The following is a 72,089-nucleotide window of genomic DNA, read 5'->3' as shown; positions in this document are numbered from 1 at the left end:
ATTGTTATTTTATTGATTCGTTATTTAGTAAAAATAAATTTGTAATAAACGGCGCAAGGTATACATATAGATTATAGTATATATACAGAAAACATGCATGTAGTAAAAACCATAAATAATGTGTATTAAAATTATGAGGAGGAAGTGACTGTATTTATACTATATATTCCTTGATCTCAGTTTCACCTTTTTTAAGCGAATGGGTTTTCAACAAAAAAATGAAATATTGATCGAAGGTATTCTATAGTTTAATAAAAAATTTTAATTTGAATAAAGACTTGCATGCATTCTGTGTCTTAACATATAATTGAATTTACGTGAATTTTGCTGGAAATGCTCATCGCGATCAATACATTTGCCAGTTTGGCGAATTTTTAATATCATGCATTATATATACAGTAGGAGACAAAAGTTTGAGTCCAGTCGTTGTAGAATTCCAGTATTAAATTCTGGCAGCGTATTCTGAAAGTTAAGACATGCGTGCTAGTGTTTCAGTAAACTATACTGTACTGTAAACTATATTAATTGCACACTGCTTTGGTCCTAATGATCTAAATGATAACAAAATAAAGTTTTCATTCCCTTAAACTGCCTAAGATTGGTGGGAAAAAGGGCAAAGTGATGGTGCACAAGAAGAGTTTGGAGTATTGAAGGATTCTTTCCTCGTACGATCGCAGAAAAAGTGAGAATTTAAAAAGGTGGTATGCAACTAACCTTGGAGAGGTTCGAAGAAACTAAATCCTACTCAAGCAAACTTTTAGCTGCTTCGGTCATGTTCGGTTTGGCAATATTGAAAGATATAAATCATATAATAGGATCCTAATTATCATTAAGTATCATCCAATTCTTCAAGGAAATGGAATTTCATCTGGTACAAAGATGATCGCGCGTCTAACTACATGATAGTCACTCTAAGCACATGCTCATCTTCTATGTGCCAGAAATCTTTTGGAAGCAAACTCGTTCTGGTGATCTTGTTCTCATGGCTTTCCACCTCAAATTCCAGATCTAAAACCTATGGAGCACTTGTAGAACCGTTTTAACCGGAAAAGGGCGAGGCACAGACACGCCAGCCAGGATGACTTGAGGCAAGTGCATGGTCAACGAATGCTGGCAAGGTATTGAACGTGCGACATTAAAAACCTATGGAATCTATGCGAGCAAGAATAAAGGTCATTTCAAGAGCAAAAAAGAGGGATACTAAGCATTGACATGTATAATGCAATTTTGCACATTAACATACGTAAAATGAATATCATAACATCTCATAGCTGTTGTACAGCATGTATTTTTCTGTTTACTTATTTACTTTTTTCTAGTCCACTTATCGGTAAAGTTATCTGCAGAATATTAATATATGTTGCTAAAACAATGAAATACAGTCACTGGACTCAACTTTTGCCTCCTACTGTATATAAAGATTACTTCATTGTTGGCGAGTGCGTACGATTTGTATGCACGAGTTGTGAAGGATCGCAAAAAGAACGAGTGAGTATGCGATCCTTCACATGCAACGAGTCATAATAAAAATCAAACAAACGATCTAGCTATGAAGTAGCTTTATTTATAGCTCTGACATAAACTTGAAACCGAAATAAAGTATATTTCAATAGATTTCAAGTCGTTTCGAAGGAGAAATAGATTTTTTATTTGACAACTAGTCCCCGTCCCATCCCGTCATTTTAGAGCACCTGTATGGTTCCCTATTAACTAAATCCTGGAAAATATATCATCGGTTCTGCGAAGTACAGGTAGAAAAAGCATCGGAAAATTTTGTTACAAAATTTTCAAGGATACGAAAAATATCGCTGTGTCAAGTTTGTATGCATGTTTACAAATTTTGTATATAAATTGGTATACTACGTCTTATTATTAGTTGTATATAGATTAAAGTATTAGTATTATAGTTATATTATTATATATTATAGTATATTAGTATTATAATATATTATACGTTACTCTTTCTCGCGCGTAATATACTACTTTTCCAAATCTTACCAAATTTGCACGCCTGCATGCATGTATTTGTCACACGTTGCAATATTTCCAAACCAAACGTTCCACCTTAACTAAGTTTGGGATGCTCTTTCCAGCTGTAGTGATGAATATTCCCAGTTTAAATTTAGTTTCATGGGGAAATTGTCCACTTTATTTGAAGGAAATCATTACAATGATCAAATCGCTTCTGCAAAGACGTGGCCCAGATAATTTCGGTGAAAAGCATATCGTAGAGAGACGCCACAGTGGTACCAGTTGCGACCTCTCCAACTGCTTTATCCATCTGTCAGCTGCTGTTCTTCACCTTCGGGGCGAATGCATAGCCAAACAACCTGTCGAAGACACATTTGGTAATGTTTTGGCATGGAATGGGGAAATTTTTGCAGGGATTAAGGTAGTATTTTTAAATTACTTTTCTTTTATCTGCTTTGTGAACTTATGAACTGCAAAATGCGGTCTACAAAAGGAAGTGCAGCGCCGGTCAAGTGTGAAAGGATGTAGATGACTAGGAGATCTAAACTCTGCGTTGTCAGATATCGCCTACTCACATGGACTGCTATAAATGTTGCTGATTCATATTTTGATAAAATTTCTCGTTCAACGTCATTAGATGCGAATACATAAACGCCAGAGTAGGGTGTTGTTATACGAAGAAAGGACAGTGTAAACGTGCACTACTGAGCCACTAGCGTGTTTTAAGAATCGGTGCATTTTCTCAAGTTGTTAGCTATACGCCAGCAGCGTGACCAGATCTGGTACATTTTATTAACTACATTTTTTATCCACCACCTTATTTCAATATATTATCACATTCAGCCAAGGAAAGGCACTCTTACTAAACTTGAATAGTTTTGGTTAGGTTTTTTTAGGTCACATTAGGTCACACTTTATATTTTATGCGTGGTTGTCAATCACAGCTTGCGGTTTTTGAATTGCAGGGGGTTAAAAATAGTTGAAACTACCCAAGGCAATCTTATACGAGATTGCTAGAGATTGGTACAGCTTTTTGCAGATGAATTTCAAGGGAAATACAATAGATAAAAAAGAGCGCGTTAAATATGATCTGATTTGTGCATGTGATGCTCTAAGTATAGTCTATTGCCGTAGCATCGCTTCCTGGGCAGTTTAGCGGTTTACGATTTGTTTGTTCCCCCTTAGGCTTAGAAACAAAACATGAAATCCTACAATTATGAAATTTTCCTGTGCATTATAGGTTACAGCTGATGAAAGTGATACCTCGACATTGCTCAAACGTTTGCATACTTCCATGGATGACAACGTTGCGGAACATGTTCTCAGGACAATGTCCCAGATTCGTGGACCATGGGCGTTTGTCTATTATCAGGTAACTAGTAAAAAACATATATCAATACAACGGGCTTGTTGTTGTGCTAGTCGAAAGTAAGTAAAAGCTCTCATGAATAACACAAGTTATACTTGCTAACCATGTAGTATTATGCATTGCAAGGCTTCCTATTATCTTCACACTTCGCAAGATTCATCTTGCCAGTTGTCGATTGGCAAGAACGCAGAGTTTGATTGTATCAGTCACAGGCACGTATTTTGTCATCGTCAGCAATTTTCAATTGTGTCTTAGTGGACAAGCCTTAATTACCACTTTGCTGCACTAAGAAACTACTAAGCATAATTAAAGAATCGAAGTATGTAAAATTTTGGATTTGATATAAAATTAATATGATCATTTGGTGATCATTTACATTTCTTGAAAGGTTTTGTACTTAACAAGAATATAAAGTAGAAAGTGTTGTAGACGAAATACTCGGCTATAGAAAATAAAGATATTTACAGTTTTTTACACCTAACCTTGAGCAGTTTCTCCAGCAAATATTTAACACCAGTCTCTCTGTCAAGATGTAAACACACATGCAGCCTCTGCGATTTCCGTTCAACATTTTGCGAATTCGTAGTCTTCAAAATATAATCTTGCTATCTATCAAATGCGCAAATACATGCCGTAAGTTCTGATATATGTTTGCTCATGTGTATTTTTCCTCGTGTGACTGTGCCTAGGCCAGTAAACATACTCTCTGGTTCGGTCGAGATTTTTTTGGACGGCGCAGTTTGCTTTGGCACCTTCCCTCGTCATCCACTGACCTATTCACATTATCCTCAGTTGGAACAAGATCAGCAGACGATACCGGTGGACAGGTAATATGACTAAATATGCATGTGTTATTGTGATTCGCATTTGCATGGAGGCAAATACCTCGTGCGTGATTACCATACAAGTTTCTTTTCCATCTTTGCTTAGTTTTGGAAAGAAGTGCCGGCCAATGGAATATATTCGATAGATTTAAGGAAATTTGGTGATTATTTTTCCTCCGAAGGTACGATTACTACGGAATGATACGGGACCATTTCCTAAAATTTTGATTTGTCACTTCTTTTCAATTATTTATAACCTCCAGGGGCGTGGCGACCGGTGGGCCTGGAGGGATGTGACACCCCGCAATAATTGCCAACGTATTGGTCAAAAAGTACAACAACAAATCCGAGTGAATTCGTGAAATGTGCAACACATGCTGGATTACTTCTGAATATGATTCAAGGCCGTTTCCAAAGATCCATGGTGACGCCTCGCAAAACACGTTTCTCCCCAATGTTAACCAATTTCCAATAACTATGCCATTTAGCTAACAGAATGTTACCATAACTTTTTTATTGATCGAGAAAAAAACGAGCAATACCGGTATAAAAAGCGGGAGTAAAAGTGTATTAAACTTGGAATATGCTGTGAGTCAGTAAGGCAAAAACGTTCAATAAAAATGTAGGTACCGTACCCTGATAGAAAGTTGGGTATCTTCATTGTAAACGTTGGTGAAATCACATGACATCCCCCCAATCCTGACTCATTCGCCACGCCCTGATCACGCTTTTTTTATAACCCAACTAATTTTGTTACTATTTTATCAACTAGAAGCGAGCGCTGTAGACGTTCAGACGTTTTTGCAAAGATATCCATGGCAGGAACCTTCCTCTAACAAATATCCAGCATGTCCTGTTCCAAAGCAGTTTAATAGAAAAATGATGGATGACATTAATTCCTCAGAATCCCTATCCTCAACTGACTGTTTGAAACAGCCAGAGCAATCTTTACGCCAACCTGAAGCTGTGTCTTCGGCGGTAACAGGGAAGACAGATAAAGATAAACTGAGTGGAACGTCACGTAATTCGTGTATAAATACAAATACAACGACAAAAGACGATGACCCAGCTTATGTAACTCGTTCTATCGCAAATTTTCGAATAAAAACTCCGAACTACAAATATAACACAAACATTCCTGGTGATATAGTTGGTCAATCTGGTGAGACAATGTTGCGAGGCGACATCGTTCCTGGTTCTACCGAAATGGAAGAGCAAAGTAAAGTAGGACACACGGTTGAAGCCGGTACTGCAAGTCAGTCTTCTGAACTTTTCGTAGATGAGGTAGAAGAAGGTACGGATTTCGATCAGCTTCGTGATGATCAAACGAACCAGTGCCAAAATGGCGGCCATATTAGCGACGTCGTGGTTGAGCAGTTTGCAAACGTTCTTACTGAAGCTGTTAAAAGGCGCGTTTTTAATTTACCAAGAAAAACGGAGAATGAGTCTGAAACCCCACCTGAAGAAGTCCAGAGAGGTTGTACTACAAGTAAAAGAGAGGGGAGGAATGTATTGAAAAGAAATCGAAAAGTTATGTCGGAATTCTTTTTTCCGGAGGACTGGACTCGATTGTACTCGCGGCACTTGCAGACAGGTAATTTGTGAAATATAATTATGACAAATCGATAAAATGGTGCATTTTTCACTATATTTCAAAGTATTAAAGTATTAAAAATTTAGGCGTTCTGACTGTCTTAACCTGAACAATGTAAACAAATTTTCCTTTTATAGATATGCGAAATTCTCCTTGTTAAATCAATGACATTTTGCACAATGACAAACCTTGTTACCATTTTCACTGGCCATTCCGACATTGCAATGTAGATTGCACCTGCACCGAATAGGACTGTAAAACTTAATACAAATTAACAATTGCCTCTATTTGCTTATTTATTGCTCACATTATATTTATTAACAGGTGTATCCCATCAGAGGAACGTATAGATCTTATTAACGTTGCGTTTGAACAAAGGCGCAAAGGCAAGCATGGCAAACAAGGAGGAAAACACAACCGCTTCAAATATCGCGATGACGGTGATGATGTCACTAACTTTGATGTACCTGACCGGATTACTGGGCGGGATGGTGTAGCCGAACTTAGGCAGATTAATCCGCACAGAACGTGGAACTTTGTTGAGGTATGTAGCTATAAGTGTTTTTTGAACCAAGCCGTTTGTAGTATGTTGGTAGACTAGTTCTTGTTGGTCGCATGATATTTCTGGTGCGAGAAAAATACACCTGTTTTAACTCCGAACGAAGTGTTTTTTAGCTTTGTTTTTCATTACGCAAATTTACTATACTAAACAGACGCTGTAGCTCTTATGTCGAAAACAGCTATTTTTTGGAAATGGCATAGACATGGCCGCGGAGGATCGTTAAGGGAGGGGGATTCATATACATTCAACGGCGTTCAACATTATTAGTTGCTTTCGAAATTGGTTGCTGACCGGGTGTTGACACTAGGGGCCCCCCAAGGGCCGGTTGTTCCAAAGGCGTTTAGTTGAAACGGCAGATAAGCCAAATTTTAAAAATACTCTCCATTTATTATAAAAATACTCTCCAAATATTATCCATTTAATATATGTACTTTAACTGACAATTAAACTATTTACATCGAAATATTTCAGCTCGATCAGTTTTTCAATAAATATAGATAATTTTGTTTTCCATTTTGAACGTATCCATGCATGCACCGTTTAAGCTAAACGCCTTTCAAATAACCGGCCCCAGGCATATATAAGTATGTGACGTGTATACTTTGCTCAATCTATAGGTGAATGTTACTTTGGAGGAACTGCGTAAGGAGAGGTGGGTTATATAGTGACAAACTTTACCGCAAAACAAAAGTGAAACTGGATCCATCACTAGCTATTGTGTGTACGGAAATAGCAGCAGTAAAGTATAAATATTTGTATGTCCTTTAGTGTTTATATCTTCCTCTACAAGGTTCTCATGCATGCACAATCTTGCAGCAGCTTCTCATTCTTTGCCGCCATGCATGACACATTCATGCAGAATCCCTTGTTCCATTTCAAAGCAAGACCATGCATACTTGTGTTGTTGATTACTAATGAGCAATAATTTGTATTTATTTATTTAGGTCAAACTATATAACCCATCTCGTGTCTCCTCTAAGTACAGTGCTAGATGACAGCATTGGCTGTGCACTGTGGTTTGCAGCAAGGGGAAAAGGCACGTTATGTTGCGGTGAAGAGATTTCTAGTTCTTGTGATCATGAACCATCATATACATGTCCTGCAAAGGTGTGCATGTTTTTTATGTAGAAAACTTGGGCAAATTAACAACTCATTTGTTAGGAAACTTAAAAAAACATTGGCAGTGTTGCAGCATCTTCGAATATACCTTCTTATCAGATGTGTTCAAACAATTACGTATATATAGCTTAAACAGACAGAAATACTTGAGAATGAAAAAACACAGCATGGCTGTAATGGTATAATTTATCGGGTCAATGTTATAAGTTTAATAAAGGGCATGTCTGTTAGGCAATGTAGCAACGAATTCAAGGTCGCGTTTATCGCGTATAAATCTTTTAAACCAAGAAAGCATGCAAGAAAATAGCATGCAAGAAATTCTCAAAGCAAAATTTTCAATGCAAAAATTTCAGGTGGCCACGTAATTCCTTATCCCGTAATGATAAGTATCCCGCAAATTGTATGCTATCTGTCCGTTTTCAAATCGTGCATCACAACTTACAGGTACTGCTTGTGGGGATGGGGGCAGACGAACAATTAGGAGGATACGCTCGACATCGTTCTCGCTTCAGGTACCTTGTAGTTTTGCCGTTTTGGATGTATAGGTATCTCAGAACCTATATATTATATAGGTCTATAAATAACATTGCCGCAAGTATTTTTTGTTAAATTTCAGTAAAGATGGGTGGAAGGGATTGGTAGATGAAATTGAAATGGAAGTGCAGAGAATATCAGAACGAAATCTTGGCCGTGATGACCGGTATGATCCTTATGATACTTTATTATTTATATATTTTTACTTTATAATATTATGTATACTGTCGTGAATAGCAGAAGTATGTAAATCATGTTCATTTGTTCATGTGAAAGTGAAAGTGCAGCGCATATTTTTCTCTTTAGAAAATGAAGTTGCGCGGGATGAAATAAACATATTTGTTAGGCAAATTGTAATTGTCACTCTTTAGGGTTTAAATATTTTTGGCAGTAGCAGGTGCATTAGGGAAATTAAGCGGCAGAGCTTGCAACAGTCTCTATTGGTGCGTTATTTCTCTACCATTTTAACATAAATATCGTAGTTATAGAGGAATATTATTACGAACATTATATATAGACGAAGTAAATAAACTAAGCGCGACACCCGCGCGAGTATCACACGTCTGGGCACACCAAGTCTGGGCTGCGTATGGAATAACACGGCAATTTTAAAACATTGAAGAGTCTTAAGACAAAGTAAAGTGATTTGAATTGACCACGTTCAAAGCAGCCAGAGACAGATGTGATAATTAAACTAGCTGATCATTCTAGATGTATATCAGACCATGGTCGTGAATCTCGTTTTCCATTTCTTGACGAAGACGTTGTGTCATTTCTAAATGACTTGCCGGTTTGGATAAAGGTTGGTTCAAAACTTTTTTTTTTGGTTATATTTTGTTTATTTCTTCAAACAAGCTTGTTATGTATAGGCTTAGCTGAACGTTGATTGAGGATTCCTAGCTGCTAGGAGTTTACTGGTACATGCATTTCCCAAAACACCCTAGTTGTGCTCAATTTTTGCTCAAAATTTCATCTATTGTATTATTTGTGTACTAATGTGACGTTTGATGCATTCAGTGTGACCCACGCTTACCTCGTGGGATCGGTGAGAAAATCCTTTTACGCCGATTGGGAAAATCCCTTGGCCTGAAAGGTTCATCCGCATTGCCAAAAAGAGCCATCCAATTTGGATCAAGAATTGCAAAATTAGAGAGTTCTAGCGAGAAAGGGGGTGAGAAGTGCAACAGATTTTGATTTCAACGAAATGCGCAAGTACATTTGGATTGTTTTTCTAATTCTGAACTATTAATTGGAGAATTTGTGATGATGACCTTGCAACAATAATTTATAATCGAATACTGATATTGATGTTTTATGAAATGTAGGCGGATTTATTTTTGAATTGTTTTATTTTATACTTTTCCTATAAATTTATCTAATTGCCTTTAACACAATTACCTAAAATAGCTACAATCATTCTTTAATAGATAGATATCCTAGAATATATAGCTACATTTTTCATTCCACCAAATTCTCAATTGTTCATATTTTGTATAATTCGAAATAGTAAAGTACGCTACAGGACTACCTAATAAAAATAGATATTCGATTTCCTATAAGAAGCAAAATTGTTTTAGTTTCCTACAGTCGAAGTGTGTTCGTTCAACTTTTCTCTTTATGTCTATTGTTCGTATTCATATTTTCTCTACACTTCCAATAAATTGCAGGAAGTAAAGCGTCAAAATCAAAGTTCCCAAAATCATCGACACATTTCGATTTCAGTTCGATGTCTTCGTCGCTCAACAAATGCACATGGCGGGAATTCGCTGGTTTTTGCGAGGTTTCCAAAATTGTCCTCGAATCGTCGAACTTTGGCGGGAAACAATATACACGCACATTACTACTGCACTGCGTCTTCGGCTGTGATTGAAAATTTAACTTGTTGTTGATTCTAGGAGTGCATTTTGCTCTGCGTCCTCGGTAAATCTGCACTGGATACGGTTTTTCATCGCTTGGTGACGCAAACTTAAAAATCTGTAATGCCGCCGAGGGATTTCGCGCCAAAAGTTGAAGTAACTGCGTACACTCGCTACCCTCCGGCGATGTTTTCGCCTGGTGTTCAGGTGAACTGGACATCTTGTAGTTGTTTCCCCTTCTTGAAAGATGAAGACCTTGGTTATTGTTCATAGTTTCGCAGCATCGTGCGCGCCTCGCACGCGAAATTAACCGTTGTCTGACAGCTGATTTGAATGGCGTCATCAAACGATGCATTGTTTCGTCACAGTCAATTCAATCAAAATTATAGCGCGTGCGTGATTACAAATTCATCAGGAGCCATGTAAAGGTAAGTACAAGAATGGTTAGCATTTATTGAATGTAATTTTTTGTTCTTTACGGCAAATTTGATTGTTCCGTTAAAGGTTCGCGAGAGTTGCGATCTAAGAGAAGTGGTAGTAAAGGAAAAAATTCTATTGTGCTCATCCGAGCACCTACACAGCAAAAAATCATTTTCTTATTTCAAGAAAAAAAAACTTATTAAGAAAATTTTCTTAAAATGAGTTCAAATTTTCTTGGGAGAATAATAAGAAAATTTTCTTACTTTTTTTCTTAAGAAATTTTCTCTTAAGAAAATTTTCTTAGAATAAGAAAAGTTGCACACAAATAATTTCTCAGTTTAAGAAAATTTTCTTGAAATTAGTCCTAAATTTCTTATAGAATGTTCATAATGAGAAAAATTTTCTTAAGAAATTTGTTTTAATATAAGAAATATTTTCAAGAAAATATTTTCTTATAATAAGAAAACTTAATTCTCAAGAAACCCTAGAAACTCTGACATGATATTTTGTTATAAGTAAGAATGTAATGTAAATTTACTAAAATATTCATGAGTCATAATATAGAATACACAGCAGACATTAATACATGAGAATTATAGGCCCTACATGATTATATAGAAATACAGAGAAATGAATGATTATGTATAATATTGCACCCCGGCTTTGAAGGTTTTGTATTTGTCCAGTGTTTATAATTGACATGTTTTCAAATATCAATTATTGCAGTACAGATCAATTATTGCAAAAGGATTTTTGTGGTCCTTAAAATCAGACGAGACATCATCAGATAAATTTGAGAGTAAATAATTTAAAAATTGGTGTGAAGTAAATCCTAAGTTCACACTTAACTTAAAATAAAACTTTGCAATCATGTTAGGAATTGAGTACATCAAACAAAAAATACTGGTAAATAAAAATTTAGCTACTCTGGGGAATTTTAAGCTTTTCTTTAGCTATTCCCTGCTATACCGGCATCTTTAATAAGAAAACTACTTTAAGACCATAATTTATCAAATACACCCATCCTTCAATTCATTCTACACTGCTTTTCTACCTCCCTATGATAGTTTAAATTCCAATCAATTCACCATGAAAATACATGTAATTAATTCAAACAATATATAGATAGAGCCCTTATCCAATGAAATCAAATGGTGTTAAATCCAAAAATTGTCCCTAACAAAATATGGATGGATAAATGTATCTGAAGGCAAAATAGAGAGCTTTGTGATCATTTTAATGATATAGGCAGACTCTGATGCACAATTTATACCCTTTGGAACAGTCTCAACCCTACTGTGGAGAAGCACTGTTACATTAACCCCTCTGGATTTAGTAATTAGTATCAATCTGAAAATACAACTCAACTCCTATCCTTCATTTCAAACAAAGACATTAGAAACACTGCCATATGCTGCTCCTTAAATATATATATCACAACATTGGACTATTCTATTTTGCTTCTCTGAGGTATTCTAGGCCATAATTGCTGAGGAATTCTAAGGTATTGTTTAGCTATCCCTGCTATTAGTGCTATAGCCAATTATTTAACTATATAAACAGATAATAACATGGAAAATCATAGCGCAAATCATTGAACGATGAAAATACAATTCTTGATCTATAATAGGGTGGAATAAAGGCTAACGAAGGCTTGTTAATAAAGGCTTATACGTTGTATATAATAACACACTCGATCAGCATGTTGGCATATGACATCATGAAACATCAACTCACCTTATGAAATACCACAAATTCGCACCGATATAGTGTATATTTTCTCACATCCTAAACGTTCATATCTTTATCGGTAATATATAAAGTTAATAACAAGATACAAATGCCATATTCGCCGTAAAAAAGCAATATTTCTTTACTATGCGTTAATAGCGTTATAGGTTGTTTCGCTAAGTATTCAAATTTCCCTCGTGGTCTACGCTCGAAAGGCATAATGGGATAAATGGAATAATCAGGCTCTGCGTCAGGCTGGACCATATAATTATAAGTATTGGAATGCTTTGAATTATCTCACGCTGGATTTCCGTAAATGAAAACAGCATTTTGCAAACATTATATTATGACTTTGTTCTATTTTAACGGTTCTTGACCGAATATGTCACGCCATGCTTGTAAAGTGCAAGTACGAAAAGCTTCATTGTTGACTCATACTGATGTAGTTAGCTAGCGCTAAATTAATAAAATCATCTAATGATCGGAACGAAAAACAATAAAATATGAACCATATACAACTTTTTGAAATCAACAAACTTCAACAATAAGGAACATTTGAAACACAAGTAATTTCAGTGAAGTTTACTCTTACCTGAAATTCTTCACATTTAATACGAAGAGCATTTTCTTAGTTTAAGAATATATATTTCTTATAACAAGAAATTGATATCTCAATATTTTCTTAAGAAAACAATTTCTCATTTTAAGAAAAACATTTTCTTATGATAAGAAAGTGATATCTCTGATATTTTCTCGAGAAATAATTTTCTTATTTCAAGAAAATGTTTTCTCAATTTAAGAAGAAAAAAATCTTCAGAAAATATTTTCTCAAAATAAGAAAATTATTTCTTGAAACAAGTAAATATTTTCTTAAATTAAGAAAATTCAATTTCTTAAGAAATTCATTTTTTGCTGTGTAGGTGTTTTATGGTAGTTTTTTTTAACCGCATCATGGAAGACGAAGAGATAATTGTGTATTTGTATTCATGTAAAAATGCAGACGTTCCTGGTTGATGCAAACGGGACTAAACAGTGTTGTGCAGAAGCTCACAGGAACATGCTTGTGATCAAGTTGGGACAACCTATTTAAGCTGAAAACGCTATTGCAATTTGACAGGTACGTTCGTAGGACAGCATGATTTGTTCAGCGCTGCATGCTTTTATCAACCGATAACATCCCTGTAAATGTTGGCCAGTTATATTAACCGCTCACCTTTCAAATAATACAACAGTATGATGTAATCTTATATATGGTGATTAGTCGAAACGTTTATATACTTTATGAGTTTATGTTCACATTTTATGGAGTTTCTCTTAAACTCACTGATTTGTATTCTTTTTGCCATGTATTGGGTGTCGATAAAAAATGCGACAATACGACAATTACAGTACGAATTCAAACTGAATTGCATTTTATTCCATTCAATCGTGATTTACAAAAATTCATGCGGGTGCTTGGCTACAAAATGATCTATGAAAATAAGTACAAAATTCTAAAGTTCGTGTTGAAAAATGGTGGTGATATAGAAATCACATGACATCGATGGGCACTATAAAGACCCTTTCCTCAGGCCGCAGGTCTTTTTCTCTTATTCTTTCTCTATAAGTAGAACAGGTGCATGAATTATTTGCTTTTCGAAAACATTCTTAACCCCCTCGAATTAAACGTCCACTAGTCTAGTGCAATTCTACCTTGGTATACTTTCTCGAACTAAAAAAATTCTTACTATGATGAATAACTAGACTACTCACGTCATGTACTTGTCCCGAACCAAATCAAATTTGCCCGTTTTCGATTTAAACACGCTTGAGTTACCATTTGCTGGTTGTGCTTCGTGATATCTCTCCATGTCATAACGACCTGGGCCAACTGGATTCTATGAAAGACGATATAAAGGGAAATTTATCAACATAACACCTTGTACCATAAAATTGCTTTCACTGAATAACAGTTCATTTTGATTCCATGCGCCGACACCCAAAACGTCATGGTTTTACATACATTGCTTGCAAGGAAGAATTTTCTGGCGTGTTTATCAAAGCGTCCAGCCGAGGAACCAAATCCAGGCCGTTTTATTGGCTCGGATTTACTGAGGCTGCGTGGTGTATAAGAACCGGGTCCAACGTCGGTCTAAAACCCAAGACATAAGGATATCATATGTGCACATTGGCTAATGCATTCAGACAGTTCTCAAATAATCTAAATCATACCTTTCCTTGGGGACATTGACTCAGTGTGCTGAAGTAAATTCTATTTGCCGGATAATCCGGGAATCTTTCTAATTTCAAAAACCTTCCGTGACGATTTTTATGTTCGCCTTAAAAAACAAAGGAAAGCCAACAAATGTCAGTTTCGCCGATCAAGCTATTCGAGGTATATGATATACAGCAGCCTTCTCGCTTTTAAAATCGGAGCAAAAAACGATAAAAAATCTTGTGTTGATGGCTAAACCAGTTTTTTTTGAAGGACTAACCGGAAAGGTGTATCGTAAGTAGCCTATATCGTAAGGAGAGTACGCTGCATATTTTTTATCAATAGCAAACTTCTTCCATCCAATTAGTTAAGCATACACTTTTTAATACACCTTATGTATAAATTTTTCTAGCAAAACTTGATCTCTCGGTGCAAGCTAATCGATTTACTATGCGCATGCGCGTAGATCTCACCGCAATCAATAGCATCATGGTGTCTGCTATAAGTTCAAAGAATTTGGTTGTAGCACTACTTCACCGCCACGTCCTTAGCATGGGGGAAGGTGCCTCAATGAACGACTAGTGAGAGGGCCGCAACCGCTGGACAACTAAATTAACCAGAGAGACTTTAGCTTTAACTCTCTGAATTTTTTGAACGTTGTTCACATGAAAGGACAACAATAAATATATGGTAAAAAAGGTAATGGTGTCGTATATTTGTTACAATTTAGTGAAATGGAAGCATATTTTGACAATTTTTGACTCTCAAACCTGGCGTAAACATTGGAAGATTACGTGTATTCGGCAATATGTCATATACTTACTCTTAAATTCGTGTAGAAATGATTGAATGTCGTATTGCCCAGGACCAAGGTTGGCTCGAATCTGCAAGAAGTTCAATAATTATGGAAATGTCGTATATTGGACAATTATTTCGCTGATTTTTGTTGTACTTGTACATTAAAGGATTTCCTACCGGAACAGCAAAGTGTCCAGCAGTAATGGGCTTGTTTCTTGATCCAGTGAAAAGATCGTACGGACCGCGTTTACTGACAACTCTTTCGGCGAGTTTGTCCGTAAAGCTTTTTGAATTATACTGACCAGGACATAGATGGGAACCCTTCAAGGGAAAAATCTATTATAGAACTCTTACACTGAAAAAATATAGATTACAGTAGCTACAAAAATCCATAAGAAGAAAAAGAGACCTCGAACTGAGAACAATGGACGAGTTGCGCTTTAGACTAATTTCTTATCTCATGCAGCGATAAAAATAAAATTTTCTGAAAGAGCTTACTAAAATGTTCTAAATTACGGAAAATATAGCCATGGGAAGTTGTCGATTTTTGTATACTTTTTTATTACGCCCAGAAGTTTGTATATAGTTACACATTTCCGCGCGTAATACAAAAGTACAAAATATGCCAACTTTGCACCATTTGGCTATATTTTTCCCATTTTAACAAATTTTGCAGCCAAACTTTGCATTTGCATTTCATTCAAGTACGCTCTTTCTAGCTGTGATGAATGAGGATTTATTTTCTTCTTGTTACTTTGAACAAAGGTTTTAGTCGAAAGCGCAAGTCGTCCATTGGACTAGTGAAAAACAGGTGTTAGATATGTGAGAAGATCTAGAAATGAAACCTTTCCCATACATGTCCCGCATGCATTTGTAATTGCTAATGTCGTAATGAAATGATGCAAAACGTACCACTTCTGGGAGTTTTCGCTCAGATTTTCCTGACTCCAGCATCCCAACATTACTTGCTGACAGTTTTTGCTTTTCCTCTACAGCAGCGTTAGGTATTCCACCTTTTCCGTATGTTCCAGGACCCGGGATATCGCTCTTTGGAAAAAACACCGAAACAGTGACATGTAGCTATTACTGTCTGACTTTGCGATGAGTTGAATCAGTTAACAGAGCAACGAGACAGTGTCGCAATCAATTTAAACGCATTGCGTCAAAAATGCACCTTTATTATTATTTGCTCTTCTAACGGAAAAAGGTTAATTCATCAGGAATAGTAACTTAATAACTTGCCAACAAAAACTCCCACTCTACCAGAGAAATCGATGACATTTCCTTTGGCAAACGTTAATGTAATTTACATGCGTGTATGAAAGCCAGGTTTTTGACACGAGAGAAAGTTAAATGGCGAGAGTGTGACTTTTGCGTAATTTCTTTGTTTGTACGGAACTATAACCACACTATCCATGCGGTTCTTATCATATCCTTAAAAAACTTGCGACACTTCAGCGCTAAGTAAAACCACGTCGCCGTTGAAAAAATCGTATACAGTTAATATATTTTGCAACTTTTTTCGCTATTTAAAAAGGGCGTACAAGTGACCAAAATTCATCAACAATCAATCAGTGAGTAATCTTCACATCGCTTCAAAGGCAAAATAGGACGGTTTAATCAATAATGAACCACGCATTTGATATTGGGTATCTCTATTCTAATAATTAACTTAAATTGAGGTTTTCTTTTAAAACTAAAGGTTTCAAAAAGGAATACACAGTCATGCACCGGATAAAAGTAAATCCTTGAAGGCCGTTTTGGTTTCTCGATAACTTCTTGTCATTTTCACTTCCTGAGAATCAGTGTACGTAAAGTAGAAGTACAATTGTATCATTGAAGTACAACCGTATACCATTTCATCAGACTTTGAACAGCTATAATTGCGACATACATAAAACTGAAAATAAATCCTTTAAATCGTATACCTACCTTCCCCGCAGCAAGAAATCGTCTCTCTCTTGTTTCACAAATTCCACGAACACTTCCCGGTTTGGAATCCAGTAATTCAGCAAAGTCTTTTATCTCGTATGTTCCAGGTCCAAGTTGTTTTTTCTATAAAAAAAAGTAAAGAGGAACATTTTCTATATGCCCTAGGAGGGATTAGGGTATCGTGTTTTGATGAAAGGGGATTTTTCTTTTGCAATCTTTTAAATGGATGGAAATGAATGATTTTGAAAATATTTTTCCGACTTTACACAATAGAAACAAAGGAGAGAAAGAATATTCGGCAGGGGGGATACAGGAATTCATGAGTGTCACAATTAGATCATGCATGATATATCATCCTACCTGCAACTGTTTTTTGTTCCATTCTTCTTTATAGAGTAGGTGCGGACACTTAGCTTCCTGCATCGTTTCATAAGCTCTTTCCCAACCTGCACACAATACGCTATATTAGTTATTTGTACTTATGTAGCTTAAAGGCTTCATTTAAGTATACTGGTATCAGACCACAAAAATACTGGGTACACCCCCTGACAGCATGGTGTTATTCCAGGGAGGACCGCTCTTTTCAGGATACTTGCTTAGGTTTCTCCACAAGCATATCGACAAATATTCGCTTGTACAAACTCGTATATGCCGTACAAACTTGTTATTTGCGAGAATTTTTTATAGAGTACCTGGCCCAGATGATCTTTCCCGGACGGCTTTTTCACAGAAGGAGCCATTAGCCACGTTGTACTTGCCAGGTCCAAGACTTCGACTCTAAAAAGCGAGTACTGCATGTTATTGAGATTTGAGCCCCAAATAGAAAAATTATCTTCCAATTTACTGTTGACTAGAAGATGTCTTAGTGACAAACAGCAAGACCGTGTTCACTGCTTTGCATTATTAACTTTGTGTCTTCGGTGTCATCTGCAGATGAATACTTATACGAGTGCATTTTAAATACCGCGACTCACACTCAAACACATTGGAGGATCTCAATCACTTAATAGCGATTCCTTTGCTGTATTTTCACTCGAATAAGAGATTTTCAATGTTTTATCTTGTCCCTGAACAGGCCCTGTTGATTTTTCTTAATAAGAGGGAGGGGGGGGGTAGTTACCAGGAGCAAACGGGACTGTGGTGGGGGTATTGGGGGAGATCATCACGCTTATTTTAAAAACTGAAAGACAGTCACAAAAAATTTCATTGAATTTCCATTGTTTTTGCACCATTCAAGATGGCGTCTTATCGGCCACGAGTCAGGCGACCAGGTTTTTGTAAACTTTCAAATAGCGCATCGTAAGTGTATTTATGCGGTCCAATATGTGACCGCACAAAAGGAAGTACGTCGTTCTTTTAAGGTAGGTTGATTTTCTTATACAAAACTGTAGTTTATAATTGAAACTTAGGCCACAGAGTACTACACAGAGGTGGAACTCGCGGCAAATCTTGTCCCCCTGTTTTTAATGCGCACGCGCTAGGCTCTGGCAAGTGTTTTTGCACTTTTTAATAAGGAAAATTCGATTTTTTAGCAGAAAAAATGCAATTTTAAAGCCAAGGGTCTTTTGCTCTTCGTTTTTTTGACAAATCTTATTTATCCATCCGACATTGCTCCTTTTGGATTAAAAATGACTGCGATAATACGAATTCAAACGGGAAAAAAAGGGAAATACAACTACGAGGAGTGCGATTTTCACACGAAGCTTCTAGAACTGCCAGGTAAATATTCAAAGTTTGGTATTTCATCTAATAAATGTAGGTCTATCTGACTATATTTCGCCAACATGCAGTCGTATTTTTTTCTAGATGGCGAAACAATCTTCTCAAAGTCAGTTAACTTTTGAGCGGACGACATATCTACTGTTCAACAAGATAGCAAGTTACGTGGCTATTAAAAAAGTTTTACAACGCATACGTAGTTTACTGATATTTGTGAACCCTATTATGTCTCCTATGTGTATTATATTCACATCCAAATTTGGAAAATAGCTTTCAATCTTCTCATAGAAGCCACACAGCATTGCATAGATTAGATTGGAAATTGATCTGCATGTCCTTCATGAATATTACAATCATGTATGAACTGAAATTAATATCTGTTAGCACATTTACCATTTGTGTCAGTGTGTGAAGTTGGATTTATACTCATGTAAAAAGTATTGTATATATATATATATAGGTAAAATTTGCATTTGTTTATTGTAAATCCTTTGAATTCAAGTTCAAGATTCGAATAAAAAACATGTAGTTTTTGCTAGTTTTATGGCAAAATAAATTATTTTCAAAGAAATTTTTCGTGTGTTTGAATTTTAGAAATAACACATCAATCATGCTTGTTTTAAGATCAGCTCAGATGTTTTCTGGATGGAAAAATAACTGCCTAATTTATAATCGGCGATGATGTTGGCAATCAACTTGATATTTATAAAGAAAATCATTCGTGCTTGTATTTCTTACCTCTTTAACCTAACGCATATATTTTTTACAAAAACACAACCATTTACCGTTTGTTTTTAAAATTTAGGCGCAAAAATGGAGGTCGATAGAGCCAGCTTTAAAATATTAACATTTTTCGTCTTTCGAACACCTTTTCTCCTTACTTTAGAGTCAAAATACACTTGCCAGAGCAATTTGCGTGGCGCGTGGAATGGCGTGGGCAGGGGGACAGCAACATCAAAGGGTTCCGCCGCGAGTTCCATAACTGTATATCATTAAACTGTGCTTAGGCGTCTTATTCCATTTCAGGAGCATGTCGGCACGGCATCATTCACGTATAAAATATATTATATTATGTTCTTGAAAGTTTTCCTTCGTCATTAGAATTAGCTAGATCACTGCAGGCGTTACATATAGAAATGTGCTCAATCTTCCTCCAATATAGCTAATAGCATTAGTGATTGCAGTGATTACACCGTATTTCGTTTTCAACCCCACAAATTTGAAATTTAATACCGGGGGCATAAAAGCTGGCAACTAAGTACGAAGTTCCTTCAGCTCCCTTTATAGATTTTGAGGCATGTGGTCGACAAACCCCTGCAATGTTATGTTTGCATCTTCATGGTATGATTAATAATCCGTCTGTAAATTTTATGTGTTCAAGCATGTGACACAAGTACTCACAAGATCACTGATGGATTTTTTGTCATAGGCGACTTGAGTTAAGGTTCCAGGTGTCTTGCTTTTAGGATGTAAACCAGACACATCAAATCTAAACAGCAATTAAATTAGGTTGATTATATTAGTGTTTATGAAAATTTAGCTCAGCCATCACAACATATTTGTGGACATTCATACAAGTAATCATTATGGCCTTGGAATTTTATTTCATTGTGTTTATTTATATACATACAACACATTCAGCATAACTGATGCATGTGAGGATCAAATTGATCGATCAGTGCCCACCCAACAGAAAAGGAAACCATACAGAATAATTAATTACACTGAAGCAGTAATTTCTATCTTGACCTTTGATCCGACCTCCAGTAGCATCTGCGCTATAGTAGCTCTCAAAGTTAGTGCACAAAGTAAAAATATATACAAGTACATCTATTTCTTGCATATTATTCCAAAGTGGTTTTGTAATGCAGAGAGAGTTAAGAGATTGCGATCAGAGAATTCTAAACAAGTCAATAATTTAAAAATAGATATTTTCATTGTAGCCTCTGTACATCTGCCAATTAGGTAAATTGTACATCAGTTTTGTACCATTGCAATGTATTGTCGATATTTGCCAAAAAGATTTCAACATAGGGGTTTTATTTAATAAGAAAGAGGCTTGGAACATAGGTCTGGTTGTCAGGGTTCAATGTTTATACATTGTTTGAAAAATATGAGACATAGTAACAAGTATATATTGAACTTCTAATCAATGCATGCTTTGGCAGGGCATTGTATTGACTGGATTTCCAAGCAGTTTATCATTTATGCTTTCCAAGCTTTATGATTTCCAAGCAGTTTATCATTTATAGGGAAAATCGGTAAAAAATACTAATTGACATTGTTATCAGCCTTTATCTCTCAATTCCACCTAAAATATATATTACTAAATTCACTCATAATATAGTAATATTGTTTGATACATCATATGCAATATGCATTACCACTAACTGTTACTATCTAAGCCTGTGGGTCCGAATTATTATTGTATAGAACCTTAAATTATATACAATAAAATCAAACAGGGTCTCGTTGCGTCTTGCCACACAGGCAAGCTTGCAATTGCGCACCTGATTTATTTGGATATTCGGAATGCTGGCGTTAGTTAAGGAAATTTTTAAAGCGTTAGGGAGAAGAAACACACTGTACGCATCTTTAAACTTACACCAAATGCATTTTCTAATCAACGATTTGACTCCTGACGGTTGATCAGTCGACAAACAAATAGGAAAATTAACTTCTTAATACGACTAGTTAACAATACTTGTGTATTTAACATATAGTCGCTTCTTACCGAGCGCTTTGGACGCCGAAAGGTGCACCGCGAAAGCCTTTCGAAGACATCTGATTTGTTGTTTCACTTCATGAAAAGACGCTTCTCTTTCGGCAAAAAATTAAACAAATTTACTCTTGACTTCGCGCTCCTCCGCTTCGACCATGTCCATGTTGCCTGTTGGAATTAAAAAATACCTTGTCTCTATGGCAACAAATCAAAGGACGCTTCGGCCACAGGACGTCCAAGCGGTGATTGACAACTATTGGATGAGGTTGAGTGTGATATCGAGAATTATCAAGCCGACGTTTGCATTATTCAAACTGAGGATAATGCAAACTGAGGCTTGATAATTCTCGATATGATGCGAAAACCGAATTCAATAATTGTTTTATTATGTATTTTCTTTTTAGAGAGGAAGCCTGTGCCATTATTGACAACAAACTAGCGGCAAAAAATTACGTCACCTACGGATAATTTTCAATGTCTTGTAGGTGGCAAGACATTGATAATTATCTGTAGGTTTTTAGCCAATCACAATCGAGATTGCATTAGTAATGCATAAGAATACATTTTTAATGCATTTTGTATGCGTGTATACGCAGAGACGACGGAGCGTTATATCAAGTGCGGGGGCTACATCTTTACTCTTACTTATGATGTTATAAAAACGATTCCAAATACTCAGCACTGCTCAGTAAATGAGAAGTGTAAACATCATTTGGTTTTACTGTAAATACAAAGTGGGGGGGGGGTTAGCCCCTCAGCCCCCCCCCCGGCTCCGCCGTAATTACGGTTTCAATATTTTCCTCATGTGGGAGACTATTCCAATGCGTTGCTGCATTATAATTGAACAACCTTTTGCCAAATTATATTTTTGGCATAGTTGGTGCTAGGTCAGTTTTTCTGTTTCTAAAGTTATAGGTGATATCTCACATCTCTTTTATACTTCAAACCAAAATCTTTCCGATTTTGATATTTTTGCAACAACTTGTCTTTGTGGCTAATTCCACAATTATCCCATAGCGGGCTGCAGTAATCGAAATATGGCTGCACAGTCATTTGCATTGTATAACATTTTTATAGAGTGGTGCGTGGCACAAAATGCTTAACTCGTCTAATCTTCAGCTTGTATGCAAATTAACCCATCTCAAATGAAATGGTTAAGTTTTATTGGCTATTCCATGGTTTAAACATCTGAAATGAGTTTAGTTTACATGCAAGCTACAAGCTGAAAAGGTCTATTGCATCAACACCGGCACTAAGACCTATAGGACTACCCACAATACGCATATGCACGCACGTGCCTATCTCTAGTCTTCGCGGTCTTCAGGGCTGCATGTTTTGTTTTCGCATTGAGTTTCCACCCACTTATTCTGGTGGCAATCTTTGGCGGGATTTTCAAAATCGGTGATCGTTTTATGCCATTTTGGCGCCTCGTTGCATCGCCTGTTCAGGGTGGAGCAGAGGTTGCACCAGGCAAATGTGCCCATAAATCGATAATCGTAATCTATCTTGTACGTTTTTCGCCAAAGATGAAATTGCCTGTAAGCCGTCTCGTTTTTATCTAACATTTTCAAATATTCTGCTAGCGCTTTTGGCGTCTCAAAGTCATCTGCGTGAATGAAGGAATTGGGGGGCACTTTCACGCGCTCCGAGTAGTCCTCTTTATTGGCTCCAAACACCACCGGAACTGCATTGTTTCCAAAACCCTGCATCCATATTTTAAAACTCACGTAGTCTCTACAGTTTGAATTTTCGAATGCGAGGAAAAACTTGTATTCTTTAACCTTTTCGCATGCGTTCTTTGTGTAGTGTCCAGGACATTTCAACGTACCGCATTTGCCGAACACGTCGACCATCATGTATTTTTGGAGCTCCTCGACGTATATATCCCTACCATTTTTGACATAATAGCAATTGCTCATTAGAGCAGCCGCCAGTTTCGTTTTGCTACGAACAATGCTGTCGATATTTGTGTTCATCCTCTCGGTTTGGTTTTTCTTCACTCTCCAACCGTGCAACATGGGGATGTCCGCGTCCGTGCGATAGGTCATTGTCCAGTTGAACGCATATTTTCCAGTAAAATCTTCCATAGTGTAATCTCTCTCACCTAAAATCGCATGGAACGGCGATTCTATATTCAAATAAACCCAACGTTGCCATGGCGACCGTTCTTCTGGCATATCCTCGAAGTACCGTATGCCTCGAACTTCTATCACGACGACATCACTGTTCTCGAGCTGCGACTTGTCTCTAGTTATGAGGCAATTGTCTAAATAGACATTCACCGGAAGACCGTTTTCTTTGCTGAAGAAAGTCGGACTCCAGTCAAGAATGGTAAAATTTCGTCCTTTCTTCAAACCATGCCGTCTCATGCTTGGATTGCAACGGAAGTAGGGAGCTGGCAGATTCCAACTGCTGGAAATTTTGTACAGTATGAAAAAAGCACTAAGAATAACAACACCAATAACCACCGTAAGTGGTTTCATTAGTGGTCTCATTGCTCGAAAGGATATCGTGGGTACTATATAAAAACAATAAATATTTACCACATATTAGAATTCATCATACAGTAGAAAGGAAATTATCCACGTGCTTATTTATTTCGGCGCAATCGACATTTCCTCGATTCGGTAAGCCGGCGAAGATGAAAGACGAAAACATTAAAAAATTGTTTGAAATTGATTCTTCAGTGCAACTTGCAATGCAATTCTACTTTTGAGAGTTGTAAATTAGTGAAGAGGCTTCAAAATGTAAGTGTAAGAAACGCCAGGGAGTGTAATAAAGACAGAAGTTCCGTAGTTGCTAAATTTATCTCTCTCAAAAGAAGAATAGCATTGCAAGTTGCAAGAAAAATTGCACCGTGTAACTGGGCTTTTCATTCAAGGAATTATGAATGGAGGTCAATTCTCCCTATACTCGGGACCTTCAATTTGTGCCCCTTAAAGCATAGTATTGGACCCAGTTTGCTGTTTGTAGTGAAAAATATATTCTGACATTAATAAATAATACGGGCATATCAGCAAGTCAAGGGTATAAAAGAACCATGTGTGACACTTCTCAGTGAAAGAATAAACTCCCAAACAAACTCACAGAAACGGTTTCAGATGTTAGAGAAAAAGGCTATGACCCTATGTGCACATGAGCGTCGTTTTCGAGCGTATCAAAATCGTTTTTGCCTAGTGTATCGTTTTGACGCCCTGTCCACATGATTCAAGGGAAAATATTCTCAATATGTTAAATTAGCTGTAGCTTCTACAACTGTTTTGGCATGAAAATTTGTTGAGATAATCATCAGCTCTAACAACTCGTATACGGTGGGTGAGTAGCAAAAAAAATGGCCGACATTTTTGCTTAAGGTGGCTCCCTAGGATTTTGAGTGCCGGTTTGATGATGCAGAATTAAAACTTTAGTTTCGAGTTAATCTGGGGTTGGTATCAGATTACGTTTATATTTTCGTACATTGGATTGCCGCAGTTCATGTATTTATGTGCTAAAAAATCCTGCTTTATATAATAAGAAATACTGATTAAAGCAGCGATACCATAAAAGTTAACTGGACATTAAAGTTAACTGAAGTTAATATGTAGAGATGTTACAAAAAGAACTTAAAAAGCTATATAGATCAATAATGATCATGGCACTACAGATAATCTTTTTAATCTTTATACAATTATACACTGATTACCTGGTTGTTATTTTGATAGTTTCCAGTTGTGAAAATGCTATCTTCTCACATTTTAAAGTTTGCCGATCTATGATTTGAAACCAATTTTGAGTTAATCCGATCTATTCAACCAAGGGAAAACAAGATTTATTCAAATTAGGGAGGAGTTGGAGTTATAGGCAAAATAAATTACAATAAAGAACATTACGAAAGTTTCCCTAACTACAAAAGTTATGCAAATTTTTAACAAATTATAGGCCTGTATGCCTGTTTGAATATTGTATATTAGATGCAACCTGAATTTCTCGTTTATGTTAGAAATTCTGATCTTATGATAGCTATTCAAGGCAAATATGAGACCTATAGCCTTGTTTGTGTCAACATGACCAATAAATTCAAGTCTTTCCAGATTCAGGTCTACAAGCACGGCTATAAAGCCGCACCAGGATTTGGAACCTAGCAATGTAATAACAAGGGTGCGGTTACAGGGGCTGGCTTTGGCAAAATGAACATGGTTGTGGAGTACATATAACAACAGGTTCAAGGAGGGGGCTGTTTATTTGAAATTTCCCATATTTCAAATCTTTTTGGTACTTAACCTCTATTTTGTATGTTTATTTTGAAACATATATATAGAAAAATAATATTGTTTATTATATGTGATCTGTATAATATATCCGTCCCATAACCAAACCATGGTCCGTATGTTCCTTATCTGGACCAGTATCCCGGATGTTCCATGCAGTTCAGCCATAATATAATAAACAGATTATTGTCCTCACTTGTTCGTTCTGATATATGAGACATGGCCATATTTGAACATATATGAACCTCGCTCCTTCATCCCTTGGTCCAGAACAGACCTTGTCCTCAGTCAATAATCAGTTAATATATTTATATGCAGACAGCGTGCATGTTTACTTTGCAATCTTTTAAACAGTTAGCATATTTATAGTATTGGGCATTTCCAATTAACATCCGCACCAATGTTGAGAAAGGCCATTTTTTCTGTCATATTTTCAAAATCTTATGTTCCCTGCGTGGAAATTCCTGTAATCAATCAGCATCTTGGCTAGTGCCAGAGTGCTACAACAACTTTACAGGGCGAGGATGCCTTTTAATATTTTTTAGCCTGTATAGGCTTTATAGGCTTAAACTGCTTAAATATTGCTTATCTTGACTGAGTAGTGAGTGAATCCTCAGCATATTTTTGCACTTACTCATCATGGCTTTTATAACTTGTCTATTAAGATTCGTTAGTAATTAATCAGATGAGCTTAATTAATAACGTTGGGTAGGGTTACGGTGTAGACTAAAGTCTCAATAGGCATAGCCCATATAGTCAATACCGCCCATAAATTGCCACTGTCGTAGCATCTGCATGTTTCGTTTGTTTTTACTCTTAAAAGTATAACTAACTCGATACTTACATAAGTTACATTAGAGTAGCAAATAAAATAACAACTTACTCAAATTGTCGTCACAGACAGTGTAAAATTGAATTCATATTCACATAGACAGCCCAATGGCGAATGGTTTTATTTGAAATAAAAGTGCACTAAAACAATGAAAATTAGAACAAAGCTATCCGTATTTTGATTAAATTGAACATGTATAATTTATTCATGCTAACTAAAATCCTGTATATTACGCAACGGGCGACTCGCGTACCTGACAGAGTTCAGGCAATGTAGGCATTATACAGGATATATACAGGATTTTAGTTAGCATGAATAAATTATACATGTTCTATTTAATCAAAATACGGATAGCTTTGTTCTAATTTTCAATGTTTTAGTGCACTTTTATTTCAAATAAAACCATTCGCCATTGGGCTGCCTATGCTCAGACTATGTATGGGACTAGGTATGTCTACTGAAGTGACCCACGAGTATATTTTATACCATATCTGCGTTTAACTTCATTGGATAAACCGCGGATTTTGTATAAAATATACTTTATACGGTCACATGGTATGAATCTATGTGCAAAGTTATACAACCGGTTATGATGACCAAGTCTGGATAATTAGTTTAGTTTATAAAAAACATCGTCTCGTAGTCGATAAAGACTGAATCCATATGATGAGTACAAAGGAATGATTTTTTTAAGAAAATCAATTTACACAAGTAATACGATTTTATATCTACTAATATATAGCTAATTTATTATACTATACTATTTTAGAGGTTAAAAACTAATAATGTGCAAAGAAATTCATTACCTTATGTTTTTAGCATAATAACTAAAAGTAATCGCTTTGGAGTTCCCATATCCCAAAGCGATTAGTACCTTCTGGTGGGACCTCAAAAGTTCTTTCTTTTCGTAATAATTGCCTACTTTTGATGGTAGAAATTCGGCAAGCTTGTGGTCAGCGTTTGATACAATTGCATTGAAGGGTTTATGGGAGAGATACTCACGTATATTTTCTAAGGTTGGGATACCGGTATCCCAGGTCAGCATATATTAACCTCATTTCTCGTTTTCGTATACCTTTTTATGTCTTTTGCAAGATATTGTGGCAGCGAACTATGGAATAATTGGCACGCATGTTCAAGAAAAGACCTTATGCAGCTAAAATTTTTTAATGACTTCGGTGACGAGGTGTCATCGGCGAATTTCCACATTGTGGAAGTGTCTTCAGGTAAAGCACGATCGTTTATCATAGCCAAAAGCAACCAGGGGCTAAGTCGTGTACCTTGAAGGACACCAGCGGAACTTTTAACCAATCAGAGAAACAATTTTCATTTAGTTTCATCCTTTACTTTCGTCAGTGACGCAGTTTATTACACTAAATTTGACACCGAAACCAAATAATGACTGGCATTACTACATATTACTGAGCATATTTCTTATTGCTTAACAGCGGTAAAAAAATAGTGTGGGTAATCATCAAGTCCCATTCACCAGTAGACGGGAAATTAAAAAACATGGCCAAATCCATATGGTCTGTTTGTTGTCCAAACTAGATTGCTGTGAACGTACGCTTGGCGTACCTATTTTTTACTAGATTTATTACCTATACCCACTTACCCAGTGAACTCCCTATACCACAACCACTGACTTATGCATAAACAGAATAACGTTTATTGGCTATGGTAGTTAATTAAATATGATTCTCCGTAAATTGAGCAGTATATTTATTTCACGCTGTTTTATACGACGAGCTGTCACAATTCCTTCCAAATTTTGTGATCGAGTAAATATCAGTGCAGAAAAGGGATGTGACGGTGAAGAATTGAATGCTGTCAAAAGTCGTATTTCTGGTAATTTGCTTGTTTCAGATAACTTTATAAGTGAAGAAGAAGAAACAATGTTATATGACGAAGTAAGGGCATTATTGGAGAAGAGGAGTTACCAAAATGAACATTGGGATGACGTAAGTAGAATTTTGTTAGGACTAATGCATGGGTATATAAAACAAAAACAAACAAATCTCCCTAGATTAGATATTGATTCAATTTTATTAATAATTTTCTATTTCTTCGATAACTTCAGATATCTTAGTATTCTTTGTTGTATAGCCATAACAATATGCCTGCCGAGGAACTTTAATCATCTATATGATCTAAATATTTGTTTTGGTGTGAAGAGTCCTACACTTCAATGCAATAATAAAATAGTGACATGTATGATTAATAACAAATGGAATGATTTGCTTAACTGCACAGTAGGGTAACCATAGCATCTACACCCTCTCATTATGTACATCCCCCTCATGTGCATTGTGCAGGAGATTATCAATGTAGATCCCAACAGGATGGATTGTCCTGAAATGTGAAACCTAGTAATTTTAGCCAGTTTTTTCTTCTATGCCGTCAATTTCTTATGATTGAAAGATATTATCATTAGCACCATTGCCCAGCGACTTCAGCAAAAGTTGTACGTAAGCATAATTAGAGCATCAGTGGTATTAGTTTCTTTGTATGCAAATTGATCTGGCCCAATCACAGATTTAAATGCAGATGCAATTTCTTGTTTGTAAACAGACCTTTCATATAATCTCATAATGGTGTCTGTAAGCAATATACATAAGTCAATAAGCAATGTATTCTGCCAATGTAAATTGCAAATTATATGTATATTTAATTTAAGTTAAAGGGAATTCTTTAAGGTGCTTGCTCCATATTAGAAAAAAACGATCTCACAGATATTTTTTTTCAAAACTTGGCAACTATGAACCTGTGTCATCCTTGATTCATATTTTGACTCTCAAGTATCGCCCTATTTTCATGCATGCACACAATCATGATTAACTTTTAGGCATGACAAGAAATATGGGTCACTTTTTATTGTATTCAACTGGTCAGTTAATATATTCACAATAACATTAGGCCTGTTACAAAATTCATAGTGCTCTGAAAGGTAGGGGTGTGTCACAAGACAGTGTCACAGGAGATGAGTAGTGTCACTGGTGATTTCTCAGGATGAAGGTACCTATGGCCATGTTTCCATGGTAGTTATCTTTCCTATATTCCGCTTTTGCAAACACATAAAACGCTTTTGCAAAATAGCTTGCAGAATGACAGTTTATTTGCTGACGTTCTCATTGAGATACCATGTCTTAGCTAATATACTGTTGTTTTTAAATTTATGCTAATTATTGATTATAATGGCTGTCTGAAACCTAGCTGCAGTGCCTTATATATACTATATACTGTAACAAGAATACACCATACATTGAATTACAGGCAATTCATGGGTATAGAGAAAGTGAAAAAGAAAGTTGGTCCAAATCTTGTATGATTGTCTTCAAAAGAGTGAAGGAGGCCTCGTTTGATTCCTCGCACACACTTTTGCCTTACGTTCATATTCTGGACCTGGATTCCAAAGGGTGGGTATTAACAGTGGCTTACGGGGGACGATAATTAGTGGGGGGGGGGGTGGGGTCAATCACATATTCATATATTGTTGTTGTGGAAGATTAATTGTCTTTACAAGTCTGTCAACATGAATATGCCCCCCCCAATTGTCGTCCTCTCGTACGCCACTGGGTATTAACAAGTGAACTCTATGTAGATTGGAATGATGACTCTAAAAAGGCTGAAAACACACTGCATTAAGGGCATCGTTTTCCTTACACTAAGCTATCAGATGAAAAAAGGCATTTTTCTCGCTTTTTGCCATTCTTCGACACTCTCCCTAGTCCTTCTGAAAGTGTTTTTCTCATTACTGATTGTTTTTGTCTAACTGTAATGTTTTTCACCATTATATGCAAATGTGGCTATACGTATCAATTAAATCAGCTTCATCCAATCATTGGACCTGAGAGACTTTATCACTGAAATCACGTCACATTTGATGCTTACCTTGTACCGCAAAATAGCTACAAGCTAAAGCTCTAATCTCCAACCGCATCGGTAGATTTTGATTTAAATTTCTTCAGAAATCCATAGCAAACAGCGTTGTTAACAAGGTTCAGTTTAATAATCTTCAACTCTTTATTTACAGTACAAATGTTTTTACAATGTATTGTGATGTATTTTCAGATTCATCAAACCTCATATTGATAGCGTAAAGGTAAATCTACCTACATGTTGTGCATATTTATTTATCATTGCAAATGAAATTAATCCGTTTCAACGTGTATTCTACTGACATCATGCAATCAAAAACGCAAATTGAATGAACATTTTTCACGTGCGAAATTTTTTTATAATCAAGTAATAAAAAATGTATGAGCAAAAAATCCAAGCCATTTTGAACATTCCAGGCACTTGCCGAGCATGCGCTGTTAGTCACTTTACGCTCACGTGCACTGAAAAAACGCCATATTTAATTACTATTCGCCCACTAGTATACTGTATACTATTTGCGAGAATGACGAATCTTGTACTCCTAATATATAAAATGATGTTTAAGGTTTTTCTGAACAAGTTTCCAGAACGAGTTAATTTGTAACGATCATTTGTAATCATCATCATAAACATTAGAAATCAAGTAAATAATACTGTTAAAGAAGATAAGAAATAGTGGTATACTTTCTAAATTTTGATTTTACGTCTGAGCATAATACGCTGTGCAAGATTTATCTGCATATTTACAATCTATGGTAACGAGACGTAATAATCTACATAAAACACTATAAATTAAGACTTTCTTCAAGAAAATTCAATTCGACTTTTCTCAATGATGCCGACTACAAACCCTTTAAACTTTAAACTTCTTCGAAATCACAACCAAAAATGTGAACCGTCAGTTAACGTATTCTTTTTTGTTTGCTTTTAACTAAAAGTATTTTTGCCATCTAAAATAACAAAAAGCAAAAAGTAACTATGATATCATTTGCTCAATACGAATAGGACTTTTGACCTTGGCTAAGATTTTAGTCAACGTAGGCTAACATTCTAGTCAAGCTGGTGTACAATTCCGCCAGTCTTCATAATGTAGCGTTCATGTTCATGTCAAACTAGTATATACTATTGTTGCTTGAACGATTCAATTTGGCAAAATGGGAGGAAGGAACTTGTCAAATCTGATTTCCATATCGTTTTCGTATGCGAATAAAAGCCATGCAGAAAATTGTCCATGTTTACCTCCAAACTTATATAACTTTTAAGACGTTCTCTGCATTACGTTTTCCTGGTAGGAATTTACTAATCTATTTATACTGATTCATGAAAGCCACGGCAATATTTAATCTTCTAGGCGGTAACCTTAAAGCTGTTGAAAATCTCCAAACAAGTCTGATTTTCCGCTACGCTGGTCCAAAATCGCACACTCTGAGACTGTATATAATTTTACATTTTTTATTCAGGAATCAACACTTTACCACAATTCACGCTCTAATACACAACTATCTTATTGTGTGGCACATTGGTTTCGCGGTTGCTGCTACGTGCTACCTCAAAACCTCCATTTCCTATGCTATATGATACTACACTATTAACATTTTCATAACAATTCCTTTAACACTACATATACAATTTACGACCATAACACTGTATATTTGCGCATACTATATAAATGACTGTTTAATTATGGTTGCTATACTCAACCATGTCCATGCGTTAACCTAATATAACCAAATAACTAAATACCTAAAATAACTAATACAACGAAACCTTCCGTCTCGTTCTGAATTTCTTTGGATTACTAATATTCTGCTGTTTCTGCATCATTTTTATATAGTTCTGTGGTTCAACAATTGCTGGACTAAGCCTCCTATCACCGTCAATAATGCGATTTCGCCACGAGAAATTCAATCGTGTTACGATAGACGCCCTCCTCCCTCGAAGATCTTTATACATTTGCAGGTAAAATGTAGCTACATGGCTTTGTTAGCTTCACATTTTTTTGTTGCAACATTTCCGTAAATATTAGAAATCGTAAAATTCTGCTTTGAAGTCTTCTCTTTTTGTAACTTAAATTATAAGTTAAATTATAATTCACGATTTTGTCTATCTAAGGAATGCAATTCGCTACGAATTTACACATGAAATTCTTCCACCTGAGTTGTCAATTTGGAATGGAGATATAATTGGGCGATGTAGAAGGATTTCTTTAATGCTACGCTGTAAACCAGAAGAAAATTCTGTCAAGGCAACGTGAAATACAGTTTTTCGGTAAGTTTTCAAACATATACTTTACAGGGCGCATCATCTGATTGAATCATCCTCGCATTCCAGCAGATCACTTTTCCCCTATCTTCTGCGCCAGGGACATTTTTTTGCAATTTTTTTTTTTTTGTCAATTTACGTTTCGTAAAGCCGCTCAGTGGCCTTACAATATTGTTAATCCAATGTTACGTCCGATGCCAAGCAGTAAGTGTCGGTGACAGACGCCAAAACAAAAGATCCTGCAAATTCGAAATCCGATAGTCCTGTTAATTAATATTTGACGAGTGTATTTATATCAGTATTTTTATATCGGCGAACTGCGAATGTAACCACTTGATATACAAAGTATCTGACAACGATTCACACGTAAATATTTGCTTGTATATGCACTATTTTTGTGTAATATAATATATAAACACATAAACATTAAAAATGCTTGCAATGAAGTAGCTAATATTTTTGGTGAAGTATTACTATCATAATTTTATACCATGACGTTTAGTGTCAGAATGAATTGGTGAAATTATACTTGTCACAATTTGTTTTTGGGAATCGGTTGTTCGAAAGGCGTTTAGCTTAAGGGATGGATTCAAGGGGATTAATTCACATGCACCCATGCAATGTTTGTTGTATATACTTCGACTTGGCTTAATTATTACGTTATATGTATATATGAGTCGATTATAAAATATCCCCTTTATTCCGATGGGGTAAGCCACCATTCATACAGCTTGAAAAGGAACATATTATCTGTTATAGTAGGTTCAATGATAGTATGAAAAACATTTTTTACTATTGTGCCCGCGTTTGGGATGGCGTAATTGGGTAAAAAGCTAAACGATAAATTACAAAAACTCACAGAATAAAGCCGCTTGCTGATGTTCTTACTCCTAATCTTCAATATCTTTGATATTTAATAAAGTTCTTTTCAGTTCGGATACTTTGTTCACAACGGACGGGTCAAGGCGAAAGGCAGTTGATTATCTTGGCCAGTCGGCACTTTTTTGCCATTTTTTTTATGCTTCTTTTGCGAAAATAATATAGTGCGCGAAAATAATTTTTATTAAATAAGAGAGTGAGTTCAAAGTTTATTCCATGGTATTTATGGTATCTTTGAGAAAAACAAAACATGCGTAGAAACACGCGTGGGAGTTTGGGAGAACTCGAAATAACGTGGAAAAACTCGCCCTACGGGCTCGGGAGAACGAGAAATAATCAGTGTTATTTGTACGTTATTTCGAGTTCTCCCAAACTCCCACGCGGTTTCTATAACTGTATATAGAAACACAGGAAATTTTTTTTTCTATTTCTTTTATAATATAATTCAATAAAAAGATTTTGTACATACATTATAATTCGAATCAATTACAAATTCACATTACATCGCTTCGCTAGTCAAGTTCATCGGGAGAATTCCCGCGTTTTTATACAGTTTTAGTATACACCCGACTGTTGTCTATTACAAATCCTACATTCTGATTGGCTACTCAACCATTGACTATTCGTGATGGTGAACGTTTGAGAAAAATATGCTCGCGCGACTGAATAAAATTGAATTAAATTATTTTTCGGTGTAATTGCGGTGTATCGATTATTTTCTCGAAATTAATATATGTAGGTACAGGGTGTATTGTAAAACAATTAGACAACTCGCCTTCGTTGTCTAATTGTTAAATACTGAAACACGCTTCTCGACCAATCAGCACGCGCGTACTATAAATGTTTATAATAAATATTTTATTATATAAAATATGCAGTGTCTTATTGAGGAATCCGGCATTGTGAAAACTGATAATAACACATGTGCGATCATCGTGTTTTATCCACGAATCTGGAATCAGGTATACGCTTCCTGATTAAAAATTTTAAAAAAATTAATATAAAAAACAAATACATGGTGCATGCGCTCACTCGTTCGATATCATTTTCAACACCCGAAATAAATTCCATATCTCCAATCATCCATGTATTATTCTCTATTTAAATCTTCTCTAATATGTGATATTTTTAATCCTCTCCGCTGATTTTCCCGGGCTTTGCCGTGCGCTGAGTGCGAAGTGGCCTAAAACGGGTTATAATTTTAAATTTGTTGAATTATAAATAGCTCGCATGTCGTATTATTCACAGATCACTTTTAAACAAAGCTGTAACCAGTACGTGTGTATAGTCTCCTGGGCATAGCTATACATATCGTGACTTGTTTAACTCAGGAAGTAGGGTTTGCTTATCTTGGCAATGGTTTCGTGCTCTGCCTTTTTTTCGTATATCAGCCAATAGAATTGTTGTATATATTGCTCATACTGCATGGCTATAATTCTATGTGCCAACGTGAGAATGTTGCCGTATTCATACGAAACCTCGGCCAAAAAAAGCATACCGGATTTAAGCGGTTATAAGCGGAACAGAGATACATAGATAATTAGGTATGCGCACGAAAGTAATCACTGTGAACATCTGACAAAACAATCTATTTTCATCCTTTCTGTATAGATGTTACCAAAGCACAATATATATATACATAGACTGAACTTTCTCTACGTCTTACGTTGACTGAAGTTAGAAATCTGTTGTGTACGTGTTGTTTTACATTTTGTTTAACATATATTTATTAGCCATGCATTTTTTGTTTCATTGCAAACAAATTGCTATACGCAGAAATGCAGAAGCAGGCTAACGCATGCATGCATTCAACTCGTTTATATTAATTCATGCAGCGTTTTTGGTATAATCAGCTTTGAACGATGGCCCCATTCGTATGTTTTCGACGTCAGCTGTAGAAATTTGCCTACTACAATTGATACCATCGAGGCATCACTGCCTCGGAGCGAAAAGTTATATAAACAATTGCGCTATTTTCGTATCGGAACTCTATTTCTAAACTCTTAAACTTCTTTAGGATCAAGTGCTTAACAATTAATGCCTAATCCCGTCTTGTTTGTATAAGCAATCGGAATATAAATGTTCATGCAATGTGTGTATATTAAGGTAAATCCACATCCTCCTTAACACATGTTTATTGTGTTACGCACGCATATGTATGAAAATAACAACTTGTAGGAGCATGCAGCTTTTGTTGTAGTGATAAATCCCGTCTCTTCTATTGGATGCATATACTCAGGGCCGCTGAGAGAAATTGTGGGGCCCCGGGCAAAGTTTTTTCTTGGGCCCTATGACGTCATGCTTTTAAATCTCTGCGAGGCATAAAGTTCTTCAAAGCGATGTGAAAAAGTTTAACAAATTATTCTTTCTTACAAACAAACAATATCAATTAACTAGAAATTAAAATGAATGTCCCTCGTACTTTAGACTAGTGTGCGAATAATAAACCAAGTCCAACACTTTTGTGGGTGCTTTAATTTTAGGTTATTTCTGAAGTCAGGGGCCCCTTCAGCCCCCCTGCATATACTTACAGGAAAGAAGCGGTGTAGAATATCTTCTTTCATAATTCCTTATTGAGGTTTTTTTCGGAAGAGAATGTTTGCCTTCCCGCACGTAATCTCAGACTATTTTCAATATTGTCAATTTCGTGAGTGAAGTTGACATAAGATGCTGAGATAAAAACTCAACGCATGACTTTATTTTTATGTGGTTGAATTTAGCGAGATTAAATTTGGCAAGATTAAAGTTGGTGTAAGATTAAAGTTTGCAAGTCCTGATATAGTCATGCCCATAACTTAAGGCATTTCTGTTTGTTGTTAAGGTCACAAATGCGTTTCCGTCCTGCATATTAGTTCTAAATTTATAGCTTTTGCAGTAAGCTTATATCATTACTCTACTAAAAACACTATTCATTCTTTTTGGTCGCGAACTTATCACATGCAGGAAAAATCCATTGTAGCATAATTATTGCTATAAATTAAATGTAATCTTGACAGAATGTTCCTCTTTCTAAGTAGCTTTCGTTTCGACTTTGAGGCCTTCCCTCATATATATATAACTGTAGTCAAAAGTGACATTGCGTCTTTTTTGAATCAATCGGAACACAATCTTGAAGCACCTTGCACGCAATGCCAACTATTTCCTGCCATGCATGGCAACAACATATACAAAGGCAATTGGTTACGTGCGCGCACGAATTTCAGCTGTTTCAATGACAGGATATATACAGCACTTCTCTCAACCCGATGTTTTTCACATAATTTTGCCCGTTTTTACGTCGACAGTTATATGCAATGGCGTCAATATAGATTTATATCATTGAGATAAAAGAACTGTTTGACTTAGGAGTTGGAACATATTCAAACTCGGCAAGCGTTGTGCTTATGACAGCTAGCGAATTATATAATATAGATGCATTTGTACTTTGCTATCACATCAACTTGTAACAATGGTTTTTGGATCATATTAGCCTATGTTTGATATATATTGGCTGGAAATATTATTAAGCGCAATGCATGGTCGGAATTCTTATATTCATTAGCTGTATATGATGCATTCAATACATCGTCGTATCCAGTCGCGAAGTCAGCTCTATATAATTGGGTGTGGGAGGTGGGGGCGGATTGTTCATAACTCAGGTTTCTCGATCGTAAAAACAATCCATCTTCACTTCAGGATAAAGAAATAAATGTCAAAAACCAATATTAATAAATCTTCCAATTCATATATCTAGGTCCTGCCACTATTTGTATTTGCTTGAGTGATGCCACATAATATCTTTGTATTGAATTATACCACTACTAAAATTTTGTAGTTGAACATATCATAAAAGTCGCCCCGAACTTTGAATAGCGTAGATATAAAATATATAATAATATCTTCCCTCAGTTCCAATTCTCTTATCTTTATATCCCTTCGATCTGGAACATGCACATACCTATATATTCGTAGATTCAGTACCTTTTTCCAGTCTAATATTGATTAAAAAGGGGGTTATTGAAAGCATTTCATTGCATTCTATACACTGTTACATATTTTTGCTATAAACCAGAACTTTCCTTTAAAATTACACGCCCTTTATTCTGATAATGTTATCTGCGACTTAGTAATCTTAATGTTGACAGAGTTGTTAAAGTTGACAGGCTTAATGAACAAGTCATCATGCAGTATATGTTTCTTTCCCTGTGGTCTGTCGCTGAGATGAAAATTCCTGATATAGTCACAAAGACTTTCTTGTTTTGATCAAACATGCATGGCCAACCTTAGTTACTAAGTGTATTGTCTAGATAAACTCGAAATCTCTCGGGACACATTGCATTGCAATTGCATGGTTCTCTATAAGTAGGTGTACGGCACCAAGCCGAAGTGCATGTAGCCATACGTTAACAGTAATGCCGTGAACATTTAGCGAACTGAAACAAAGTAAATTAGCCGTCTCTATAATTTTACTTTCCAAAATAAAGCATGCAGGGTCACTGTGTTGATTAGCCCTACATCAACATGCGGCCTTCACTCTAGGCTGAAAATCAGTAATAGCTAATAACTTCATTCATGAGTATATAATAGACCTTTTTCATAATGACGTCAAACGCGGAAAGTCTGATGGATGTTACACGAAGTTTGATTGGCTCGATAGTTTTGTGGAGCCAATTGAATTTCGTGTAACATCAGACTTTCGGCGTTTGACGTCATTATAAGAAAGGTCTTTTGAGTCCGGTTTTGTATTTGCCAGAAAGTCGACAAGCCAAGGGATGTATGGTAGTTGAGGAGGGTAATTATATCATGAGGGCAAGTTCATGTAGGTGCATGGGAACTTAAAACTTGCCGAACTGTTCTGGAAGAAGAGTGGAAGCCAGATATATAATCGCATTTTTTTATAGCTGCTATAAAGAAAGGTTTTAGCACAGTGTTTGCGACGAAACGAAACATTGTATAGAAAGCTTTGGATGCTTATAGACTTGTCTGCATGATTATATATTTCTGAATGCAGCAAATCACTTTGATATAGTGAATGTAATTTAACATAAAATTCTGGCACAAGTTCTTTAAAATAACGGAGCTCTATATGTAGTAGGGCATGCATGCACTAATCACATTTGACGAAGTTGGTAAATAAATAATCAGAAATGTTGTTACCGAGATATATACCAGGCGAAAATTACTTCTTAAATTCATTTTAGGTTCAAAAGCAATTTACTGTGCATTATAATATTAATACTTCATACTAGAAAAATACTCTTAAAACAATGAATGGATCACGATAAATTTGATTAAGATGGAGTTAACTGATAAGTAAAATGATCTGCCACGCTCTCATGCAAACACTTGCCTAAATATAGGCCAGAGGAAAATTTAGGTATAAGGAAACACAGTCTTCAGTAATTAATCGTATATTCACTTCCGTTCTTCCTCTTGTAAAAAAGACAAATTTTTTGAAGTCCTGCACTGTAATTTGCAAATATAGACATATATACGTATATATACATGTTTGCACTAACAAAGATAAGGACTCGCATATACGTGCATGGCTAAAAATAGGGCATTGTTTGCGCAAAAACCACTTGTTATCAAGAGAAGCGAACCAAGAGTGTGATTGTGAGTCGTTGAAACTGTTGCATTGGGAGAAGTATTTTATAGCTTGTTCTTTTACGCCTTGTTTATATACGAAATCGAAGGCTGGGTTGATGCTTTGTCGGATGTTAGCTGATTATATTTCAACGAATCAGCCTGACATGAAAAAAAACTAGGGACATATGGTTATATTGATATGATTGGAAACGAAGAGGAGAACTAACGTCTTCGTATATGCAAATCGCAATTGGTTGTTGTTTTCTTTTAATGTATTTTTCACGCCCCAATCGATATTTTTACATTACCCATAGGGAAACAAGTAATATAGATGCAAACAAATAGATGCATGCGATATAGGTTTTTCTGCAACATTTTAATGTGAATTTGTTGACCTGGATTTTAAATTTTAAGAGACCAAATTTCCAGTTGGAATAAGTGCATGTAGAACTTAGCTATTCGTAACAGCAACCGCAACAGCATGGAAAGGCTGCAGCCATAATTCATGCATTTCCTATCAGTTATGCTATTCAGTATTGTGCTCAAATAACATTCAAAATTTCAATGCATAACGATATATACGCGCCATTGTCCGGTTTTTCATCGACTTCTTGTGTATACATAATGAAATCCTTTTATATATATAAATAGCTATACACAACGCCATTATATATAATGAAAAACTCATCCCGAATTCGATCTAGCCTTCTAACTTTCGCTATACCACTCAACCTCGTTTGCGTTTCTGATCTGATCTGATCATGAATGATCGAAACATTCCACATGAATGTTAATGTTTATCTGTATCTTTTATATGAACTGATAATTGGTTGAGACAATTATGTTAATTAGGAGAACATTTGTAACAGGTTTGGAGATATTGAATTATATATTGACGTAACTAGCTCTACATTATCCTCATTCATATACAGCCGTCATATTTCGCTCCGTAACTACCCTTTTTTACCTTTTGATCGACGTATCAAAAATTCATCCTGCTGTTTTTTCAACAATTATCGTGCTCTTAATATTAAGGTCGTTTGCGCACACATTTCGTGCAGGATCAAAGTGACATGCAATTATATCATATCTTTTGAAAAGAGCTCTAATTATCATGTGACGGCTTAATTAGGTTATTATTGGAAATGTCAAGATATGCCCCATAATGCGTGTTGAATGATGATGACTGTTGATATACATTTCACTCACTAAACTAATTGTGAGGGGTATCTATTATCGCACGCAGGAAGCATTATTGCAAACAGGCTTCATATATAAAATGGGCCAATATCGCTTTTTCAACAAACTGGTCATCGCGGTGAAACAAGCAGGACAAGGCAGCATATGCACGAGCGTGTTAAGCCGTAACCGCAGCTGTATTCGTTTTATCGCAGCTTTGTTCGGCCAACGGGCCCCGTTCAGATAATCTCAGAGAGAACAAAGTTACCGGGCCTTCGATAAACTCTATTCCACGAAAAACGAAGCTCCAAAGATCCGGGGGAACCTCAAAAGTTGGTGAATTTTTCTGCTCGCCAGATTCATTAGTTCATGATTTGCCTGGAACATGCACCAACCTCAGCGGCGACGAAAAGCAACTGCGCGACGAATTTTTCAGGTATATCGTTAAGCAACTTTCGAAGCCATTGCCACGCCAAGAAATACGAAAGACCCCAGCTCGCCCTAAAATTGGAGCCAAACGCATTATTGTTAAACCAATTGCAGGTAAATTAGCTACCCTAATTGAGTTTGTTATATGTATTCGTTTGTTTGTATTAAGTGTTGAGACTTCAATGCGTAGGTTCGGATAAAAATTTGATAAAATTCCGATGGAAGTTCATTCATCAGTTCGTTTTTCAAACTCGCTATTCAATATCGACATCGCGCGTAGGGTTAGAAGGTCATACAGCAAAAAGTTCCACAAGTTACAACAGACGTTTTATATACAGTGCATGTGTCGCAAAAAAGTACCGTACGAAAAAAATGGTTTCAATTAGAGGGTACTTTCTTTGGACACACGGTGTCATAAATAATGGAAATTTAACTGAATGGAGTGCCAATCAGACCAATCAGATTGCAAGAAACCCCATTGATTTCAAAATGAATACAATAGAGCGAGAAATACGCAAATATATTTTATAGCAGTGCATTATCGGAGGCACTATAAGCACCGATTAATCGATTTAAATATCACAGCCAGCCGTTCTTATATATGTTGGCTAGCGCTTAAGAGCTATAGCCCTTCTTATAAATATATATATAGATTGGCAAATTTACTTCATAGGTAATGTTCTCGAGGATATATTTATAAATATATAAGTACAGTAGTCTATAAGTATGAAGTTAGCATGTATAGGTACATACATGTATTCTTTATATAATAATATATAGCTATATAGTAGCTATTTAGTAGTTTATTAAGTATTGGGGTCTCTCAAAGTCGTTTCGCAAATTTGACGAAGACAAGAGGATGATTTGTTGATTTCAAAAACGGCTCTAGTATCCGGTATTTAAAGTGTTTAGAACACAATTGTAGCTCAGGAATAAATCTCTGACGAATGATTGTGTACTTGAAATCTTGATATAATCGTATATACACCACTTCCACCGCTTCACACCTACTAAGAAGTCACGAAATCCCATTTTTCTAATAATTTGAAAAGGCGATTCCTTCCACATGCAGAAAAGCAACTGGTACAAATGCAATTTTAAAGAAATGATAAAACTACGACTTCAATAGCCAGATATATATATTGCATGCGATGCATCATCTGACATGCTATATTCGTTGGGTCTATATTGCATGAGGTGTTCCTATATGTATATATCAACTCGTTGCAAATAAAAAAAACATCGAGTGTGTGGGGGACGTATTTTAATATTTACTTCGTAAATTTAATCAAATACAGCTAGCTATAAGCCTATAATCCAATATTAATCTTCTCAGTTTTACTAACCATTGTTGCCATTGTTTGTTTTTTTCGGAACCTGCTCATGTCGCAATGGCCATGCAAATTCGCCTGAATTATGCCGCCTAACTGTAAGCAGGCATTTATAACCCCCTAAAGTTTTGTAGAGAATTGACAATAATTGATCCCAGTTATCGAGACATACCCATTCGGCTTCCTGATTTGTGAGAAGACTACAGTGTGGGCTGGTTATGCAAACGGAGTGCAGATGTCGGGTGATTTAATTGACAAAATTCTTATCATGGCATGCCAGATTAATTTTGGCGGGTCCATTCAGCTTCATTTCGTGCACGCCAGCCCTTGAAAATAGTGGTTTATAGTTTAATTGTTATAGTTATAGTTTAATTGAAACGACTTGAATAGCAGTCTGCTGAGACAGGCTGAAAAACTCAAGTTACATTGAAAAGTTAAAATCTGTGCTATATTTTACAATAAAATGCATGGTTTAAAATACAACTATATTATAGGGTAAGCAACTAATGCTAAATCGATTGTGAAGTGGAATGTTTCGAGCATGCCAAAAGTTGTACTAGCTCATGATCAATTGGTATAGGCAAATACAAGACAGCCTCCGGCGAAACCGCATTAGTTTGAATATACTTTAGACGTTACAGGGCTTGTGTGAAGAATAAATTGTGTTGTTATATAGGTGCTGTGTATTTTAAATGTGATTGGTTCATTCGTAGTCACATGACTTTAAATAAATGCAATGTTTCCCGCCAGGGAAACAAGTTCAAAATTGTTGCCCGCAGATTGTCATAACAACGTTTTTTGAAATGAATTTGCCGTGTAACATGTATGTTTTTGTTCCTATATAACAAAACACTTAATGTTCGCTGCACCTCGGGAAATAGTGAGTTTTGTTTTCCCTCGAGTCTCAATGTTTCCCTCGACTTCGTCTCGAGAAAACAAAACTCACTATTTCCCTCGGGAGCATACATTAAGTGTATAATATTTCCATTGCAAAACTACTTATATGCTTGTTATGCACTTTTGCGTTTATCTCAGCAGGACTGCATGCTTGCATGCATTTGTCAAATAAATCATTGTCGCACTAGGTTAAGATTTGACAACTATAGCTGGGCCATTACAAATCTGTCAGCCAATCTTATCATGCCATATTTTCGCCAACGTAACGTGATAAGTACGAGTTACAATTTATATTTGAATTCGTGCAGTGCTGGTATAACACAGCACATCTTTATTACTGTATGATAAATAAAGTAAATAGTAAATATTCGTGAAATGAGTGCTTTCTCATTTAACAGTCGTTCCATTGAAGGCATCACCGCATCACCACATATCACTTCGAGAAAAGCGAGCCAAAGGATTGAAGCACAGCGGTGCAAGATTTATTTCAAATATAAACAGTTTATCACTCATTATTCCCGCTGGGATATTTGAGTAACAATGGTTATTAGATTATGTAATCGCGACATTTAGGCTGCCAGTCCGCTGTGGTGTCACCTCGGCTAATAGCGTGCTTAAATTAAGTGTGACCTGACAGACCATATTAATTATGGGGTAAATGTGTATTAAAACACATCATTGCTTTCATTTATCCATGCAATTCAACATCTTTCTTCGACTACGCGCGAATGTCATGACCCTGTCCATGATACATAGCAAACAATTTTGAGCACAGGCAATAATATGTGCACATTTGCTAACAACATTGAACAATACTCCTCGGATCTTTCTTACCTTGAAAGCAAAAATTTCGAAGGCATTATTGAAATTTCAGTAATTAAAAACCAGGTGGAACAAACGAGGATGTTACTGGCTATGTAACTAATGCTATATTCCTAATACAGTGATTATAAATTTCATATAAACTTGTCTGTTTTCAATCTATTGTTTTCCGTCTCAGAGTGCACTGAAACAAAAATTGGGCGACAGATTGTAATCGTAGCGTGTGCACTTGGCTTGAATGCTCTTTGCTCAATGTAAATAATGGACTCGTGGTGATTGTGTAATGTCAACGTAACGACCAATGATTTTTCACAGCACGAATGGCATTTCTTCACTGCTAAATATCACAGCCGTTGACATTGTAATCATATCATACATGCTTGGAATTATAATTAGGTAGCTAGCTGTGTGATTGTTGGGGTTTTCTGCATATTTTAAATATACACCATGCATGCAGAAATGCCTCTAAATATGAAAAACAAATGTTGGAGAATGGAGATATGCGTATATAGCTATAGTTTTTTATGAGGATTTCAATGACATGTTTGAGATAAGGTTCGATAAAAAGTCTCCTGAAATGGTATCTTGAACGTCTCCTTTTTCTTTAGCGAACTACATGAAAAACAGCCAGAAATTCTCCCTGAACGTTTCCTATATTCAAAAGACGCCAGTTGGTATCAAGTTTTGGCTTTTTGATAAAGAAAAAAGATGTATTCGTAGCTCTTCAATCAAGATCGCTGTATTGAATAAGATGAAAGAGACCAAAAACTACACCAGGGCAATCAAAAAACGTTATCACGAGTTTGTTTCAGGGCAGTATTTTAATTCAAAAGGTGAAAGATGGGTTGTATTTGATGTTTCTTCCGTCATTGCAAGGGTCCTAAGAAATGTCAGGAAATCGTATAAAAGCATGGATACTGCAAAGCTCGTCATTGTGGTAAAAAACAAATGCCCTTCGTCGAAGGTGAGAATCCAGAATTCGCGTCAGTCCTACATAGAAATAACAGCGAACGACCGAGCTCCTGCCCTCAATTGTACTCCTGGTGAAGTGCGCTGTTGCTGGCAACCAATCGCGGTGACAGAAGGAGATCTTTTAAGCAAGGGGTTCAGTTTGATTGCACCACGCATGTTCAACACTGGTTATTGCAAAGGCACATGTGAAGGTCACGCAGGTGGGCGTCGATGTTGTACGCCAACAAAAACAGTTTCATTTCACTATATTTACGCACACAATCGTTTATTCAAGAAAAGTGTGTCTGATAATGTCATCGAGTGCGGATGCCGCTAAAAACAACTGAATATTGCCACGAATCCTATTGTATACATGGATATACATTATATAATGTAGATAATAGATGAAACAGTTATAGTAACTTGTAAATTTCGACTAAAAGCTAAAAGGTTAGTGGGCAATATAACGTAGGCAGTGGTGTTTCTTGCGACTGTTGCATATTTTTCTATGAAGAAGTGTATTATACATGCATATCTTCCATTTTTAGAGAAAGGTGCAAAACGTAAAACTTTAGAACTCAAATTTTGAAAAAATATATAAGAAAAATAAAAATGTTTCGTATAAATGCTTGTTCCTTTTGATATCGGCTGGCGCAAAGAGGATTTAAACGTTTGATGATTCGAAAGACAAAACGATAAATGGCAATTGACCATAACAAAAAAGATGGCGGATGTACATTTTACCAGAATGCATTGCGGTCGGAAATCGTTTAAAAAAGTGAACTGACGTCTTTTAAAGGACAGGCATGAAACAGGAAGTTATCATCGCTGTGTTAAAATTTCACGTCATTAGGAGTTTTTTCTGCCATCTTTTTTCAGTCAATCATTCTTAATGCCCACAATATATTCTGGTAAAATGTACATGCCGCCATCTTTTTCGTTACGGTCAATTGAAAACTGTCCAATCCCAACAGTCCTAACCAACTGAGGTATAGAGTTGCGTTTTCTTGATATCACTTATGACAATTTCGCCTCAAATATTTGCATATCTACCAACCTTGGCACTAAACAGCCCCTCAGTGTTAAGGTGGTCCACAACAATTTTTTTTGAAAAATATAAAAATTCTTTTCAAGCCATTGTGCAAGCCAAGTTGCTCTGAGTGAAAAAAGACTTGTAGGCATCTTCAATCACTATAGCTACCCAGACTAGACACACCCAATGTTGAAATATAGCCACGTAAACACGATAACTAACTCGGTTTTAACTCTAGAACGACGGAATTGCTTTTATTTAGTTCTAAGTATTTTTTCCCTCGGAGCTGAACTTAGAATAAATAAAACTTTTCCAGTGTTAAACGTCTCGCAGGCTATTAATATAAAACTTCGACGATCTATCTGAAATAAACAGTCGCTATTTTACTTGGACTGAACGGAATCGACCACTTTTAGTTCACCTCCAACCCAATTGTCTTTAAAGTCAACCATGAAAATTTTATCAATTTAGCTTTATCACTTTTTGAGTTATTGTGCACGAAAGTAAAAGGGAAATGAGAATTTTAGTTTGCTAAGAAAAGCGACGAAAAAAGTTTTGCATATAATCATAAATTATACAGAAGTAAGAGAACAATACAATAGAACAATGAAACAATAGAATAAGCCAACGACCCCTTTTGTTTGCTGAGGGTAAAACCCTAACTATCAAAACTTTTTGTTTAATTCTCGCGTTCTTTCTATATTTTTTTGGGGAAAAAAATTTAGGATCGCTTAGGGATACATTTTTAAAACATTTTTGAAATTTTTAAAACAGAATAAATCATGATTTTCTTCGTAGTGAACCACCTTAATGTTGGGTAATATTTTTTCTTTGTGATTCTTCACTCCGACGCTTAAGTAATTATTTTTCAATTGTTTGCCGGAGTATTTGAACCTCGATCACGCCTCAACTGTCAACTGATGAGAAACAGTATAATAAATGGGACAAGTCGGACAACTCATCCCAATCTTCAATCATGGTAAAGGAACTCACCCATGACCAAGTGTTGTGAAAGATGCATTTATAGTTTTCGTAAGCAAGTCTATTTTGTCATAATTCAATCTGAAATTTAACATTTTCAAGCTGTTAGTATAGAACTGAATACGCATGCACGCATAGCTTGACATCTCTAATGAGTCTCTTCGCTTTGGCAAGGTAATTGATAAAAGGAGAATAGTCGACGAATAGCGCGAATAGTCGACGAATAGTGCGAATAGTCGACGAATAGGGCGAATAGTCGACGAATAGTTGACGAGTAGTGCGAAAAGTCGACGAATAGTGCGAATAGTCGACGAATAGTGCGAATAGTCGACGAATAGTTGACGAATAGTGCGAATAGTCGACGAAGAGGCACCAGGGGTGCTGCTTTCTTCTCTCGTTGCTTTGGCAGAGAAAAAAATATGTTCCAAACGACGGCAGACACAACGCGGACAATCACAAGTATCACAACCTCGTCAGCTATCAACTCAACAGCCCTCCAGTTATTCAGGCATTATGTCATGACACTCAGGCAACTCCCCATATCAATATAAACTTGTAACCGTGAATAATAGGGTTACGGTTGTGGTCAGAATTTTGCGGATTGCTACAGAGAACAACCGAAAAATGTTGTGGTAAAGCATTATGACAGGCGTGTCAAGGTTAAAGACCAACAGGGAAGTTTGGTTTTTACGAAGGACTTCCAAGCGACATACTATCACCTAAATCAATCAATCAATCAATCAATCAAAACTTTATTTAAGCACGGTAAAATCTACAGTATAAAAAGTGGGCTATAATTATATGCATTCATTAGATATTTAGGGACAAAATTACTAAATACAACACAATACAATACAATTTAAAATACAGATATATAAACTGATTTACAAGATTGCCGTGCGAGAGTCTGTTTTATAGGGAAAAAATGTTGTCAATCTCCCTTTTAAATTGGTTAAGAGAGCATAATGCTCGTACATTTTGAGGTAACTCATTCCACAACACCGCGCCACCATAACTAAAACTTCGTTTAGCATAATTTGTTCGCGGTTTTGGTACAAATAAAGCATTTTCAGAGTTTCTCAAATTGTATCCTGTGCTGTGGAATTCAAATAAATTACGGAGATAATTCGGTGTTAAATCGTTAAGAATTTTGAACATTATTACAGCCTTGTGTTTTTTCCGGCGTGTCGAAAGATTGTCCCAACCTAGTTTAGTGAAAAGGTCGCTGGAACTTGCATCGTATCCAGATTTGGTAATTACCCTCGCTGCTCTATTTTGCAGTTTTTGCAATTTATCATTTAACGTGATATTTAAACCATCCCAAACTGAACTACAATAATCAAAATACGGTTGAACCAACCATATACTGAGGAAGAATCCAATGTTCAATGGACGAGTTATGGTGTCAAACGAAATGTGGGCGAACTTTTCGGAAGAGACTAAAATGAATGTTCATTCCTCTGGATTGCATGTATACAATTGATTTAAATTAGCTACTATTGTCTTTGTCGACTAAACACCGTTCTTGTTTATTTGTTTGAGATTTATATAGCTACCTGTTGTGTTTCGTTATGGTATTTTTTCTTAATGAGGTTTACTAAGTGAACTTGGAGGTTAAAAGGTATCGTAAGTTCACTGATTATCCTTGTATTTATTTTTTAAAGTATCGTTATAAATTATAACTAGTTTTTAAAGTTCAAATTTTAGTTATCTCACTTAATGTCGTTGCTATATACAGTAATATTATGTTCCCTCCGGAAATAGTGAGTTTCGTTTTCCCTCAAGCCTCATTGTTTCCTTCGAATTTACGTCCAGGAAGAAACTCACTATTTACCTCGAAAGCAGACATATATCGCCGGCTACTCGCGTTATTGATCACTCTTCGTCGAATATTCGCACTATTCGTCGACTATTCGCACTATTCGTCGACTATTCGCACTATTCGTCCACTATTCGCACTATTCGTCCACTATTCGCACTATTCGTCCACTATTCGCACTATTCGTCCACTATTCTCCTTTTATCAATTACCCTTTGGCAAAGGGCTTTCTAGCCAGCTCTCCAGCTGGCCTTGAATAATTCACTTTTCTCCGCAGCTGTTCGCCTATATCACATTACATGCATGTGCGATGCATATATATAACACCGTTCTGTTTTTCTACTAATGAGCGCTATTACAATAATTATAGTTTTTAATTTATGATATATTTTTTAATTTATAATATATATATATATATATATAGTTGTTTTTCACAAGAGTTTTCCCACGCCTGGAAAGAACGTTTTCTATATTAACAAATAATTATGCATATTTCCTGATTCCATCTCCGTTAAGGACCGGTTAAAAAATGCCCATATCAAGTGTTTTTCATGAGCGTTGTTTTCGAGAAAGTTGTTTTCCGGTGCGTTCACATCTTATCTGGGTTGGATTTGTTGCTTATGCCGGTTTTAACGAGGTTTGCGAGGTAGAACACAACAGTCATAACCTGAAATTGTATGTAGCGGCGGTGCATTGAATTTAGGCAACTCAAGAGGCGGTAAGTTTGTTTAATTCAAAGAATAAGAGGGTTCGTGTTTGATAGAATATTGAGCACATAATTTATATTTTTGTCATTTTGCGCCCTGTGGCAACACACAGGACGTAGGTTCGATTTCTGCCGGAAAGCTAGTATAATAACTGCTTATTTTTTCATCATGCAAAAGTGCGCTTATATATACTACAACCCTCTGATAGAATCACCCTCTGGCATCGACAAAGGAAATGCCCAACATTATATATCATCCAAGAATATCTTCATCAAATTAAGGTGTTTCGTTATCCAAAATACCCGGCAGTGCTTGCATCAATATATATAAATGCAACGGTTGGAGACAGCAGCGCTCTAAAAATGAAACATTATACGTGCAAACCCACACTCAATTTCGGATATTGTTTCACTCATATAATGGGTTAGGCTTGACATTTCTATTTATTCTTATAACATCGATTCCGAGTTAAATGAAATTATGCATTCACTTGTTTCAGCATTTAACAATAATTTACTAGATCACTGTAGATCGTCCTATATAATAGAACTTTATAAAAGTTCTTAAAAATTGATCGTTATTAACAAAATATTTTTAAAAAAGTTAATGTACACAAAGATATTATCTATAGCATGAAGGACTAAATCTTTAGGCTGGCTACGACTACGGCTGTGCTGGAAACAGTTAAACCCGGTTTTCATTCAATCGTAAATGTCGTGAACAGTAATTTTTACCGATGGAAAATAGTCCAGTAAATTATCTTTTTTTCTGTATTCAAACCGGCCATTTTTGACTGCACAAAATGAAACATACTCCGATAAACAAAGACATCTTGCACACCCCAAAATTTGAGTTATAAGAAAATTATTCAATTGGTCATATTTCGACTCCATGGGCATGGCAGAATCGAAATTATCTACCCTTAATATTAGGAATGGGAAAACTTATGAAGAAATTATGAATAAATTTTTTTCACCACATATAGAGCGTCTTTAATTAAGATGTCAAAACAACAGGTGACTATAGGCAAACCTACATGCATGGTCGCCAATATCTTTCACAGCAGATGCGTGTTCCATTATTACAGCAAAGCATCCTTGACAGGTCATTTACATGCTTGCTATAATATATAGTTATATAATTGACATGCATGCAGCTGGATGTACATTTCAGTTGCAAGTCATGCAACGCACTTTAATGAGAATACATGCATGCTTTAAAATGAATTAATAAAATAATTGAATTAAATTGAATTAAATTTGTGTAAACTGCGAGTTACATGGGTTCAAAGGTGCAGGAAATATCATGAGTTTATTCTTTTTGGTATTGCGGGAAACAAAGCGAGCAGCCGGTAAGTGTACTTTGCGTGTAGATAACCCACGCGTGCCTACGCCCATGTGTCATGCCCGTCTATTTTAGCAAGGGAGAAACGAAGTATAAGAATGTTCATTCAGTACGCGCGAATTAATACTTGGCAAAATTTTTGATGTATACACGGCAAAAAATGCTCAAGTTGTTTCCGGTTGATGAGAACAGGCCTCAACAATGTTGTGCTGCACCCCATGAACAATGGTGTCACAAAAATGTTGCAATATTGTTAAGCGAAACAAGGTGGAACAACATTGTTGACAACATTATTCATGGGGTGCAGCACAACATTTTTAAAGCCTCTTCTCGTCAATCGGGAACAACTTGAGCATTTTTTGCCGTGTAACATTGTCCACTAGCGCGCCCATTACATACAGCAATCTGAGGATATTTGATCATAATGGCATTTCATGTTGAAATTTTTTGTGAAAAGATTATATAATGAAAGTCAAGTCCGTATATTTTTTCTTCCTTTGAGAGTTCTTCTTCAAAATCATTTTTCATTTCGCTCCTTCAAGTAGAATATAAACAAAAAATGTGCAAATACGTATGCGGTGTCTGTATCCCATGCAGATGCGATATACAGATGACCGCGGCTTGCTTTTATCTCACAATTAAACCTTTCACATTTTAGCTTTCAAGCGCGCAATGCGTGACGGTAGTGGATTATCAGGCCACTTTGAATTGCGCATTGCGTGCTTAAAAGCTAAAAGGGGAAGGTCTGTTATGCAACATAAGAGTTCAGTGTTCCGCCTGAAGTGAAGTGGGTGTTAAAATGTATTGTGTGAAGTTTAGATAGCAACCAGTATAAGTTGTTCTTTCCTTATACTTAGGGGCTGTTTACATGAGCCCGGTTACCCGAGATTCAACGAAGCGTGAAATGATTTTGAGGTATTGAGATGAGCAGATAACATGATCCTCGCAGTCGAATAATCACCACAACAATAGCATGTGCTTGTTTAGTGCAAAAAAGGACTTATTTCAATACCTCGAAGTCCTCTCACGCTTCGTTTAATCTCGGGTAACCGGGTTCATGTAAGCAGCCCCTTAGGCTCTAAAACGTTTTTTTGTTTTTTAGGGTATCGATCGTTATTTAAGTAAATTTTGCATAGAAATATTTTTCTCCGCAATAAATTCACTCATGGGGAATCCAATACACCAAATTTTGCTAGAATTCGTCTTAATCATACTAACTTCAACAGCTCAACCGAAAAGTCCCAAAGTAACTTCAACTCGTGAATATTTCATCGTGAATATTTCATCTGTGCGAGATGGTGGCGAAAATTACAGTGCAAAAACTGCACAATATTCTGCTTCGTCACTTGCATTGGTTAAAAGCGACGTTGCAAATGAATATTTGGCAACGGAAAGCTACAGTATAAATGAAACACTCTCATACCGTGTACACATAACACCCTCTGCGGGAAACTACATTCCGACTGAACCATCATATACAAGAAATGCCGTAAGTGCAACACCCTCCCACAGATCCCACAATCGAGGGTCGACAAAGTTTTCAGAAAGTGTATACAACAGTAAAACAAAATTGTTAAGTGCAAGAACAGGCCAGCCGTCTTCAACATCAGACAAACTAATTTCACCAACTTCAACTCAAAGAGGTATTAAATTTATACTTATCAATGGGCCTGCCCGTACTTTATTGAACGTCACTATTATACAGTGATGCCTTATACAGCATGATCTTATCTTATAAGGTAGTTGACCAATGAAATTGCAGAAAATATGGCAGCCTTTTCCTGCTGCAATTTCAAAAAAAACCTTAGAACGAGGTTGATTCTTTTATGGACACTACTGTATAATCAACATGCTTATGTCTCATAATTATCATTTTCAGTATTACCGTCATCATTACCGTCAAGAAATAACGGCGTGGTTGTAATATCTACGACAGGAATCTACCATGTACACATAACACTCTCTGCGGGAAACTACATTCCGACTGAATCATCATATACAAGAAATGCCGTAAGTGCAACACCCTCCCACAGATCCCACAATCGAGGGTCCACAAAGTTTTCAGAAAGTGTATACAACAGTAAAACAAAATTGTTAAGTGCAAGAACAGGCCAGCCGTCTTCAACATCAGACAAACCAATTTCACCAACTTCAACTCAAAGAGGTATTAAATTTATACTTATCAATGGGCCTGCCCGTACTTTATTGAACGTAACTATTATACAGAGATGCCTTATACAGCATGATCTTATCTTATAAGGTAGTTGACCAATGAAATTGCAGAAAATATGGCAGCCTTTTCCTACTGCAATTTCAAAAAAACCCTTAGAACGAGGTTGATACTTTTATGGACACTACTGTATAATCAACATGCTTTTGTCTCATAATTATCATTTTCAGTATTAGCGTCTGCATTACCGTCAAGAAATAACGGCGTGGTTGTAATATCTACGACAGGAATCTACCGTGTACACATAACACCCTCTGCGGGAAACTACATTCCGACTCAATCATCATATACAAGAAATGCCGTAAGTGCAACACCCTCCCACAGATCCCACAATCGAGGGTCGACAAAGTTTTCAGAAAGTGTATACAACAGTAAAACAGAATTGTTAAGTGCAAGAACAGGCCAGCCGTCTTCAACATCAGACAAACTAATTTCACCAACTTCAACTCAAAGAGGTATTAAATTTATACTTATCAATGGGCCTGCCCGTACTTTATTGAACGTAACTATTATACAGAGATGCCTTATACAGCATGATCTTATCTTATAAGGTAGTTGACCAATGAAATTGCAGAAAATATGGCAGCCTTTTCCTACTGCAATTTCAAAAAAACCCATAGAACGAGGTTGATACTTTTATGGACACTACTGTATAATCAACATGCTTATGTCTCATAATTATCATTTTCAGTATTAGCGTCTGCATTACCGTCAAGAAATAACGGCGTGGTTGTAATATCTACGACAGGAATCTACCGTGTACACATAACACCCTCCGCGGGAAACTACATTCCGACTCAATCATCATATACAAGAAATGCCGTAAGTGCAACACCCTCCCACAGATCCCACAATCGAGGGTCGACAAAGTTTTCAGAAAGTGTATACAACAGTAAAACAGAATTCTTAAGTGCAAGAACAGGCCAGCCGTCTTCAACATCAGACAAACCAATTTCACCAACTTCAACTCAAAGAGGTATTCAATTTATAATTTATCTTTGCCGGTCTATCAATGGGCCTGCCCGTACTTTATTGAACGTAACTATACAGAGATATACCTTATACAGCATGATTATATTTCATAAGATAGTTGACCAATGAAATTGCAGAAAATATGGCAGCCTTTTCCTACTGCAATTTCAAAAAAACCCTTAGAACGAGGTTGATACTTTTATTGACATTACTGTATAATCAACATGCTTATATGCCTTCTAATTATCATTTTCAGTTCACAAATCTGTTGTGTTTGCTAAATTGAAGAAACAGGTGAGAAATTAAAACGAAAAATCAGGCCTAGGGTCAGCCTATGATCTAGAAATTTTTCCATAACTTAAGAATAAAAAACATATTCGGTTGCTATGCCAACTTTATATTAAGAGTCTTACATAGAGAGCTTACTTCAAAGTTCGTTGATACTGTTCGGAATGAAAGCTGTGGAAACTTTGTTACATTTTGGAGAACGTGCTCTCCTGATTTATTCCTAGCGCAATTAAAAAGTGTAAGGCAATTCGCACTTTGCTACAGTTAAGTAATATTCCCCTGACGTGCATTGAGCATGTTTAACGTGCACAGTCAGCATACCTATATATAAAGCGATCCGAAAAGTTCAAGGTTATTTTATTCCTGGCTATTGTCCAAAAATGTTCACCCCACTCTCGAACCCTCCCTTTCTCTAGATTGTGAGCTACGATAATTTCTATGCAGTTATGATGGTTTGGGCGTTTTTTATCACCCCATCTTTTCTGTGCTGTACTAAAATACGAACATTGTAACAATTAGCTATAATTTGTTACTTTTGGTTTAATTAAATTGGCATGTGCTCAAGCACATTGCCATTATTTGATCCAAAAAAGTGTCATTGTTTATTTCATTTGCATGCCTCTAATTTGCCCAGAAAACAGAGCTCACCAGTCTCGGAAATCGCCGACACCTCCTATAATAGGGCTTGTAGTTGAAACGAAAGCGGATAAACTAATTTTATAACATTAACTGTTAACATTCTAATGCCCGTATTTATAAATGTACGGTAGCCTTAACCTTCGTGGTATTGACATTCAAATTTATACAATGTCCAGGTGAGCGAGCTTAACGATGCTAATAAAACAAATGAAGAAAAGCTCCGAAGCGCAAAAAAGATCATCAACCAGATTTCAAAATTAACAAGCTTCGATAAAGATCAGACCGATGGTATCGATCCACAAATTCTAGCTGATTCAGTGAACTTGATTCTGAAAATCGTTAATTTAAATATTTCAAACAGCAATCTTAACATACTGGCCCCAGCAAGCAATCTTTTGGACGCCAGAAATAGAAAGTCTTGGAAAAACCTAAAGGTATAGGGTTGCATTCGTTTTGATACAGTCAGGGCCGTCGCTAGAAGCTTAATTGGGGGTGCATATGTATATTCATACATTCATGTTCGTACGAACGTAGAAACAAAAGAAATCAGTCAGGCATAAGACGAATATGTGAATATGCACCCCCCAATTAAGCTTCTAGTGACGGCGCTGGAAAAGCTAACAAATCAAACAGAGCTAACTCAAATATGGTTTTAAGCCAATCAGCATTTATTTTTGCCCCCCCCAAAAGCTTTTGACAATGAAATTAGACGAAATGAACATTACCAGGTTGCTAGCTCTCCACTAGCATATGCCATGTCAAATATTCTTCAACTGCATGATGTCAACTATATTCAGATTCATTGTCGTTCTAGTAACAGTTGTTGATATAATGAAAATGGTTGATTATATAAATCTTATTTCATATTTTATAAAGATTTTATAAAGCCAATGACAATGTTTGCGATAGTAAATGTGGTAATATATTTTGTCTTTTTGCTAGAATGGAAAAGAAGCCGTTCGCAATATCATGAATACCTTGGAAAGTTATGGTTTCCAGTATGGACAAAGCTTGAATCACTCGAAATCTTCTGTTTTTCTAAATTACTCCAATTTACAGCTGCGCGTCAAGTTGATAAAACCAAATGTGAATTTAACACAAAAGGAAAGACAATTTAACTTTTCAGCCACCTCGTTTCATCTCTCACACGACGCGTTACCACAAAAGTCCGGAGGGGATATTTTGGTGGTTTTGATCGGGTATGAAGCTTTAAATTTGCTCATTACAAACAACTTTACTTCCCCAGACAGTCTTAAAGGTAAAATAAAGAGCAAAATCATTACCGCAAGGATTCGACCAAAGCCAAGAGCAATTCATTTTGAAGAACCCGTTCGCATTATCTGGGACAGGATGAGACTGGTAAACCACTTGCTTTTTAAACAAATTTAATTAAAAACTAAAGTAGCTATACATTAAAACGTGCAATTCATTTTAGAATAAAATCTAACCATCTTTGCTATAATTTGCATTAAAAATTTCAGTCTTTCAGGATTAAAGAATGTTTGTGCGAGAGGTCGGAACATCTATTAATCAAGCGTCTAAACTTTTTGCGCCACTTGCGGCATTTATTTATTTCATAATTAGACACATATCTAATTAAGGGAAATGAAGTTACATGCTTGCCAAAATATTTCAATACACTTACGTATATACTAATAACTAGCCTTGAATATATTTACTAATAACTAGCTTTACCAATAACTAGCAATGCATGCACCATAATGTTTTAAGTTCTTAAGTTCAGCTCGCGCAATCGTTTGATATAAGAATAAGACTACAATTTGATTATTGTAATTGTTTTTTTCTCTATGCAAAAGAACTATACTGGGACCTGTGTGTACTGGGAGCCAGTAGAATCGAAGGAGATTCTGTGGAAAACTGATGGATGTAGTCACAAAATGTCAGATGGTAACCGCTTTATTTGTGAATGTAATCATCTCACTGCATTTGCTGTTATGGACATTTCTCGAGATATAGTAAGTTCCTTTTATTATTATAAATATGCAGGCATGTTGTACGTGTTCTCGCACTATCCAGCTAAACATTGATAAATACTTGATTGCGGAATTATTCAAAATTATTCAATGAAAGAATGCTGCCAACTGATCGACTTACTGGGCTCACTTTAAAGTAGCCATTGCTGACCATGCAATTGTCTAATGACAATGACAATGTCCATTCAATTAACATTGCATTGATTAATTAATGTTTTGAAGGATTTGGGGAGGGAATCCAAAGCGATTATAGTGTTTGCATGATTGCGCTACGTCTGTTGCAGGTAACATGTATGCGTACAAAATCGATGACATTTATTTGTTTTGAAAAGGATGACATTTATAGTTGTTTTCAATGAACTATTTGCCATGAAGTAAGCATGCACGACATGAAAAAAAATATGTTAAAAGTGCACCCAAGATGAGCTTTAAAAAGTAAAACAAAAAATGTATTACCTTTCTTTTTCTTGAGCGTCTTCATAGCAAATGAATTGTACTGATCAATGAGAAGGTTCTTACTTAAATCAAAGAATAATTTATTATAAGATGATTGAGAGTGAGCAAGCTTTTGGAAAGCAGGCGATAGTCTGACAACAATCATCAACATCAAACGATTAAACAATATAACCACAGCGAGACACGCGCAATCTGATTGCATAGGATGAGATGGTCTATACCCTTTTTGCTATTAAAATGAAATAATTTCGTTCAGGTCACTAAATCTGAAGAACAAGTTTTGGATCTGATATCGACCATTGGCTGTTCTTTGTCGTTGATTGGAGTATCTCTTTTAATTCTTACGTATGCCTTGCTCTGGAAAAGGCTTCAAGATAAAGCTAGAAGTAATGTGCCTTCCAAGGTGCTTTTGCACCTATGTGTTGCCGTTGGGATGACTGATATACTGGCTATTTTAGCTGGACCGGCAAAGGATCATAAGGTGAGGGAATAGCAAAACAGCTACAGTACTGTCCAAAAACCTAACAAAAACAGCGGTTAAAATTGGCCAAACTTCGGTCTGATTTGAACCGAGGTCAGACCGAGGTCGAACCGCGGTGAGACGGAGGTTTAACCTCGGCCTAACTCGGTCTGACAGACATTTCTTAAGATGTTTTCGATATGATCATCGTTGTTGTCGTTCTCAGCTGTTCATAACATTCCGTCCAGAAGCGAACGGTAACCTCGATCGTATTTTTTCCCTTCGCGCGGTCGTCTACGGTTTCTATTGGTCGACCGCAACTGAACAGCAGTCGAACAGCTACCGCAGTGTTATTTCTGGACATGCAAGTGCTGAATTTAATGACTGTTAATGTCGTCTTGAAAGGATGGTACTGCAATTGATAGCAATAGTATACCAAATAATATTAAGCATGCATCCTTGCCGTCTTTCTTGCTACAAAGTTCGTACTATGATTTTGGGTTACCATGTTTCCATTAGCCTGTCCAAAGGTGGGGTAAAGTTTATGATTATTATTAAGTTTAGTGTTTTTCCAAAACAATAGAGGATCCGCCGAGTACTCGCTTAAATTTCGCAAGTTTTGGAAATTTTGCATGGACATGAAACTCCTGTCTTTTATATTATAATCTTTATTTACACATTTTGATTTAAATATTGCTGCAGCCAAGTTGATGACGACATTCGTTGAAAAATTGATCAATTTCCTGTAGGGTGCGACTTGACCAATAACCGTTATTCGTTTCAGTGAGAAGTGATCGACCAACTAGGAAAAAACATGTCAGTAAACAGGATGTTGAACAATGGACCATTCCCTTATTAAACAATACAGCTGGAAAGAGCATCTTAAAATTAGTAAGAGTGGAAAGTTTAATGGCAGAATATTGTAAAGTGTGGAGAATATCAGCGTGCGAAGTTCGAAAAGATTTAACCTATCGCTGCTAAACTCTCCGACTTTACTAATTTTGGGAAGCTCTTAACAGCATCTTTCTCAAATATATTCAGGCAGTACGTCAATTTTAAAGAAACATCGCAGTTTAAATTGCAAACAAAGTGTTATCTTTTCTTATATTTTCAAGGTGTTTTGTGAAACAGTTTCTATATTGTTATACTTCTTTGTGCTCGCGGTATTTGGATGGATGTTGTGTGAAGGAATAGTTATTTACCTGCAACTTGTGAATGTCTACTCTGGATTGGGTTTGGGAAAGACCCATTTGAGGGTTTTCTATGTTATTGGTTGGGGTATGTATATATATATTATATCCAATCCTTAAACCTTGCTCCTTCGCTTACGCATGCATCCATTTGTCTGAAACTTCAACTTATAATAATATAATAACTTATTCTATCTTTAAGTCGAACTGCATTTCCTGAAACCTAATGCCGCAACGATGACCTTCCGATGACTATGAAAGAATGTTCTTAGTGACTAGCTATAGTCATCTCGATAGTCGAGTCTTCATATACATGCGATATAATCGTGTTCGTGTGCAGAAACACTGTGAAAGCAATAGAAAATACAAGCACAAGTTTATACTCCCGTACCCCCTATTACCAAGCTTTTGCTATATTGACAGCTTATTCGTTGCCCAACTTTACTCTATAGGTATTCCCATTTTTCTTGCTACCGTTTTGATAGCGGTTGCTGGTCCGGATGAGTTTATAACAAAGAGTACGTGTTGGTTTCCTGCTGCTGGAGGCTTGTTCTGGTCGTTTGTTTGCATCGTATCTCTCGTCCTTCTGGTACGTTTAATTGCTTTCACAGGCTAGTGATTAAGGTAGCTTATTATATGTAGGTGCGAGAAAGATGAAACTTTGACTCAGGTCAATTTTGGAAGCGTGGTTAATGATAAATGACCATTACCAGTGTATTTGCTTTACTCAGGCGTATGTGTACTGTACGCTCATAATTATAATGCGAAATGTTTAGCAATTCGTTCAAGTGACTATAATACCTGTAATTTTAGATCAATACATTCATCTTCATTTTGGCCTTAAGAAATTCGATATCAGCTAGCAAAAATAGCCAACCCTGCCCAGGAACACTACAAAGACGTTGTAGTGTATCAACCAAAGCAGCGGTTGGATGCAGACTGAAGAAAGTTAAAGTTGCTCTGAAAGGTTCGGCTATACTTCTTCCATTACTTGGACTCACGTGGACTTTTGGATTGCTGGTGTTCAATCGTGATACCATTCTATTTAAGTATCTCTTCGCCATTTGCAATTCTTTACAAGGGCTAATGATTTTTATTTTCCATGTACTCATCAATAAAAAGGTAAGTTAAATCATTCCAAATAGCACAGATGAGAATAGACGAACAGATATCCGAGTTGCTCAGTGATTTTAAGGATATTATAGAAGCATAATTTTGAAGGATGCTTTTTAGACTACTTCAAATAGTTTAGTTGTGTGGCAGACGTAAAGGTTTAAACTAAAATTGGTCGATAGTAATTTTTGAAATCTGCAAGATAAATAATAATAAATAAGTTTTCACGTTCTCCCATTAAGGAGGAAATATTTTTGGATTTATTTTATGTATATAAAAGCATAACTTAACCTGCGTTCACATTTTTAAGGTCTATGCCTATGGTGCAATCACCAGGGAAAGAAAAGAACCTTATAAATCTCATAAAATTTCTCAGTTGATGGTCAAAAATAGCTGTAAGTTTTTAGAACATCGTCTTCAAAACCCGTTCGAGGCTCGTTCGTTGTCTTTATTCATTCTGTAATTCAATTATATACACGTTTTATTAAGCCGGAGAATCTGATGGGAACAAGCATTCTCGACCAGTCGCAGCCTGGAGATCCAGGGAAAGAATATGCACTAACGTCGTAGCGCCAAAAAAAGAAGCCCCTAGTGGTCATTCGGAGAAAACAGACAATCTACAATTAAAGGAGATTGGCATGCCTTCTAAAGTAGATCCAGACAATTAAAGTAACCTTGTCGATAAAGGTCTTGACACTTCGGGCGTCGCTGGAAGTGTAATTATTGTAAATTTCATGATGCTCTGCTGTAATGAGAATACCAAAATTTGTTCAATTCTTTATTAGCTCGAAAGCACAGCAACTGTCTATATACCTTTTGCGCCGGTAAGACCAAGGAATACTTACTGAACATGAGCTACCTGCAAGCCACGTACTGCTGATCTAAAAACTACTGCATGGAACACCTTCCAAATTAATAGTTGTTATAATATTCTTGTATGTTTGCATGTATTATTAATAGTTGCATGAGCACCTACGGTCAAACATATTTAAAACCAAATAAGAGCAATTCCATCATTTCAGTGGTAAAATTTGCTTATAGTTATTATTGGTTAAGAAATTCCGCCAATTGCCATCATCGGCGTGTTTATACCGTTCGCTACATGGTATGGCTGCATATTCATACAACTCTTTTTTACACAGAATAACTTAAGTAAATACTTACGAGGTGTACCTACAAGCTAATTAATTTACTTATTGATGTCACCATGAAACATACAAGAATATTGCACTGATGTAGGCCCGGGTTAACGGACCGAAAGCTTAAATAGCACTGACAAGATTTTTAGGTCTTGGTAAATCAGTTTCCTAACTTTCCTTTGTTTGCGCGTCGGAGTTTATGATCTTGTCTAAAAGTACATACGACAATTGTGCCGCTAGAATATGATTACAAGCCTTAAATTCCAGGGGCCGGTTGTTCGAAAGGTGGATAAGTCGCTATCCAACGGATAACTCGCTATCCAACGGATAAGTTTTATCCAGCGTGTGATTTGCATTGCACGAAGCTTGGATAACTTTATCCAGCGGATAAAAATTGCTATCTACCGGATAAATTTATCCAAGGTCCGGAGGTAGTTTAAATCCACTATACAGTGGATAAATTCAAAGATATACAAGGTAACACTGTAAACATTTATATAAAATAGGACAAAAATGCAATATTCCTGTTACTGTGTTTCAACAAACTAATACACATCATGATTGTATTCACTATTAAAAATGTTTTCGAAGTGCATTTTGTCGCAGCAGCGTTTCACGTTGCCTGCACATTCCGTTCCGAGCGGCGATTTTTTGGACATCCTCGCATTTATAACAGGCGGTAAATTTACTATACGCTTCTAATCAGTTTATAAACGCGAATATGCAAAGAAAGATTCAACCTATTCCAAGGAAACTTGCTAATATCTAAGTATTTTCATTCACGAACATTAAAATAGTGTTCCTAAATTTGCTATGAAACCGAAAGGCAAAGCGTTGCAAGGTCAAGGACAAGGAATAAAATTGCAATGTGTTTATTTAACAAAATCACTATGATGTGAAGTGCAAAGTTCGAGCAAATCACTTGTTCAAGTCTTTTTCATTCAGTAACTATACTCGAAAATTCGTAAATGCTTAGCAACAGCTGACGTTGTGGTACGAAATTTCAGGATAATCCTGTTTTCTTCCGGTAAATTTTAACTTATCTATTGGATAGCTATCCACTTCACTATCCACGCTTCGTGCAACGCGTTTTTATCCAATGGATAATTAACCACTGAATAGCAGTTTTATCCGGTGGATAGGACTTATCCGTTGGATAAGTTATCCATCTTTCGAACAACCGGCCCCAGGGACCAAACGTCTTTTGTGTTTTTAAACAATGTTGTATTCATGAGAATATATAAATACTGTTATACGTATTGAATACTTTTACTACATCCTGCATATAGGTGGTGTGGCACTATTCCCATGAGACTTATAAGACAAAGAGATATTCGCTATGTTGAATAACATTTGAATTTCACAAAATCATCCAACATGGCGATGATGACGAAACTTGCACACTACCTATTGCACTTTCGGCGTTCTTCGTTCTGTCTTCGCTGATTGGACTGCTCGAGCAAGTACGCCTTTTTTGGCGTCACTTGTCATTCTCATGTTCTGGAGCGTGGTCTATGCAATATATGTTTCATTGCGGCCAGGATTGGGATCAAATTCAAAGCTTTCTTTAGTTAAACGATGTTTAAAATCAATTGTACACAACATAGGGCTGTGACAATTGACAAATGTGGTTAAGTCGTGTTTGCGCCACGAGACTGAACGAGCCTCGTCTCTCGTCTTAGCCCAGTGTTGAGCTACAAAACAGGAATATTTCCTTGGAAATCACTTTATTAGGGCTGACCGACTTGCCATAATATCAAAATAACTCTTCACTCGTGCTGTATTCAACATTCAACCAGGTTTGTATAATTTTTTACCTAGATTTTGTAAACGTATCTTGGCCTGACTCTGACAGTAGACCTGCATAACTAAATCGGAAATAACCAGTTGCATGTTTGCACACATTTACCATCGCTCTTTGCTTATTTTAATGTTTAGTGTACGGCTAAATTAAAGCAATGATGAAATGTTTATATAAAGCAGATCGCAGCTTTGGCATTTGTCAACACGAATTGTGGCAAAGAACAATCTGGGTCAGATCCATACACGTAAGTCAAGATTATTTTTTTGGAAGAATTTTCATGTCGTTGTTATATTAATTTATATTCAATTTGTGTGCTAGAAAACCATTGTTTCATCGATCCTCTATTTATTTGAAACTACCGGCAATGTTTCTTTTACGGCGGACTCCATTTTCGCAAATTAAAAACGTGTAGGCGTGGATAGCGTAAAATTTAAGAGGGAGCGGAGTTTGTCAGATTAGGTGCGGAAGATTAAGTGTTGAATTAAGTGCGGAAACAACATGGCGTCATTTTTTAATTGATTTTTTTTAATTCATTTGAATTTGAAAATCATTTGAATTCATTTCATTTGTATGTATCTTCTTCCTATATATACTTTATTCTGGTCGATTTATTCACTGAACTATAATCAGCTATGACGTTTTCCACTCCAATTCTGCTTCAAAACTCAATATTTTGTTTCTATTTCACGAATTCAAACCAATGACGATCTTAACAAAAGGGTTTCTGTAATAAACCTATATATTTCTTGTGAGCAACTGAAAAAAAATTATCCTGCATGATCCATATAGTTGAAAAACCAGTCTCAAACGTTGTCTTCCACATGGGTAACATTGATATATAAGTTCTAAAAATAGAGGAAGGATTTCAATCAAGGGTAAAATTAATATGTTCAGTTCTCACCGTTTTTTGTTGCAATAATAATATATTAGCTTTAGACTACCTTTTTATAAAAGGTATAGGCCGAATAGCTAGCTAATTTTTAAAGCTTCCACTAAATAAATCATAGTTATGCAAAGTTTTTAACAACATTAACATATCTTAGTATGCCTTCACGTCCGCGTTTTAGACTATGGTTTGGAAGCTCCAAACAAGCTATTGTTGTATGTTGATTGAAATTGGTTAACTTCCTCTTTGAGTGAACCAATCCTTTTGCACAATGAAACGTTTATTCAGTAGAAACTTTGGGCTCCACTTCCCAATGCATTCGTAACATTTTGAATCATGCAGTCCACGCGCGATCTATTCTCTTTACCGGTCGTAGACAATAATTGATTTGTGAATGTATACCTTTCTCTAACTCAATATACTTTTTATACCTCGTTGTCTGTAAGCATACCACGAAGTTCCTTCAATATTTTCGGAAAGGTTGGCCGACATTGTGGATTCTCTTCCCAACAATCTCTCATTATTTTATAGCTGAAATGAAAAGATGTAAACTGGTGTAATCATTTTTTTATAGAGAACAAACCATAAACTAGACGTATATATAACATGCCATTGGTATTATTTGTTGATAAATGTAGATATGATTATGTATAGATATGCATTTAAATAACAAGAGAAATGCTCCAACTCTTGATTAACGCTTTGTGACTGAACTCTTTGTTATTTAGAATCACGCGTCCGCGTGATCGATGCATACAACAGTGTGAAACTTAAACCGAGTATTATTGGCCCTTTTTGATAATAAGGCTATTAAAAATACTTTAATAATAATATCGCACTTACATTTCGCTGGAGCAGTGAGCTGGTTTTGACATTCGAAATCCAGAACCAATGCAAACAATAACATTATATGGAGATATGTTCTCGTATGGTTCTCCGCCTGGTAATATGATGATTTAGCATACGGTTAGATGGTGATTATCGGACGTTTCCCAGAAGATAAACTGATTATAAAACGTTATAAGATGAAGCGCTCTTATTCACCTAATCCTAGTGCATTATCATAACATCACTATGCAATACAGGATTTTAAAATATATCAATAAACCGTCGACGTTGCTACCTTTTAGTTTGGCTTGTTAGCTACTTCCAAAAACAGGCGATTTTCGAATAATTACTTACCGAGAGTTGTTATTTCATAAAGAAGAACTCCAAAGCTCCATCTGGTTCAAATTAAAAGAGAGATATCTTAGTTATACTTGGGATGACCATGCATATGGAGAAAACGTTATATAGTAAAAGAGTAAAATGTCATATCTAATCCACAACGTTACTTTTTGCAAGCAAAATGACACAGAAAAAATATTCGGTTTTAGCATTTTTGCACAAGTGAATATAACAAATCCTACATTCTGATTGGTCAAATTTCAAAATGGCGGCTAGCCTAGAAATAAGAGAGCAGTTCTTAAATGCAGTTCTTGTATTTTATAGGAAACCGTTTTTTTCAGGCATTTCCATTTTTTCGCGTGAATCAACTCGTTATATTTATTCATTTCACGAATTTGGACTTATAGAAACACATTTGGGGCGTGTAAATCGTCGCCATTTTGCTAACTACAGTCATCGATATGCGCATGCCTGAAGGAAAATAAGTTGTTGAGCAGTATATAACTCTTCCAACGTTTCATGAATTTTTGTCAAAGTTTGCAGATTAGCTTTTGAAAATTTTAAAAACCGAGACGAGGAAGCTTACTATCTAACAGAAGTTACTCCTAACAGAAGAGGGGTCGTGCAAGATTTGCACTCACTGAAAGTAACAACTATTTTAGCACATTCAAAGCACCCAGAGTTTTTCTTTTTTGTCACTTCAAACAATTATTTTATAATCAATCTGACTTTTCGAGTCAATTTAGTTGACCCACGATGGTTGCATGTCCGCAGTTCATTTGCCCGTACAATCATGCATGCAGTTATTTCATAAAGAGATAGAGATATTTTATAAACGAAGCAAGATTTCAATAAACAAAATACTATAAGGTATAATTATAGCTATAATTGCGTATAAGGTAGGGATAATTTTAACATATCTTTTTTCAACAAAGCTAATTTAGTTTTACCCTTAAGAAAACGAGACTCCTTATAACGGCGAATAGATCGGATCCGAGTATATGCAAATAACAATACTAAAAGCATTATTTTATTAATCAAGTAAACAATTCCCCACCGTACAACAACGTTTGACAACAAAGTTTAAACTATTGACAACAAAGTTTGATTTAAACTATTGCGAGTTTTGCATATTTAACATCTCTATAGAGAATGCGGTATATATACTTACACATCACTAGCCGTTGTAAAACAACCATGAAGTAAACTTTCAAGAGCCATCCATTTCACAGGAAGTAGGTTCTACAATTATGATATAATTACTATATTATGCGAAAACAAGACGTGGTTTAGACGAAACGAGTTGTCACCTTTAATGCCTCATATGTCTTACGTCAGAAGCTAGGGTATACAGCTTATTCAATTGGGGTAAAAGGTAAAATTTGAAACATAGCTACTTCAATATGAAAGATTTTCAGCGTTTAAAATATGTCCACATGCATGTACCCCATCCAGTTTGACCTGGTGATATTTGTCAGTGTGTATACACGATAGTATGTATGAAAATATGCACTGCGACGTAGTTTGACGTAGTTTTGGTAACTGGGTGCATTGGCCAATAATTTTTCAGCATGCGTTCAAACTACGTCACAACGCAGACTTAATTTTAATAAAGAAAGATTTACTAATTCAGGCACGTCGATATTACCTGATGAGTTCGTATATATTCTTCAGCACTTCCAATATCTCTCGCCAAACCAAAGTCAGCAATTTTTGCCACTTTCTGTTTATTAATCAGAATATTTCTGGCCGCCAAATCACGATGGACAAACTAAAGAGAAATAATACTTGTATACAGTGCTGATCAGAAGTATTCGAATACCATTTCTACAGACGTCATAAAAATGCTCATATCTACTTTAAAACAAAAGCAATTTGTATGAAAATTTTACATGTTACAGAGCGAGTTTTTCGCACTGTTCACGAGTTATTCTAATTTACTATTTTAAACCGAAAGTACATTTTTAACCAAGCAAGTGCCATTTATTGTTTTTTTATAAAGTTTACTTGGGATGTTATTTGTGAGAGTATCGATGTTTTAGGAAAAATGAATAGTAAAGTGTTTAAAGTGAATAATGCCAGTAAGTTGCGTATAGTTTTCAAGATCAAATTATTTCCTGCCAAAAATAACAAAACATTTAAAATTTTTTTTTTATTTCCATTCATTTCTATGCCAGTTCTGTGTTATTAAGGATGTATCTGGAATAGATTCTATTAATGTCAGTCAATATCTGTAATTCACAACCCCAAAAGACCCAAGTTGTCGGGTTTTAAATATTTAGTGATTTTAATGCTCATTTAAGAATTTGTGCACCTAAAAACTTTTTGTTGCACAAAAAGAATTATTTTGAAAATAACAACTATATAACATTCTGGAATGGAATAAAGTGAAACAGTTCTAGGAATCAAGTCAATACGGTCATATTTGAATTTTGACAAAGTAGTGGTAGATGCCACCTTTTTGGCCATAAATGTACTTGAGAGTGACCAATTAATTCCTAAAACTGCTATAGGGAGAGCATCATATCACGCTATATATAACTCTTTTGATCAGTACTGTACTTTATAAAAACCTTTGGATAATCTTTCTGAAAGGAAATGAGAGAACTTCCATGCATGCAGTTCCCTTATTTATAAGTACACTATATCCACGTGCCTTGTTAGCAGAGAGATGAGCCATTCCATTGGCAACGTCTCTGGCTATTCTTAACAGTTCACGATGGTCCAAGGTTGATTTTATATTCGCGTAAATTGGAGTTAAGATTTCTGAGTCACTACTGACCCTACTTTTGATCAGGAATTTTTTTAGATTTCCATGGAAACAAAACTCCGTCACCACCAACAGTTTTCCTAAAGCAAATTTTATGTTCATTTGACAAGTTGTTAATCTAAATCATTATAATTTAAATATGATGTAATAAGAAGCACTAGCGTATTAATTCAGTTAAAATCAAACGATATAAAACTTTGGATATAATTTGCATAACGTATATGTCCGGATTCCCGAGAAAAACTATAACGTAGCTGCATGATTTCATGTAACATAAAACGCCTATAAAAACTTTTATATTATTTAAAAAGGATTTATTCGATAACGTTATACGTGGATTTTGAAAAATGAAATTTCATAAAAACCTTCAAAGAAACAGCCTCCGATGAACTTTATTACATTCGGATGTCGTTTATTGTTGGCTTTTTTCAATATTTTTATCTCCGATAGTATACTGGATAATTCAGATTCCCTATGGTTTTCTGTAAAACAATAAGTAGATTAGGAAATACATAATATAATAGCTATCTATTTCCATTGAAGTAAAACGGATGAATGTTTCCAGTAATATTAGAAATACAGTGCATTTTAACACATATATGAAAGACCAGAGGATAAAGCGATGATGGTATTAACCAAATAAAATCAAAACTAAGTTTTCTGTAATTCAAATTCCCTGTAAGTCAAACAGGGAATTTCGTCTTTTGGTGATGTATATTAATGCTTAAAGAGTTTTTGAACAACATGTACAAACTCAAAAATCAGTTCTATATACCTCTCAACATTTTTACAGCCACATCTTCTGGTTTGCCAGAAGCAGGATGTGTCCATACGCCTTGTTTTACAATTCCAAATTGGCCTTCTCCAAGGTTTATGTCCATCACGACCAAACTGTTTGGCGAGATCTCCCAGTCTTGTAAAACAATAATGTAATCAACCGTCTCTTGCACTAATTGTAACAAAAAGAGAATTGGACGACATTTGAAATGTACAAAAAGCGTCAAAACAAAATCATAGACCAGATCTCCTAAAACAGAAATTCTAGTATGTTCAAGATTTATTTCCTTAGCTTGCAGTAGTGACACCCTTACACCTATAAAAACTTTTATATAAATTGCAAAGAATTCTATTCGATAACGTTAAACATGGGTTTTGAAAAATGAAATTTAATATACTGAACCTTGAAAGAAACAGCCTCCGAAAGTAACATTTTCTAGACTGAGCTGATCCTTGATAACAAGTTAGATAAAAATTTGAATCCTTGATATTTTTTGAATCAATAAATGAAAATGTTTTTAATTTTTTTATAGCTGTTTAAGGCTTTATAAAGTTTTGTTAAGCGCAATCCCTTCAAACCGTTGGGTGATGCTGGCTCTGAGCTTCTCATCATTTCCTCACGAACAAATGCAAATAAAATAAAAGTTTCCTTAACAACATCAATCCAAAATATCATACTACACAGGAATCAGTGTTCAAATTAGAGGGGGAGCACTTGAGAGAAAATAAATATTTTGGGGGCCAAAACATATTGTCACGCCTCTAATCTTAGCATAGCAAGCCTTAAAATTGCATTTAGAACTTTATTTCTTTTTCCTACCAGTTTAGATATTTGATTCCATGGTTATTTTAATGCTCAATTTGCATGCTATATGTGCGCGTATTCTAATTTGTAGTTACATATTTCATTTTTATGTTTATCATCTGTGATGCAATGTCATCATTGCTGCAGAGCGAGCGAGCCTGAAGCGAGCGAATTTGTGCAGAAAGGGAGTTCTGAACTAAATTTTATTTAGCGCAAGTAATTGTGGTCGTGCGCGTTTTTTATGCGCAGAACACAAATTTTAAACTCGCTCATATCCATTTACTTTTTGATTTCGACGGACAGGATCTTCAAATTTTTGTCAAATTTTAAAGCTTCTGTTCTATTTTGACTATTCAAGGTAAGATATTTTGTCTTTCGTTCATATGTTACGTTTACAGTTGATTACAAATTTAACTTCTATATATTTATGAAACGCTAAAAGCATACAATCGATCGCAGCTAGATTCATACTGTTTATATACGATACACTATATATACGCGATATATACTATCCAATGTGCTCACTGCTAATTCGCTTTGCTTGAGCAGTTGAGCCGTCAGTGCTGTGAAGCAAATCAAGTCTTACATACAAGTCTTTTTATCCTTTGGCATTTGTATTCTTTTCCTGATTTCCATATTTTGCATCAAGTGATGTTTCAAGTATGCGGCTTGACGCTTGCGAGTCGTGTTAACATGACACAGTCACAGATAAAATATGCAATTGATCGTCTAAATTGCCTGACTGAATTATTCAGATTCGTGCAATGTTTGACCTATTTTATATTAAAGCATAGGGCCTGTATTTTCGCTAGGCGGAATTTCGCCCGAACAATATTTTCCGCGCGGAGATTGGAAAGTACAATGCTGTCAACTTTGTTGCGGTGGAAAATGTCGCTGCGCGCGCAAAATTCTGCCTAATATTACTATCATTCTTAATACTCCTGTTTTATCTTTTTGCTTAGCAAATTTACTCGCGAAATCATAATATAAACCAGCAGCCTATTTCAAAACAATTTCGAGATAAAAGTTAGAACTTGAACTATTGAACTACACAACGATGTTTTTCATACGAACTACATTACATAGCATATATTGACCTATAATGACGTCATTGACAGTGTTCTCGCTAACAGGTATAAATTTATGTACAGCCCCAGCGAGTTAACGCTCAAAAGAGGTTCACTTTACGTGTTTTAAACCTGCTATTGCATGCTATTAGTTAAAGCGGATTTAGTTTACTAATATTTCATATAACAATTCACTTGGACCCTAAAATGCTCGCAGCAATCCCTACCTTGCAGGTAACCTAGTTCTTATGCTTATCTGTGATGCAATGAATTAAACTGATAGATATAGTTTGACTTAGCATTAAGGTGGCTCCCTACAGTTTTTCGAAAATTCTAATGCACATTTTAAACAGGGATATTCAACATCTAAACGTTTGACTAGAAGACTAAAATTTTATATAACTTTCTGGCAACATACCTAGAGTCGAAATCTATTCAAAACTTGTGCTCGGCAGCCGTTGCTATAGCAACAGAGACGTTCCAAAATGGCCGCTAAAAAGCCTTCTTCATGGTCGAGTATACCGGAAAACGGTACACTCCGCCATGGTTAAGTATACCGGAAAACGATATACTCGACCATGGTCGAATATACCGGAATATGGTGTTCCATGGTCGAATATGCTGAAAAACGGTATACTCGACCATGGTCGAATATACAAACACCAAAGAAAGAGATAAAATGGGCATAAATAAAAAATTTTCAAACCATTGTCTCTAGACAGCCAATAGAAAAAGCTTCGACTGACTGAGTTAAGTTTGAAATACCGACGTGCGTGAATAATAGTATTCACCTACCGGCACTTCTTTCTAAACGCATGAGTTCTATGGTTTCCACATCGTTTTCTTTTAAATGTTCCTTTTCAGGCTAAATTGAAAAGATTGAAAGCATATAATCTCTCGTTTGAAGGTCGTTCTCATAGAATTAAGTCCTATTCAAGTCTATATGGCCAAAACAGTCTCCAAACCTTGCATTTCTTATTTTTATCATTTCAGTTTTAAGAGTTTAATCTTAATTATCACCGTTTCATGTCTGCCAGAATAGTCAAAACATCCCCATGTAAAAGAGTCGTTCTGGAGTTGAACTTGACCCCAGTGTAAAAGTATTGAAATCTGCAGAAAATACTTAAAAGGCTTTTTCTCTTGTCTGTAGTACTCAATAGGGTGAATTTTTACTTCATGAAATTTAATGGCGAAATAATAATATAGAAATTATTTATAAGTTTGGCAACTAAAGATTTAGGTAATACCGTCATGGATTCCTCTTTTGGTCTATTGTGGGATCGTCTTCGCAGAAGCAGGTAAACAACCAGCCCGAGAGCAAAAAGAAGAACGAAACCTGCAACACTTCCTGGAATCTTTGCATCCAGGTCTGCTTGCCCTGCAGGAAGATTGGATAAAAACATAACTTCGGTCTTAAGAGAGGGCTTTTTTATAAACAATCGCTCGTGAGATGATACCAAAATGGAATAGAAACCTTATAGCTCGATTTTCTGATACCTAATACATGGTAACTTAGACAATAGATCTTTCCCCTTCTAGCTTTCAAGCGCGCAATGCGTGACGGTAGTTGATTATCAAGGTCAATTTGAGTTGTGATTTTGTCATGTTTAGAAGCGATTTAGTTTAATGAAGAAATAAAAAGAATCGGCAAGGTTTTCTTACAAACAAAATCGCTTCTAAGCAGAGCGATATCGCAACTCAAAGTTGCTTGATAATCAACTACCGTCACGCAATGTGCGCTTGAAAACTAAAAGGGGGGAAAGGTCTATTGAAGAAGGCCCTCTATAGTAGACGTATACGATGGAATTAAAAATCACTATTGGAGAT

General features: G+C 35.9%; 5 protein-coding genes across 6 annotated transcripts in view; 2 read left to right on the top strand and 3 right to left on the bottom strand.

Annotated features, from left to right (window-relative positions):
* The window catches only part of LOC114524253 (asparagine synthetase domain-containing protein 1-like), a 13,293-nt gene extending 3,882 nt beyond the window's left edge, over positions 1 to 9,411 (top strand). The window contains exons 2-14 of the mRNA XM_028545398.1: positions 2,159 to 2,392; positions 3,212 to 3,343; positions 4,030 to 4,167; positions 4,271 to 4,346; positions 4,937 to 5,631; positions 5,670 to 5,758; positions 6,083 to 6,302; positions 6,938 to 6,972; positions 7,265 to 7,427; positions 7,884 to 7,951; positions 8,056 to 8,139; positions 8,685 to 8,775; positions 8,991 to 9,411. Coding sequence (XP_028401199.1) covers positions 2,159 to 2,392; positions 3,212 to 3,343; positions 4,030 to 4,167; positions 4,271 to 4,346; positions 4,937 to 5,631; positions 5,670 to 5,758; positions 6,083 to 6,302; positions 6,938 to 6,972; positions 7,265 to 7,427; positions 7,884 to 7,951; positions 8,056 to 8,139; positions 8,685 to 8,775; positions 8,991 to 9,167 — 2,202 coding nt within the window. The 3' untranslated portion in view covers positions 9,168 to 9,411. The remainder of the gene's footprint in view (positions 1 to 2,158; positions 2,393 to 3,211; positions 3,344 to 4,029; positions 4,168 to 4,270; positions 4,347 to 4,936; positions 5,632 to 5,669; positions 5,759 to 6,082; positions 6,303 to 6,937; positions 6,973 to 7,264; positions 7,428 to 7,883; positions 7,952 to 8,055; positions 8,140 to 8,684; positions 8,776 to 8,990) is intronic.
* A 3,966-nt stretch (positions 9,412 to 13,377) lies between these two features.
* On the bottom strand, positions 13,378 to 21,654 carry LOC114524273 (lymphocyte expansion molecule-like). Its single transcript, XM_028545420.1, has 12 exons — positions 21,358 to 21,654; positions 20,025 to 20,112; positions 17,597 to 17,681; positions 17,265 to 17,350; positions 16,905 to 17,027; positions 15,885 to 16,019; positions 15,150 to 15,293; positions 14,998 to 15,058; positions 14,192 to 14,298; positions 13,983 to 14,111; positions 13,733 to 13,857; positions 13,378 to 13,580 (listed from the first exon to the last, which is right to left on the bottom strand). The coding sequence occupies exons 1-12, from the start codon at positions 21,405 to 21,407 to the stop codon at positions 13,511 to 13,513; spliced, it is 1,203 nt and encodes a 400-aa protein (XP_028401221.1). The 5' UTR covers positions 21,408 to 21,654; the 3' UTR covers positions 13,378 to 13,510.
* Positions 21,655 to 21,762: 108 nt separating this feature from the next.
* Positions 21,763 to 26,574, bottom strand: LOC114524209 (glycoprotein 3-alpha-L-fucosyltransferase A-like). 2 transcript variants are annotated; one of them, XM_028545346.1, is made up of 3 exons: positions 26,476 to 26,574; positions 25,028 to 25,128; positions 21,763 to 23,863 (listed from the first exon to the last, which is right to left on the bottom strand). In XM_028545346.1, exon 3 carries the CDS (start codon positions 23,838 to 23,840, stop codon positions 22,650 to 22,652), a length of 1,191 nt encoding a protein of 396 aa, XP_028401147.1. In that variant the 5' UTR covers positions 23,841 to 23,863; positions 25,028 to 25,128; positions 26,476 to 26,574; the 3' UTR covers positions 21,763 to 22,649. The 2 variants fall into 2 exon arrangements, with proteins under 2 accessions (XP_028401147.1, XP_028401148.1); XM_028545347.1 differs by having other exon boundaries at positions 25,028 to 25,094; positions 26,476 to 26,560.
* Positions 26,575 to 28,118: 1,544 nt separating this feature from the next.
* On the top strand, positions 28,119 to 45,193 carry LOC114524155 (alpha-ketoglutarate-dependent dioxygenase alkB homolog 7, mitochondrial-like). The gene is made up of 6 exons (XM_028545285.1): positions 28,119 to 28,385; positions 29,698 to 29,840; positions 30,496 to 30,526; positions 32,138 to 32,262; positions 32,416 to 32,571; positions 44,279 to 45,193. Exons 1-5 carry the CDS (start codon positions 28,119 to 28,121, stop codon positions 32,555 to 32,557), a joined length of 708 nt encoding a protein of 235 aa, XP_028401086.1. The 3' UTR covers positions 32,558 to 32,571; positions 44,279 to 45,193.
* An 18,175-nt stretch (positions 45,194 to 63,368) lies between these two features.
* Positions 63,369 to 72,089, bottom strand: part of LOC114524249 (proto-oncogene tyrosine-protein kinase receptor Ret-like) — a 9,929-nt gene continuing 1,208 nt past the window's right edge. The window contains exons 4-14 of the mRNA XM_028545396.1: positions 71,510 to 71,640; positions 71,058 to 71,127; positions 68,389 to 68,562; positions 67,979 to 68,095; positions 67,500 to 67,693; positions 66,492 to 66,614; positions 66,015 to 66,085; positions 64,859 to 64,899; positions 64,520 to 64,616; positions 64,108 to 64,207; positions 63,369 to 63,635 (exon numbers count right to left, since the gene is read on the bottom strand). Of these exons, the coding sequence (XP_028401197.1) occupies positions 63,594 to 63,635; positions 64,108 to 64,207; positions 64,520 to 64,616; positions 64,859 to 64,899; positions 66,015 to 66,085; positions 66,492 to 66,614; positions 67,500 to 67,693; positions 67,979 to 68,095; positions 68,389 to 68,562; positions 71,058 to 71,127; positions 71,510 to 71,640 (1,160 nt within the window). The 3' untranslated portion in view covers positions 63,369 to 63,593. The remainder of the gene's footprint in view (positions 63,636 to 64,107; positions 64,208 to 64,519; positions 64,617 to 64,858; positions 64,900 to 66,014; positions 66,086 to 66,491; positions 66,615 to 67,499; positions 67,694 to 67,978; positions 68,096 to 68,388; positions 68,563 to 71,057; positions 71,128 to 71,509; positions 71,641 to 72,089) is intronic.

This window comes from Dendronephthya gigantea, unplaced genomic scaffold, assembly GCF_004324835.1.
Source record: "Dendronephthya gigantea isolate DGI-Jeju-01 unplaced genomic scaffold, DenGig_1.0 000030F, whole genome shotgun sequence".
Lineage (NCBI taxonomy): Eukaryota > Metazoa > Cnidaria > Anthozoa > Malacalcyonacea > Nephtheidae > Dendronephthya > Dendronephthya gigantea.
The sequence above is the reverse complement of the archived record's forward strand: the minus strand, read 5'-3'. Positions and strand labels throughout refer to the sequence as shown.

Excerpts from the sequence above, each read along its gene's own strand:
- LOC114524155 (XM_028545285.1), top strand. The coding sequence starts at position 28,119 with ATGATTCTCCGTAAATTGAGCAGTATATTTATTTCACGCTGTTTTATA. Across the intron at positions 30,527-32,137 it reads CTCATATTGATAGCGTAAAG|TTCTGTGGTTCAACAATTGC; the intron begins GTAAATCTACCT and ends ATTTTTATATAG. Across the intron at positions 32,263-32,415 it reads AGATCTTTATACATTTGCAG|GAATGCAATTCGCTACGAAT; the intron begins GTAAAATGTAGC and ends TGTCTATCTAAG.
- LOC114524209 (XM_028545346.1), bottom strand. The coding sequence starts at position 23,840 with ATGAGACCACTAATGAAACCACTTACGGTGGTTATTGGTGTTGTTATT.
- LOC114524273 (XM_028545420.1), bottom strand. The coding sequence starts at position 21,407 with ATGTCTTCGAAAGGCTTTCGCGGTGCACCTTTCGGCGTCCAAAGCGCT. Across the intron at positions 17,028-17,264 it reads GGAACAAAAAACAGTTGCAG|AAAAAACAACTTGGACCTGG; the intron begins GTAGGATGATAT and ends TTTTTTTTATAG. Across the intron at positions 13,581-13,732 it reads GTTCGGGACAAGTACATGAC|AGAAAGAATAAGAGAAAAAG; the intron begins GTGAGTAGTCTA and ends TTCTACTTATAG.